At 29.1% G+C, this 54,571-nt stretch overlaps 9 protein-coding genes and 1 long non-coding RNA gene across 18 annotated transcripts; 8 read left to right on the forward strand and 2 right to left on the reverse strand.

Moving 5' to 3' along the window:
• Positions 1 to 3,589: 3,589 nt before the first annotated feature.
• On the reverse strand, positions 3,590 to 5,180 carry LOC133037386 (uncharacterized). Of its 2 annotated transcripts, XM_061114533.1 has the most exons (3): positions 4,611 to 5,180; positions 4,434 to 4,502; positions 3,590 to 3,889 (listed from the first exon to the last, which is right to left on the reverse strand). In XM_061114533.1, the coding sequence occupies exons 1-3, from the start codon at positions 4,845 to 4,847 to the stop codon at positions 3,590 to 3,592; spliced, it is 606 nt and encodes a 201-aa protein (XP_060970516.1). In that variant the 5' UTR covers positions 4,848 to 5,180. The 2 variants fall into 2 exon arrangements, with proteins under 2 accessions (XP_060970516.1, XP_060970517.1); XM_061114534.1 differs by lacking the exon at positions 3,590 to 3,889 and having other exon boundaries at positions 3,922 to 4,502.
• A 568-nt stretch (positions 5,181 to 5,748) lies between these two features.
• Positions 5,749 to 7,532, reverse strand: LOC115712863 (B3 domain-containing protein REM19-like). The gene is made up of 5 exons (XM_030641266.2): positions 7,212 to 7,532; positions 6,975 to 7,091; positions 6,748 to 6,841; positions 6,480 to 6,661; positions 5,749 to 6,384 (listed from the first exon to the last, which is right to left on the reverse strand). Exons 1-5 carry the CDS (start codon positions 7,338 to 7,340, stop codon positions 6,106 to 6,108), a joined length of 801 nt encoding a protein of 266 aa, XP_030497126.2. The 5' UTR covers positions 7,341 to 7,532; the 3' UTR covers positions 5,749 to 6,105.
• On the forward strand, positions 7,533 to 8,489 carry LOC133037387 (uncharacterized). Its single transcript, XR_009687494.1, has 2 exons — positions 7,533 to 7,837; positions 7,951 to 8,489. It is a non-coding gene; the product is annotated as an uncharacterized LOC133037387 (long non-coding RNA).
• A 434-nt stretch (positions 8,490 to 8,923) lies between these two features.
• LOC115712862 (putative B3 domain-containing protein Os03g0621600) lies at positions 8,924 to 13,995 on the forward strand. The gene is made up of 12 exons (XM_030641265.2): positions 8,924 to 9,282; positions 9,835 to 9,945; positions 10,399 to 10,534; positions 10,658 to 10,824; positions 10,902 to 11,190; positions 11,310 to 11,614; positions 11,701 to 12,010; positions 12,177 to 12,508; positions 12,595 to 12,859; positions 13,002 to 13,127; positions 13,222 to 13,400; positions 13,562 to 13,995. Exons 1-12 carry the CDS (start codon positions 9,169 to 9,171, stop codon positions 13,838 to 13,840), a joined length of 2,613 nt encoding a protein of 870 aa, XP_030497125.2. The 5' UTR covers positions 8,924 to 9,168; the 3' UTR covers positions 13,841 to 13,995.
• Positions 13,996 to 16,895: 2,900 nt separating this feature from the next.
• On the forward strand, positions 16,896 to 18,109 carry LOC133037158 (B3 domain-containing protein REM19-like). Its single transcript, XM_061114000.1, has 4 exons — positions 16,896 to 17,243; positions 17,377 to 17,470; positions 17,557 to 17,735; positions 17,831 to 18,109. The coding sequence occupies exons 1-4, from the start codon at positions 16,896 to 16,898 to the stop codon at positions 18,107 to 18,109; spliced, it is 900 nt and encodes a 299-aa protein (XP_060969983.1).
• A 1,889-nt stretch (positions 18,110 to 19,998) lies between these two features.
• On the forward strand, positions 19,999 to 21,765 carry LOC115704675 (B3 domain-containing protein REM19-like). The gene is made up of 5 exons (XM_061114532.1): positions 19,999 to 20,159; positions 20,672 to 20,788; positions 20,919 to 21,012; positions 21,093 to 21,274; positions 21,364 to 21,765. The coding sequence occupies exons 1-5, from the start codon at positions 20,052 to 20,054 to the stop codon at positions 21,625 to 21,627; spliced, it is 765 nt and encodes a 254-aa protein (XP_060970515.1). The 5' UTR covers positions 19,999 to 20,051; the 3' UTR covers positions 21,628 to 21,765.
• An 8,863-nt stretch (positions 21,766 to 30,628) lies between these two features.
• LOC115715036 (B3 domain-containing protein Os03g0619600) lies at positions 30,629 to 35,161 on the forward strand. Of its 7 annotated transcripts, none has more exons than XM_061114521.1 (12): positions 30,630 to 30,918; positions 31,337 to 31,447; positions 31,589 to 31,724; positions 31,877 to 32,076; positions 32,157 to 32,442; positions 32,562 to 32,854; positions 32,942 to 33,251; positions 33,420 to 33,751; positions 33,837 to 34,128; positions 34,269 to 34,394; positions 34,483 to 34,661; positions 34,754 to 35,161. In XM_061114521.1, exons 1-12 carry the CDS (start codon positions 30,835 to 30,837, stop codon positions 35,030 to 35,032), a joined length of 2,628 nt encoding a protein of 875 aa, XP_060970504.1. In that variant the 5' UTR covers positions 30,630 to 30,834; the 3' UTR covers positions 35,033 to 35,161. The 7 variants fall into 7 exon arrangements, with proteins under 7 accessions (XP_060970507.1, XP_060970504.1, XP_060970505.1 ...); XM_061114522.1 differs by having other exon boundaries at positions 31,895 to 32,076; XM_061114523.1 differs by having other exon boundaries at positions 30,630 to 30,864.
• A 510-nt stretch (positions 35,162 to 35,671) lies between these two features.
• On the forward strand, positions 35,672 to 38,548 carry LOC115714716 (B3 domain-containing transcription factor VRN1-like). The gene is made up of 7 exons (XM_061114531.1): positions 35,672 to 36,045; positions 36,495 to 36,879; positions 36,955 to 37,130; positions 37,207 to 37,504; positions 37,582 to 37,731; positions 37,827 to 38,002; positions 38,156 to 38,548. Exons 1-7 carry the CDS (start codon positions 35,941 to 35,943, stop codon positions 38,417 to 38,419), a joined length of 1,554 nt encoding a protein of 517 aa, XP_060970514.1. The 5' UTR covers positions 35,672 to 35,940; the 3' UTR covers positions 38,420 to 38,548.
• A 5,955-nt stretch (positions 38,549 to 44,503) lies between these two features.
• LOC115713776 (B3 domain-containing transcription factor VRN1) lies at positions 44,504 to 49,529 on the forward strand. Its single transcript, XM_061114001.1, has 8 exons — positions 44,504 to 44,590; positions 45,849 to 45,941; positions 46,930 to 47,344; positions 47,504 to 47,704; positions 47,823 to 48,022; positions 48,110 to 48,419; positions 48,501 to 48,598; positions 48,684 to 49,529. The coding sequence occupies exons 1-8, from the start codon at positions 44,504 to 44,506 to the stop codon at positions 48,936 to 48,938; spliced, it is 1,659 nt and encodes a 552-aa protein (XP_060969984.1). The 3' UTR covers positions 48,939 to 49,529.
• Positions 49,530 to 50,867: 1,338 nt separating this feature from the next.
• LOC115711998 (B3 domain-containing transcription factor VRN1) lies at positions 50,868 to 54,075 on the forward strand. 2 transcript variants are annotated; one of them, XM_061114530.1, is made up of 9 exons: positions 50,868 to 50,992; positions 51,110 to 51,216; positions 51,786 to 52,185; positions 52,309 to 52,508; positions 52,596 to 52,878; positions 53,002 to 53,040; positions 53,120 to 53,281; positions 53,369 to 53,445; positions 53,557 to 54,075. In XM_061114530.1, the coding sequence occupies exons 2-9, from the start codon at positions 51,139 to 51,141 to the stop codon at positions 53,809 to 53,811; spliced, it is 1,494 nt and encodes a 497-aa protein (XP_060970513.1). In that variant the 5' UTR covers positions 50,868 to 50,992; positions 51,110 to 51,138; the 3' UTR covers positions 53,812 to 54,075. The 2 variants fall into 2 exon arrangements, with proteins under 2 accessions (XP_060970513.1, XP_060970512.1); XM_061114529.1 differs by having other exon boundaries at positions 50,872 to 50,987.
• The last annotated feature ends 496 nt before the right edge of the window (positions 54,076 to 54,571 follow it).

A 54,571-nucleotide genomic window follows, 5' to 3' on the forward strand; every position in this document is an offset into this window, starting at 1 on the left:
GTAACCTAATCATTTATTTCCTTATAAAACTTTAATTAAGATTAATTATATATTAAAATTAAATTAATTATAATTATTAATTAATTTTTTGCAATTTATTACTATATAAGGATCTTTTAGCAATTTATTTTTTTATACTTAAATTATTAAAAATTTTATAGCAAAGTTTTTTATAATTTAAAATTATACACATATAATTTCATAATTTAAATTTTATTATACTTGTAATCTTAATTTTAAATTGTTACACATAATTATTTAATTTTTTTATTTAAATATTTAAAAAGTAAAAAATAAAATAAGTTGAAGGATTTTTTAGAAAAAAAAATGGCTGCACTTGTTATCGATTGATTAGCTTGAGGCCTCATACTTAGTTCATATAATTGTAACAAAATAATTAAATATCATTTAAAAATAATTAATTATTTGAAAATTTATTATAAGAAGAGAATTTTAATTTGTGTCAAAAGAAGTTTAATTTTTGTAAAAAAAATAATTTTTTTTGTAAATATTATAATTAAATGGCTTAATTATTAAAATAATTCAAGTAAGGATTTAAATATAAATATTAATTACTAAAAGAGGTCTTGTTAAATATTTAATTAATTATTTTAAGAAAATAGTTAATTATAATTAATTAAATCTAAAAAAGGAAAGTCTACCTATTAGTAACCTGCTATTACAGGTTAAAGAAAAACGTAACCATATGGTTACAATAAAAATGTAACCATTGAATAGTCACCCATATATATATATATATATTATTATTAAGTATACAATATATAAATAAATACAACCTAAATATAAAACTCTCATATACAATGTAAGGCTAAAGTATCCTACACAATGACAGTAAATTTTTATATATATATATATATATATTTCATATACTAGGTTAATGTTACGTGCAATGCAGTATAATTAGTTTTTTTTAATTAAGTGATGTTAAAAACAATAAATATATGTTTAATTTTTTTTAGTTAGATAAAATATATATATATTTTGAAATGGAATTTAAAATTTTAATTTTTGATGATATATTTTGTAATGAATCCCTCAAAATCTGCACAGTCTTGTCTTGGCTTTGGTTGTGTAGTTTGTTTTTCATAAATCTGACCAAAAAAATATAAAATAAATAAATAGCTTCCCAATTATTTACAAACTCTTTAGATTTGGATTGGAAGTTCTCATTAAAAATAAATGGATTGGATTAGAAGAAGAGGAGAAAACAATGTTGTGTACGATGAAAAAAAATCTCAACTTAGATTAAAATAAAAATATTGTAAATACATACCATAATCATGAAAAGAATAGATTTTTATGAATTTATAAAAATAAGAATGTAAGGATACAGAGTCTGCAACGAAAAAACTTGGAGTTTCGATGCTATCGCAGTACACTTTAATTTTTTGGTTTATTTTTTGAAATTTGAATGAAGCCGTGTTAATAGTAAAGATTGTTTAATTTTTTGGGTTTAATTATTGAGTTTATTTTTTGAAATTTGAATGAAGCGTGTAAAAAAATTTCAAAAATTGTAGTTTTAAAAGATTGTTTAATTTTTTGGTTTAATTATTGGGTTTATTTATTTGTTAACATTTAACGTTAACAATCTGTTAAGTTAATCGTGTAAGGCTAAATAAAAAAAAAGGAATCGTTAAAAAAAATCGTTAAACCGACAATTGCCGTTAGATAGGCACTTTTTATATATAAAGATATGTAGGCTGAACAAAAATTTGCAAACTCAATTAAAAAAAAATAAAGGGATTTTTTCTATAATAAATTAAAAAGGGAAGAAATTTACATTTATAACCTAAAAAAGAAAAATAAACATAAATAGAAAACAAAACTTTCTATTTACAAAAATACCAGCCAGCCACAAAAAACGGAGGAGAGACCTCCTTCTTCGTGACCCAGCCAAGAAACCCCAAACAACCAAATCTCTACCATTTTTTTTTTCAAAACCAAGGAAATCAGATCTGAACAAGATGTAGATCTCAACGAAAAACCAATCAAAATCCGAAAAATCCATATAAGAAAAAAAAAAGTATTCAACCTCCATTGCTGTACAAAAAATGCAAAAACAACCTACAATCAAAAACCAAACGAGTTCAAAGGAGAGGAATCGAAGAGAAGGACATTGAGAAATCATTGAAACTCACCCATAATCGAATCAAAGAAAGAATTGAAGGTAATACAATTTCTTCATGAACCTCTTCCTATTTTTTTATGAAATAATTGCACAAATCAACGTCATCTTTAAATTATTTATAAAATTGTCTTAGACTAATTTATTGTTTCAAATACCGATAAACACGTCTACCGAAATTTAAAGTTGACGAGATGTTTTCTTTTACATTTTCTTCTCTCTTAGTTGATATATAATGAATTGCATGTTTTGTTTTTCTTTTTATATATTCTAATTGATATACAATCAATTGCTTTTTTTATGTGAATAAAGGACGCATATTCTTTTTTCATTTTCTTTATTTCGTTTTCTTTATTATTTTAAAAGTTTTATCAACCACATAATTTAATATATGGGAAACATATATTATAATATTTATTGTAGCAACCCATAAAATTAGATGGTATACTTATTTTGTTCAAATATAATATTTAGTTACTTCTTTGTTAATAATTTATAAAAGAAAGAGAAAGGTTACTTTTATCTTGTTCATCTTTTTTTTTAATATCAAAAAAAATATATATGTTTCCCACAACTCAAAATATGGTTTAAAATTGCTAAAAAAAAAGTAACCTCAAGGTATCTTAAATAATAAAATAACATATAATATAGTCTAAAAATTAAAAAAAAAAAAAAATCATAGTTTTAAGGTTATCCGATTAAAATAAGCAACTAAAAATGTGTATAAGAAAAAAATTATTTCATATAATTTTTTTATAATAAAAAGTAACTAATTGATATATTATTTACATCAAAAGCAACCAAAACGTTGCTTTTTTTAAAACTTGCAAAACACTGAAAATTCTGGAAGCGAGAATTTTCAAGGTTTTCCTATTTTCGGTAATAATTTTGAATTTCGGTACTTATGCTGACGTGGCACATCGGTATATGCGCAAAAAAATTTGTTGAAGGTATTTTTATAAATAAAATCAGTTTTTGGTATAATATTAAAAAGACCCCTTTTTTTATTCTACATAATTGAGAATGTGTTATAAATTGAGGAAAACAGGAAAAGATTGAAATAATCAGGAAATTTTATAAACCTGAACAAAAAAACAACAACAAATTGCATCAAAAAAAAATATTAATGCATATAATTAGATGCTACAGGATTTGAATCTGTAAACAGTTGTTTATAAGTTGTTTTCCAGTAAAATAATTGTAGTTTGGGATCTCCAAACAAGAAATGTTGAATTTATCCTTATTAACTAACGTATGCTTCAAAATAGTTGTTTAATAGTTGATTTCACAGATAAAAATATGATGATGGCAGCATATGACAACAACTCAGCACAGGAAGATTTGCAGCAACCTGGAAACAACCCAGGAACAACTTCCAAGCAACAACTATTTGCACACACAATTCAAGATGATACATTTTTTCTAGAGACAGGGACTGTGACATCAGAGACAACCATCCAACAACCAAAAAACAACACAAAAAATACTACAGGAGTAAATGAATATTTTGACTACGCAAAGCTTGTGGCTGCAGAAATGGTACAACAGCTTGAAAACAACCAGGAAGAAGAAAAAAAAGTCGACAACACAAAAATGATTATCATCACTGACAAATGACATAAAACAATAGAAAAGGGAAAAACAGAAATGTACTATAAAAAAACACAAAAAAAGACACCTTAGAAGGATTTTTTTTGGGGGTAAGTCAAAGTCTTCATACTTTTCTGAGCTCTTAGCATGGACCTGAAAGAGGGAAAAAAAAAAAAAAACATAAGCAACAAATTTGAACAACTAAATAAATACATTGCAAGTAACAACTAAAATGCAAAACAAAAAATAAGCAACCAGGAAAAAACCAAAATATAACATTTAAAAAACAACTCCAATATGCTCATCCTAAAAAATGAGCAACTTCAAAGCAATATATTAACAACAATATGCAGAAAATAAAATTAAAATAGTAATTGTCAACTAAGAAATTAAATTAAACAACCTAAAAATAACTGAAAACAAACAGTTAAACAAATGTTCATAACAAGGCCATAAGTTACTGGAAAACTAATAATGCTATAAACTGTTTAATAGCACAAAAAAAAAAAACCAAAAAACACTAAAGAACAATACAAAAACAACATCAACAAAAAAGACATAAAAGAAATACAAAAAAAAAAAAAGAGACAAAACATAAAATCGTCATTATAAACAGGTAAAACATTGACAAAAAGAAAACAAAGGGTGATTAAAAATTTTAAACTTAAGATAATGAGAAAATTCAAGGTAACAATACCTTGGATTTAACTTTAGGCTTCACTTCCCCATCATGCACTTCATCCTCAAAATCAAAATAAGATATAACCTAAAACAAGAAGGGGGAAAAATTTAAAACACAAAACATCATATGAAAAAACACAACAACCAGAAAAAAAACTAAACAAAAATTGAAAAACAACATAACCCAACTTACATCCTTGGCAGATTTCGAAGATTTTGCTCTCTTTGTCTTACGAGACTCAATTTTATTTGGAATAGGTCTTTTCTTAGAACCAGATGGCTCTGCAACATCACTCATTCCTTTCTTCGCAATGCGCTTCAAACTCATCTTAGGATCAACTTTAGATGAATTTGTAGGAGGTTTCTTAGAAATTTTAGAAATTTTTTTAGCTGGGGAAGGTAACTTCGAACCCGACTTAGTGGTGGCCATTTATAGAAGAAGAGAAGACAATATGTGGGAGGAACAACTTACAGAGCTTATGGAAGATAATGGAGATAGTGACATAGATGAGAGGTTGAAAAATCGTGGGTTAGGGCTTTGGACGGGATGATCGTGGGTTGTGGTAATGAAGAACCAAGGAAAGAGAAACAGAAAATAAAAAAAAAGAAAAAAAGAAAAAAAAAAGAAAGGAGGAGTTATGGAAGTGGTGGAGTGTAAGAAGAGAGAAAACCATGACATAAGCATAAGGATAGGTATATTTGTAATTATGAAACTTTTAAAAATGTAAAATTGAAAAATAAAACTTGTATAAAAGTTTAAATAACCCAGCATTGACAAAAAAGTAAAAAAAGGACAAAAAAGGACACCTAAGTGTAAAAATCTCAAAAATAAACTGTAGGTTGACGAGGGCAATTGTGGAACGCTAAATGCTTCTGTGAGATTTAAGATAAGAGGAGAAATGATTTGTGGCATTGGATTGTGTAAAAAAAATAGAAACCATTTTTTAGGTTTAGAAGAAAATTCTGTTTTGTTATTTTTTCTTTTAATATTAATACAATATTATATATATTATAATTTTTTTAAAAAAAAATATATATATCATGCGGATTGGATTGGATCGGTTGTTTTTTAAGGTCAAACAACATCCAATCCGCACTTGTGCAGATTTTAGATTTTCCAATCCAATCCGCACAAGTGCGAATATCCGCATTTTGCGGATTGGATTGGATCGTGCAGATTTGGATCAGATTGGAGACTTTATGAACAACCCTATTTAATAGATATTTATTTGAATTTTATTTTCTACATAATAAATTATTTAATTTTTTTAAATGATTTACAAATGAGCTTAAATAATAACATACACAATAAAGAAAAATTCGACTAAAAATACTGCAAACTATAGTTTTAAATAACTACAAAATGCACAATTACAAGAAAAAATTCAATTAAAAACTCTTTTGAATGCCAAAATAAAAGGAGTACCAAAATACCTCTTTAGAGGGTCTACTACAAATCTTTCCTATAATTTTATATAGTATTTAGTAAATATTTCAGCCATAATTATCTAAAAAAAAAAATTAGGCATAATAATAACGGTCAGATAAATTAAGTCCTGATATAACTAAGGGTCAGTTAGCTACCTACCCTAAAAACAACCCTTCAGCTAAGGTGTAGCTAAACTAATTAAATAAGTAGAAATTTTGGTTCTTATAACTTGCATTTATAATTACAAATTTACAACATATTATTCTTGAGCCATACCACTTTCACTTTGTCTAAATATGGTAACTTTAACCTCAGGTTTATTCTTGTTGATCAGCTCAAAGATGCATACATCATTTGGCTGAAGAGAGTTGTCTCTTGCAAATGCATGCCATCCACCAGAAAACCTATGCTCTAATCCAGAAGATGATGATCCCTTATTAATAGCTAAATTCACATGCCAATATTCCTCACCAACCCAAAGACTGACAATTTGTGCCTTTTTCTCAAACCAAGATTTTGCAATAGCCACTGGAATATACTGCACAAACAAGAATTAATATAATAAATTATCTACAAAGAAAGACAATTTTGATACAGAGATATCTATGAATGAGAGCAACAACTTGTACATACCAATTTTCCATCTCCTCGCAATTGATGTGCTCTCAATTTCACTTGGAAGTAAGGATTGTCTGTGAAGAATTCGGTGGCTGCTTTAGATGAAGGCCTCTTATTATTATTATTATTATTAGTGCCTATGCCTTGATTGTCATGATCAGTATTTGCTTCAGATATTGGTTTTATTTTATTTGCAGCTGAAAACAACAATTGCATAATTAAATTAATTGTGTAGCCATATTTGCATTCAATTATGATGATGATGATGATGATGAATATATACCTTCAGAATTACCATAAGGAGTAGTCTTCCTTATCTTGTTGGGCCGAGAGTCTGAATTTTCATTAGAATCATCAATATCAACAACATTATGCTCCTGAAAATAATTATTAAGAGTAAAAGGATAATCAAATACCATAACATTGAACACAGAGTTTACTTAAAGAATAATAGCATTAATTAATTGTGTTGTGCAAATTTATTCCAACCCTTTTTCTATTAATTCATACCTTTCCATCACTACTTTTAGTCAACTCTGCCTCCTCTGTTGATCCACATGGAAGCTTAGGAAATACTTGATTCGAAAAGGAGTCACAATATTTCACCCAAAATGCCTTTGAAATTTGCTGCACAAGACAACACCATAAAAATAAATTAATTAATGGAAGATCAATTGAAGTTGATGCAGAGAAAGATATAGAGTAGAGTAGAGAAGAGTAGTAATATAATAATGTATGGTTACTTACCAACTTGGTGTTGGGAGGAGTTTGTTCAATCATAATATTGAAAATATGGTGAGCAGTAGGAGGAAAGTGTTTCTCAACCTGCTGGGCTATATGGCTATCAGAAAAAGCCATAATTGAACAGTTCTCCATGCTTTAAAAACACTAAATAATAAAAGGGAAATATGTAAGGAAATAATTAAGGTGAAAGCACAAAGAATTGTTGTTTCTTCTCTCTATGATGAAGTTTACTCTTTCAGACACCCAAACTTTCCTTTTTATAGATATCCAAATCTTATAACTGCAATCTTTCGTTTTTATAGTTTTAAAATGTATAGGTTTTTTTTTTTTGAAAAAAAATAAGATATCTTTATATATATTTTTATTTTTTAAAAAAAAGGGAAATTACGCATTATACGAACCTTTTCTAATTTTTTTTTTCCGTTTTTAGGTTTTCTTTTTAAAATTTTTACTTCTATAAACATTTAATTTCATAAATATATCTTTATTGAGTTTTTAATTTTGTTTTTAAGTTTTGTTGCTGCGGCTTCGGCTTCGGCTAGAGCAAAAGGGAAAGAGGTTTGGGAATTGAGAAAAGTAATAAGGGTATGTATTAGAGATGGAGCTAATCCTAGACATAGAAACTGGATGTGAGTTTTTGTGTTTTTATGATGTTTCGGTTAATTGAATTTCATTGGGTGTTTTATAACTTATTTTAGTACGTGAAGGTTTAATCTTTTTGTTGTTTTGTTTTGAAATTTAGTGATGGAGATAGAGATAAAGACAAATACAATCCCAGCCCCAAGCGTAGAAAGTTCTCTGGGAGGTGAGTTTGTTTATGACATTAATTGTTGTTGCTTTAATCTCTGGTGGGACTTTGACTGTAATGTAATGGATCACAAGCTTCGACCCATAGCCAGTGACCGAACCGAAGTCACACCTCGTCGAACGAATGAATGCCCTTTCTCTACGTTCGAGTTCTGAAAGCAAAGCCCATAGCTAATTCCTCTGTTTACGCCGCCAAACTCACTCCATCAAAACCAAAAAACAGAGCTTGCTTTCAACAAAGACGGACTTAACTCAACCAATCTCCAAAATTTTGCAAAACAAAATATAATTGTGCTCATATTTTAATATTAGCGTATATTTGAAAAAAAATTAGATTAAAAATAGAAAAGAAAAAGCTGCCCAAAAAAAAAGAGATTATTTTATGGAAATATCTTTTTTAAAAAAAAAAACGTAAAAAATATAGAAAAAAGGATATTTTTACGTCCTATTTTTTTTTTTAAAAAAAAAAGAAAAGTTAAATATATTTTTATTCTTTCGTGAAATTATTTAAATACACAATACTAAAATAAATTTTATTTTTTCTTTTAATAAGAATATTCTCCTAAATTACTGAAACTAACTGTTTTTTTGTTTCGTAGTGCAACTGTTCTAAAAAAGTAAAATTTATATATCTTTTTTAGTACTATACACTCTAAAATAATTTTATTTTACTCAATTTATTTTTTTCATTTTTTCACATTTATAATCAATATAAATATTAATTAATTTAAAAATATAAGTATATAACAAATTTAAAAATATCACACTAAAAACCTAGATTTCACACTATTAAAAATATAAAATATTAAAATATTATTTATAATTAAGAGTTAAATAATATTATTTTATTTTTTATTTTTTTAATTTTACTTTAAATATCAAACAATAGGAAAGAAAGTCTCCACCTCTTTTACTCTCCATCCATCCTCCACTTCTCCATTCCTACCAAACAGAGCTTTAGTTTTTCTTCTTTTTTTCGTCTCCAACTAAACAAATATTATTTTCTTCCTCTCTTAGTTTTTTCTTTCCTTTCACATTTTTCTACTCTACCAAACATAAACTGGAAGCTGATGATACCCTCCGACTCTGAGCTTTTGCCCTTTTGCCTTGTTTGTGTTTCAGAGAAAAAAAATAAACGAAAAACTGTTCAACCATGGCTTCTTCTTCTTCTCATAGCCATATTGCCGAGGGTCACACAGAAATTCCTCCTACCGCTCACCATTTTTTCAATACTATTCTTGAACAAACTCCTGGGAACACCAAGTTAGTAAGTAAATTATTACTACTCTCTCTCTCACTGCATCAACTTCAGTTGATTATTTTTCGTGATTTATTATGCATTTACAGTACACCAGATATTATAAGTTGATAGCCCTGATTTTGTGGTTAAATTCGTCTGAATTTGAGGAAATAATATTGTATATACATTTTTTGCTTTACTTTTTTCTACATGAGTTGTCAAAGATTATATATTTAATTATAGGTTTTTTTTTTTTGGCAATTCTTTTTACCCTAAGTTTGTCTAATAATTTGTCTACTTTGGTTTGGAAATCTTGTCAATGTGCCAAAATTAGTGGATGACATGTTAAAGTAAGTCTCTTTTTGATATGTTGAATTTTCAAGTTCTATATATAATACTTAATCATAGTCTCTGCAACATGAAAATGGTGCTTCTTTGATTTGTATGATGAGGAGAATATATGTATATAATACATGTATTTATATAGGTTGCAGTCATGTGTAGTTATGTTTTCTGGTAGCTGAACTATAGTGTAAATTATCTACCATTAACCATTTTTAATGGTCTTCTCTTGTGCAGCAAATTCCAAAGGCATTTTGGGTGAAATATTGTGACTCCTTATCAAGTCAAGTAAAGCTTCCATGTGGATCAAGAGGGGAGATAGGATTGACGAAAAGTAGTGATGGAAAGGTATGGATAGAAAATGGTTGAAATATATTGGCATAACACTTTCTTAAGCTGGGGAAATCTGTTAGGTTCCATTTGGTTGGAGGTGAGGAAATGGAATGGAATAGAAAGAAAGCAAGTTTTATTCTATTCTTTTGTTTGTTTGAATTTTAAAGTATTGGAATGTCATTCAATGGAATGAATTTTCTACTAATATGGTGGAAAGGTTATTCAATTTTGAAATGGAAGGAAAAGACTATTCCAATACAAGATGTTGTTGTCAATTTCTTTTATGCATTTTAAATTTCATGTCATTCTATTCCTATTCTCATTTCCATTCATATTCCTGTGTTTCCATTCTTTCCAACCAAATGCAATCTTAGTTTTTGGATATGAAGGGAACTCTCGGTTCAACATTATGATATTTGACAATAATACTCTAGAGTTGATTATCCTCTTACTCCTAATCATTTTCAGAAGCATAATGTTGATGTTGATTCTTCTAATGAAAATTCAGAACTGTCATGGTTTTCTAAAACCAGAGACAAGCCTCCATTACCTTGTTCTTGGCCCCACAAGAAAAGGAAAACTAGTCTCTATGGTAAATCTGAAGGTATTCATGATCATCCTAAAGATATACATATATATATATATTTATATAATTTTCATGTAATTATTAACTCTTTTTTTTTTTCCTATGTTTTAACTGATTTGTTGAATCTGTAACTGTGTGGAGAATCTTCTGTACCAAGGCGTATAAAACCTCAAAAAATTATAAGAAAACAAATATTGAGAGGACAGGATAAGGCTGAGGCTCTTATGAGAGCTAAAGGTTTTAAGTCTAATGACCCATTTTTCGTTGTTCTCATGCAACCATCATTTGTTGGAGCTTCGTATAGTATGGTAATTACTTATAAAGCTTCTTCTTATAATTTATCTTTTTAGAATGTTTGTCATATTGACATTGTTCTTTTGTCAAGGTTGTACCATTTAGCTTTGCAAAAAATCACCTCCTAAGTGTCAGTAAGCATGAAGATGTGATCCTTAAGGTTCAGGATGGGCGGATTTGGCCTGTTAGGTACTATTATAGAAAGTATGCAGGGCATTCACAATTCAGATTCGAGTGGGGTTGGAAGGCCTTTGCTAGAGACAATGATTTGAAAGTAGGTGATGTTTGTGTCTTTGTTAAGAGACAGAACATTGGGATAATGTTATTTGAAGTTGTTACTTTTTATAAGAATGGAGTACCAAATTCCCCTGTGTTAGCAGGTAATTAATCAAGAACTTGATTATTTTATAATAATTGTTACTGTGCTGCTGATAATGCATGTAAAAATCTAGGTGAGAATTATAATAATGTTGTTGACATATATAAGTGTTGTTTTCAGCTGCAAATAACACAACCCCTTGTGTGAAAGTTGAACCTTCTTTTACTAGCAATAATTATGACAATGCAAGTACGATTTCACATGACATAATTCCAAAGAAAGAAGTAATTGAACCTTCAGTTAACAAGTCAGATAAAGTATGTGGAGAATCTCCTCTGCCTGAAAATTTTATAAGAAATCAGGAGTTGAGTAGAAAAGAAAAGGATGAAGCTTTGAAGATAGCAAAAGATTTTAAATCTGAGGACCCTTTTTTCATTGTTCCCATGCAACCATCATTTGTTGGATCCAAATCCAAGTATTCTATGGTAATTAATAAGCTTCTTAATTACAAGTTTATCTTTTCAAATATGTTTCTCATATTGATTTTACTCTTGTATTCATCTTATTGAAGATTATACCGTCTTTCTTTGCGAAAAAATATCTCTTAAGCATCAGTAGTGGTCCTCAAGATGTGATTCTTAAGGTTCAGGATGGAAGGACTTGGCCTGTTAAGTACACTTTCTATTTCAGACCGCATAAAAAATCTTCGACATTCAGGATCGAGCGTGGTTGGAAGGCATTCGTTCAAGACAACGACTTGAAAGTAGGTGATGTTTGTGCCTTTGTTTTGTCAAAGAACATTGGAATAATCTTATTCGAAGTGATTATTTTTCATAACAGTGGAGTAGCAAACTCCCCTATGGCTATGCTATCAATTCCAGGTAAAGAAGAACTCTGTTCTGTAGTAATATACTGTCTTGATCATTCCCTACTTCACCCTAAACATCACATATAACAATCTAGGTGAGAATTATAATAATGCTCCTAGACAATATAATTGAATGCAAATATGGCTACAGAGTTAACTTATACTATTGTTGTTTTCAGCTGCAAATAAGAGAAGTTCAACTACACCATCCAAGCCAAAGATAACCCCTTGTGCGAAAATTGAACCATCTTTTACTAGTGATTATGATAAAGCCAGCATGATTTCAGAGGACCTAATTGCAAAGAATATAATAGCTGAACCTTCAGTTAACGAGTCTGATAAAGTGTGTGGAGAATCTCCTGTACCTAAAAAATTTATAAGAAATCAGGAGTTGAGTAGAAAAGAAAAGGCTGAAGCTTTCCAAAGAGCTAAAGATTTTAAATCTGAAGACCCCTTTTTTATTGTTCCCATGCAACCATCATTTGTTGGATCCAAATCTAAGTATTGTATGGTAATTAATAAGTTTCTTAATTACAAGTCTATCTATTCAAATATGTTTCTCATATTGATTTTACTTTGTTTTCATCTTATGTCTAGGGTATGCCATCTCCCTTTGCAAAAAAGTACCTTTTCGGGATCAGTAGTACTCCTCAAGATGTGATCCTTACGGTTAAGGATGGGAGGACTTGGTCTGTGAAGTACTATGTCAGACCGCGTGGAGTATCTTCGAAAACCACAATCGAGGGTGGTTGGAAGGCATTTGTTCAAGACAATGACTTGAAAGTAGGTGATGTTTGTGCCTTTGTTTTGAGAAAGAGCATTGGAGTAATCTTATTCGAAGTGTCTATATTACCAATACCAGGTAAACAAGAACACTGACCTGTAATAATATACTGTCTTGATCATTATAACAATCTAGGTGAGAATTATAATAAAGTTCCTAGCCAATATTTTTGAATGCGAATAAGGCTATAGAGTTAACTTATGCATTTGTTGTTTTTCAGCTGCAAATAAGAGAAGTTCAACTCCTTGTGTGGAAATTGAACCTTCATCTACTAGCAATAATTATGATATAGCCAGTATGATTCCACATGACATAATTGCAAATAAAGAAGTAATTGAACCTTCAGGTAAAGAGTCTATTATGATTCAAGACAAGAATAATGTCAAAAACATTCCCCAAGAAAAGTTGGCTTATATACAGTTTGTTTATATTTAATGCAGAAAATTTTACAAAACTGGTATCTAAAGAAAATACTGGAAGTCAAGGCACTAATTATAAGAGGCCTTCATCTTCAGGACTTAGCATAGCTTCTGAAGCAGCCAGCAAATTCTTCTCGAACAATCCTTACTTCCAAGTGAATTTGAGATCAACCCATGTGCGTGGACATGGACAAAAACTGGTATGTAGAAAATGTTGCTTATTCATATCATTCTGAATAAAGTGACATATACATTATTATAATGACATCTCTGTATCAAAATTGTATTCTTTTTAGATAATTCCATATCATGAGGAGATCACTAGTAATGAATGTTTGAATATTAATTTTTCTTCGTGCAGTATATTCCAATGGCTATTGCAAACCCTTGGTTTGAGAAAAAGTCACAAATTGTCACCCTTTGGGTTGATGAGGAACATTGGCATGTGAATTTAACTATTAATAAGGCATCATCATCTTCTGGATTAGAGTATAGATTTTCTGCTGGATGGGCTGCATTTGCAAGAGACAACTCTCTTAACCCAAGTGATGTATGCATCTTTGAGCTGATCAAGAAGAATAAACCTGAGGTTAAAGTTACCATATTTAGACAAAGTGAAAGTGGTATGGCTCAAGAATAAGCTGTTGTAAATTTGTAATTATAAATGCAAGTTATAAGACCCAAAATTTCTACTTATTTAATTAGTTTAGCTACAGCTTAGCTGAAGGGTTGTTTTTAGGGTAGGTAGCTTAACTTACTGACCCTTAATTAATATCAGGACTTAATTTATCTGTCCGTTATTATTATGCCTAATTTTTCTTTTAGATAATTATGTCTAAAATATTTACTAAATACTATATAAAATTATAGGAAAGATTTGTAGTAGACCCTCTAAAGAGGTGTTTTGGTACTCCTTTTATTTCGGCATTCAAAAGAGTTTTTAATCGGGTTTTTTTTGGTGATTGTCCATTTTGTAGTTATTTAAAACTACTTGTAAAATTTTAAAATATTTTGAATAGTTTACAGTATTTTTAGTCGAATATTTCTTCATTGTGTATGTTATTATTTATGTTCATTTATAAATTTTTTATAAAAATTAAATAATTTATTAGTTAGAAAATAAAATTTAAATAATTATTTATTATATATTAAAAAAACAATCATATTTGAAATTTATTTTCGGTACTGTTTAGATATGGGTAAATACTATTTTGAATCCTGTGTTTTGTAAAAATTACTGATTGTACTCTTTGTTTTGTTAAATGATAAAATAGCTTTTGTATTTTTTAAAATGCTAAAAATAGAACTCTAAACTTAATTTTTGACAATTTTTTTTTAATATAACCAACTTGAAGACAATTCCTAATACGAACAGATATAGAAAATGTAAACAGTTTTGTCATAGCACTTTTAGATCGAATTATAATTAAATTTTATTTTGATAAAAAAATCAATTCAAGGTCCTATTTATACCATTTTAGAAAATACAAAGTCTATTTTGACATTTAATAAAATCCTTTAGACATTTAGAAGTATTTCACCTCATAGTAATTGTTGTGTATGTGGTTGTGGGAATGATACTATTGCACTACATTTTTTTTACTGCACTTTTTTCACAAGATATCTGAAACAACTTCATTTTGCATTTCTATTAAGCCAAAAAAAAAGAAAAAGATGAGGAATTTAAAGAGGTAATCTTTATGGATGGAAATTCTGGAGAAGGAAGCTGACAAATGAATGTTAATTTTTTATTTTTTCTTTTGCAGTGACAAATAAATGTTAATTACAACTTTTAGTTCCTATTGTACTATGTAATTGGTGGAATCAAACTAATAGGTCTTCAATTAAAAAATCAGATACTCATATTTTCAACCCTATGTGGATGCATCGATTTTAACTCAAAATATGGTCAGAATTTGGAGTTGTTATTTTCTACAAACTGTAATTTTTATGTTTATGGATAAAAATAATAATAATGTTTTTATCAATAAAAATTAAGTCGGTAAAAAAAGAATACTTTAAGAAAAAAAAAGAAACTTTAAGTAGTATTAGTAATTAAATTATAAAATTAATAGAAATAGTTTAAGAGTTGGATCAAGACGTTTGCTGGTTAGGGGTCACTACTGTTGTTAATGATTGTTGTTGATTAATAATATTAGTGAATTTTCTCAAAAAAAAAAAATATATTTTAAAAAACGTGATCTGGTGACCTTTTTTCGGTTAGGTATTTGTTTGTTATTATTTTTCAATGTGATTAATAGTGAATGTGTATAAAAATATTTGTTTGTTATTTTTATACTTTAAAATTTTGAAAATACTTTTAATATTTTATATTTTTAATAGTGTTAAATCTAGGTTTTTAGTGTGATATTTTTAAATTTGTTATGTACTTATATTTTTAAATTAATTAATATTTATATTGATTATAAATGTGAAAAAATGAAAAAAAAAATAAATTGAGTAAAATAAAATTATTTTAGAGTGTAGTACTAAAAAAGATATATAAATTTTACTCTTTTAGAACAGTTGCACTACGAAACAAAAAAACAGTTAGTTTTTCAGTAATTTAGGAGAATATTCTTATTAAAAGAAAAAATAAAATTTATTTTAGTATTGTGTATTTAAATAATTTCACGAAAGAATAAAAATATATTTAACTTTTCTTTTTTTTTAAAAAAAAAAAATAGGAGGTAAAAATATCCTTTTTTCTATATTTTTAACGTTTTTTTTTTAAAAAAAAAAAAGATATTTCCATAAAATAATCTCTTTTTTTTGGGGCAGTTTTTTCTTTTGTATTTTTAATCTAATTTTTTTTTTTCAAATATACGCTAATATTAAAATATGAGCACAATTATATTTTGTTTTGCAAAATTTTGGAGATTGGTTGAGTTAAGTCCGTCTTTGTTGAAAGCAAGCTCTGTTTTTTGGTTTTGATGGAGTGAGTTTGGCGTAAACAGAGGAATTAGCTATGGGCTTTGCTTTCAGAACTCGAACGTAGAGAAAGGGCATTCATTCGTTCGACGAGGTGTGACTTCGGTTCGGTCACTGGCTATGGGTCGAAGCTTGTGATCCATTACATTACAGTCAAAAGTCCCACCACCACCATTAATTTCCGAAGACGACGTCATGATAGTATAATATTATAATCAATGAAAATAGAGATTAAAGCAACAACAATTAATGTCATAAACAAACTTTCTACGCTTGGGGCTGGGATTGTATTTGTCTTTATCTCTATCTCCATCACTAAATTTCAAAACAAAACAACAAAAAGATTAAAGCTTCACGTACTATTACAATAAGTTATAAAACACCCAATGAAATTCAATTAACCGAAACATCATAAAAACACAAAAACTCACATCCAGTTTCTATGTCTAGGATTACTTAGTAAAAATTTTAAAAAGAAAACGTAAAAACGGAAAAAAAAAAAATTAGAAAAGGTTCGTATAATGCGTAATTTCCCTTTTTTTTAAAAAAATAAAAATATATATAAAGATATCTTATTTTTTTTCAAAAAAAAAAAACCTATACATTTTAAAACTATAAAAAGGAAAGTTTGCAGTTATAAGACTTGGATATCTATAAAAAGGAAAGTTTGGGGGTCTGAAAGAGTAAACTTCATCGTAGAGAGAAGAAACAACAAAGAGTTGTTCTCTGTGCTTTCACCTTAAAACATGGAAAACTGTTCAATTATGGCTTTTTCTAATAGCCATATAGCCCAGCAGGTTGAGAAACACTTTCCTCGTACTGCTCACCATATTTTCAATATTATGATTGAACAAACTCCTCCCAACACCAAGTTGGTAAGTAACCATACATTATTATATTACTACTCTTATCTACTCTACTCTATATCTTTCTCTGCATCAACTTCAATTGATCTTCCATTAATTAATTTATTTTTATGGTGTTTTCTTGTGCAGCAAATTTCAAAGGCATTTTGGGTGAGATATTGTGACTCCTTTTCGAATCAAGTATTTCCTAAGCTTCCATGTGGATCAACAGAGGAGGCAGAGTTGACTAAAAGTAGTGATGGAAAGGTATGAATTAATAGAAAAAGGGTTGGAATAAATTTGCACAACACAATTAATTAATGCTATTATTCTTTAAGTAAACTCTGTGTTCAATGTTATGGTATTTGATTATCCTTTTACTCCTAATAATTATTTTCAGGAGCATAATGTTGTTGATATTGACGATTCTAATGAAGATTCAAACTCTCGGCCCAACAAGATAAGGAAAACTAGTCCTTATGGTAATTCTGAAGGTATATATTCATCATCATCATCATCATCATAATTGAATGCAAATATGGCTACACAGTTAATTTAATTATGCAATTGTTGTTTTCAGCTGCAAATAAAATAAAACCAGTATCTGAAGCAAATACTGATCATGACAATCAAGGCATAGGCACTAATAATAATAATAATAAGAGGCCTTCATGTGAAGCAGCCACCGAATTCTTCACAGAAAATCCTTACTTCCAAGTGAAATTGAGAGCACATCAATTGCGTGGAGATGGAAAATTGGTATGTACAAGTTGTTGCTCTCATTCATAGATATCTCTGTATCAAAATTGTCTTTCTTTGTAGATAATTTATTATATTAATTCTTGTTTGTGCAGTATATTCAAGTGGCTATTGCAAAATCTTGGTTTGAGAAAAAGGCACAAATTGTCAGTCTTTGGGTTGGTGAGGAATATTGGCATGTGAATTTAGCTATTAATAAGGGATCATCATCTTCTGGATTAGAGTATAGGTTTTCTGGTGGATGGCATGCATTTGCAAGAGACAACTCTCTTCAGCCAAATGATGTATGCATCTTTGAGCTGATCAACAAGAATAAACCTGAGGTTAAAGTTACCATTTTTAGACAAAGTGAAAGTAGTATGGCTCAACAATAAACTCTTGTAATTATATCAAATCTTCTACTTATACAATTTACCCTAGCTGAAGGGGTTTTGTTTTTTTTTTTTATAACTGACACTTAATCAATATCAGGACTAAAATAGTTGCTAATTAATGTACATATTATTACTAATTAGTGTTTTCTTAATTTGTAATTAATCTCTTAAGACATGCCTATTTGATTTCTAAAATTCACTTTAAAGGATACTTTAAATCAACAAGAAGATTACATCTTTTAAAGGGATGTTCTCTATGCATTAGAAATGATAACGTAGCTTATGAACAAATGTTAATTAACTCATATGGCAAACTGCTTAGAAATTCACAACAATGATGATATGAGAAGTGACGAATTCAGAATTTTTATTATGTGAAAGCTATATTGTTATTAAAAAAAAATTAGGTCTACTTTATTTAATTTATTTATTTTTGTGGGATTTATTTTTTAATTTTTGTGTTATAATTATTAAATGAAAAGAAAAATATTTAATTTTTTTAATGCAATTTTTTGTTTACTGGGGCAATGCAATTTTTTCAATGTATTAAGATATGTAATGAGCAAAATCAAACTAATATAGAATGTATTCGAGAGTGATAACAATTGAGCTGAGATGAGGGAAGAAGTGAATATATACTCATATTTTCAATCCCACAAGCAAAATCAATTTGAACTCCTTAAAATATGGTCGGATTTGGACTTATTATTATCTTTTGTTATATTAAATTTTATTCTCTATTTTTATTTTATATCTATTTATCACGTAAGTTGCAAGTTCAATGTTAGTCCAATGTATATGGATTGATTGAATATGCCTTTAATGTACAATAAACTTTCTCAATTAAAAAAAAAATTCTTTACCAATCACATATTGTTTTCATTAGATCATCTCCAATACTAAATAAGTATCACTAAAAATCTAATTAGTGTTTTTAAGCTTACTGAAAATAACAGGGTGTTTCTTGAATTTTATTATTCCACTTGTTATTTTGTCATGGGGTAATTAGATTTGAGTGTAGTTGGAGGTAATTGCACAATCTAGCACACTTGTCTAACCATGTATGTAATTATATTGTAATTGTGTAATTAAGAGTAATTGAGAGGTTCCAATTACTCTCTACGAAACTCATGGCTTCATGAAAATTGAGTATAATTACACCATGTAATTATTAATTTTTTTTAAAATATTAATTATTAAAAAATATTATTTTTTTTTTTGTATAATTACTAATTATTTTGCCAAACAAAATATTAAGAATTCATATATCATTAACAGCACATACCACATCATATTTTAAAATATAGTATAATTAATAGACACTGTAATTATTAACCTACACTAAACATGAATTTATTCTTTTAGAACAGTTTCAAGCACTAAAAAAATAATTTAGTTTCATTAATTTGGGGGAATATATTTATTAAAAAATAAAAATTAAACTTGTCTATTTTAATAATTTCACTAAACAATAAAAATATATTTTAACTTTTTTCTGAAAATAAAATAAAATTGAGGTGTACTCATACAGGAGATCTTGATTCCTCATACAGTCATACCTAGTTTTTAGTCTTAGGTATTTTGAGTGAAAATATAATTTCTATTTTTGTATAATTCTTTTAATTTTTTATTCCTAAAAAATTTCCATAATTTTTTCGTTTTTTTTTTAAAAAAAAATCTTATTTTTGTAAACCTATACTTTTTTTTTTTTTTTTGCTATACCTTTAAAAACTATAAAAACAACTTTCCAAAAAAAAAAAAAAACTAAAGTTTACCGTCAAAAATCTTGGAATTATAAGATTTGCATCTCTTTAAAAAGGAAAGTTTCCCAAACTTGATACACAAGAAACTTTTCCTTATATATTTCCCTCTTTTTTGTTTACGTTAATAGTGTTTGAATCATTTGTTTCACAGCAAAATTAAACGAAATAATTGTTCAACAATGGCTTCTTCTGATTCTTATAGTCATGTTGCCCTGGTTGAGAGAGAGTTTCCTGCTCACCATATTTTCAATATTATTATTGAACAAACTCCTCCCAACACCAAATTGGTAAGAATACATTATTAGTATTTATTACTACTCTACTCTCTCTGCATCAACTTCAATTGATTCTTTTTTGCTGATTTATTTTATTATGTATGCACACCAGATATATACATATATTGTCAATTTATTATGTATACATATATTTATATATAGCCCTGATACCCTTGATTTTGTGGTTAGATTCGTCTAAATTTATTATGTATACATATATTTATATATAGCCCTGATTTGTAATTTTACCCTAAGTTTGTCTAATTTGTTTACTTTGGAAATATTGTCAATGTGCTAAAATCGTAATCTCTGCAACTTGAAAAAGGTGCTTCTTTGATTTGTATTTTTTTTTTTTTTTTTTTGATAAGTGCTTCTTTGATTTGTATGATGAGTAGAATATATGTATACAATACATGTATTTATATAGCTTGCAGTAATGTGTAATTATGTTTTCTGGTAGCTTAACTTTAGTGGTAAATTATCTTCCATTAATTAATTTATTTTTATGGTGTTGCCTTGTGCAGCAAATTTCAAAGGCATTTTGGGTGAAATATTGTGAGTCCTTATCCAATCAAGTATTTCCTAAGCTTCCATGTGAATCAAAAGAGGAGGCAGAGTTGACCAAAACTAGTGATGGAAAGGTATGAATTAATAGAAAAAGAGTTGGACTAAATTTGCACAACACAATTAATTATTGCTATTATTCTTTAAGTAAACTTTGAGTTTAATTTTATGGTACTTGATTATCCTCTTACTCTTTATCATTTTCAGGAGAACAATGTTGTTGATATTGACGATTCTAATGAAGATTCAGACTCTCGGCCCAACAAGATAAGGAAAACTAGTCCTTATGGTAATTCTGAAGGTATATATTCATCATCATTATCATATTTGAATGCAAATATGGCTACAGAGTTAATTTAATTATACAATTGTTGTTTTCAGCTGCAAATAAAATAAAACCAGTATCTGAAGCAAATACTGATCATGACAATCAAGGCATAGGCACTAATACTAATAATAATAATAAGAGGCATTCATCTAAAGCAGCCACCGAATTCTTCACAGACAATCCTTACTTCCAAGTGAAATTGAGAGCGCATCAATTGCGTAGAAATGGAAATTTGGTATGTACAAGTTGCTCTCATTCACATCTCTGTATCAAAATTGTCTTTTTTTTTTAGATAATTCACTATATTAATTCTTATTTGTGCAGTATATTCCAGTGGCTATTGCAAACTCTTGGTTTGAGAAAAAGGCACAAATTGTGAGTCTTTGGGTTGGTGAGGAATATTGGCATGTGAATTTAACTATTAATAAGCAATCAGAGCATAGGTTTTCTTCTGGATGGGCTACATTTGCAAGAGACAACTCTCTTCAGAAAAGTGATGTATGCATTTTTGAGCTGATCAACAAGAATCAAACTGGGATCAAAGTTACCATATTTAGACAAAGTGAAAGTAGTATGGCTCAACAATAAACTCTTGTAATTATACCAAATCTTCTACTTATACAATTTACCCCAACTGAAGGAGTTTTGTTTTTTATAACCAACCCTTAATCAATATCAGAACTAAAATGGTTGCTAATTATTGTACATGTTATTAGTGTTTTCTTAATTTGTAATTAATTCTCTTAAGCCATGCATGCTTATTTGTTTTCTAAAGTTCACATTAAAGGATACTTTAAACCAACAAGAAGATTACATCTTTTAAAGGGGTGTTCTCTATGCATTAGAAATTATAAGAAAGCTTATGAACAAATGTTAATTAACTCATATGGCAAACCGCTAAGAAATCCACAACAAGTGATGATGATATGAGTCTATTCTTATTGTATTGAGATATGTAATCAGCAAAATCAAATTAATATAGAATGTCTTCGAGAGTGATAACAATTGAGCTGAGATGAGGGAAGAAGCAGATATATAGTCATATTTTCAACCCTACAAGCAATAATTTCAATTTCAACTGGTCAGATTTGGACTTATTATTATCTTTTTTTAAATTAAAATTTTATTGTATATTTTTATTTTACATCTATTTATCATGTAAGTTCAATGTAAGTCCAATGTATATGGATTGATTGAATATGCCTTTAAATGGACAATAAACTTTCTCAATTAAAAAAAAACATTTTTTTACCAATCACATATTGTTGTTATCTAGACCATCTCCAATATCAAATAAGTATCACTAAAAATAACAGGGTGTTTCTTGAATTTTATTATTCCACTTGTTATTTTGTCATTGTGTAATTAAATTTGAGTGTAGTTGAAGGTAATTGTATAATTTAGTATGTTTGTATTACCATGTATGTAATTACACTGTAATTATATAATTAAGAGTAATTGAGAGGTTCAATTACACTCTAGGAAACTCATGGCCCCCATGAGAATTGAGTGTAATTACACCATGTAATTATTAAAAAAAATATATATTTTAACTATTAAAAAAATATTATTTTCTTATATAATTACTAATTATTTTGTTAAACAAAATATTAGAAATTCATGAACAACACATACAACATCATATTTTAAAATATAATGTAATTAATAAACACTGTAATTATTAACACTAAACATGAATTTATTCTTTTAGAACAGTTTCACGCACTAAAAAAACAATTTTAGTTTCATTAATTTGGGGAAATATATTTATTATAATTCGTTAATTTTTACTAAACTTTATTTTCTTTATTTACCATTATTTAAACAATAAAAGAATAAAAAATAATAATTTTTGTATATTCCTAATAAAATATAAAATGATCGTCAATATAATTAAATATTTTTTCTTTATTTTACATCTTGTGCATTAGAGCACAATTATAAATAGTAGACAAAATATAACACAAACTCATTTTTTGTGCCAAATTTAGCACAAATTTTAAATCTTCAATTAGAGATGGTCTAATGTTAATATTGTTATAAATATTAATAATTATGTGGATGTTCAAATCTTTTATTTATTACCATGAGTTGTAATCAACATTTCTCTTTTCCTTAGTTTCCCTTTTTCTTAGTTTCTTAATATCTCACTCTTGTATTTGTATAAATAGGGGTTCACCCCATTGGAATAAACAACTCAAAAAATTCTCATTCACTTTCTCTTTCTCTCTTCATCTTCTTCTTCTTTCTTCTCATCTACTTTATATTATTTTATAACACGTTATCAGCACGAGTCTCTGCCCAAGCTTCAAGCATGAGTCTATGCCCAAGTCCCAATGTAAGTATCTTGTTAAAGTTCTTGAATTGTTTCAAAGTCAAAATACACTAAATATATATTTATATATATACTCCTACGGCCGAAACAATTTCAAGAATCATTTGGTTTTTTTTTCTTTTTATCTATATATCTATATATTATATATGTATGTATATATTTTTATATATTTATTATTGATTTCATATATATATAATGTTCTTATCATTCATAATATTTACAATATATGTGTGCCTATGATATGATAGAGAAAATCTATATAAATTATACATATATCCAGAAGATTATGTATCCTCGATAAATATTGCATATATCTTAAAGATTATGCATCATCGATAAAATATTGCATATATCCTGAAGATTATGCATCCTCGATAAAATATTGCATATATCCTGATGATTATGCGTCCTCAACAAAATCTTGCATATATCCTGAAGATTATGCAAACGTAATATTCATTATATAGTTGATGGATATATAATGAAAGAGATGAATACATATTTATATATATGTTCTTGTATTCTTTGAGGACAATGAAAAGTAATTTAATATAGATTTTGACAAACATTTCCTGAAGTAAATGTTTTATATTTGTCAAAAAAAAAAAATGATTGTATTTATGTGAATACAACTAAAGAATCATTAAAATGATTATTATTGATGCAATTTTATAGTGGGTTTTGAATACCTAAAAAAAATGTTAAGAAAATTGCATTGAAACATTAAAGTATAAGAATAACAATGAGCATGACTAATGTTATTTAAATACATGAGGCAGTATTTATTGTTCATCATTCCCTGCAGAGAATGATACGAATTGAAGTCAATCACTTTTAAAGATTCCTCGTATTAGTCATGTTATTATACATTGTTATTACTTGCAATGTTGGAAATTATTGAATCTGACATATGTTAAAGATTAAATTTTGCATGCATCTTGGAGACTATGCAAAAATTACATTCATATATTCTTTGAAATATCGTAAAAGAAATTGTTGAATGATTTCTTATATTTTTTATGGATGAACAAGTAATAAATTTTTAAGAAATTTATAATAATGTTCTACTTGTTCAACGTCATTCCCCGAAGTGAATGTAATGATTTTAAATAATCAATTACATTATTTACTACTCAAATATTTCCAAAAAAAGTGGAAACAACTAAAAGATGAGATACCACACATAATCAAAGTGCGTGAAATTTATATATCATGTGTGGAATTGAATAATAGTGGTTGCGTACCTGTAGTACGGACATACTTATAATCAAGATAAAAGTATACTTGATTATTTAATAGAATGTGAATTGTACAAACTTATTGTACATTTAGAATATTTAAATATCATTACCTAAAGAGAATGAATAGACATGAAATTCTATTTCAAAGAATATAGATTTCACATATATTGGTAATGCCAGAAGCAAATTAATATATACATATTTTATTATTTCTTGAAATCAATAGTTTCAAACTATTGTTAGTACATGATATGTATATATATAGTTACTATATAATTCAGTTTGCATATTCCCAAAAGTGGATATATAATTTACTAATATTTGTTAGTGATCCAATATAATCAAAGTGATAAAGAATCGCAAAATGATTATTTGAAAAGCTTCCTGAAGAAGTACTTTTACATACAATTGCTACTTTGAGTAGTAAAATATCTTTGTATGTACCTAGATGTATAACTTTTATCTAGTTATGAAAGTAATAAGAGATGACTTATTATATGTACTGGTTGTACATTTAAATATATAATATATCAAGTCATGATAATTAGACTGATGAATAGTCTAAATAAATTAGACGACTTGTTAAAAAGATACCAGGAAAAATGAATGATATATTATGGTTATATCTATTTGACCATTATAACAACATGATGAAGTTGTTATGTACATTTTATATAATACACATCATTAAATTGATGATAGTGATTCCTGAAGAAATATAAAATTTGATAAACATAATAGTGACTCCTGAAGAGTGTATATGTTTTGGAGAATAATATAATTATATTATTCGTGTATATAAAAATGAAACTTGTAATGATTATGTTGTAATGAATTTACATTACATTTTGAAAGTTTCATTGAAATACAAATTATAGTGAACCTGAAGTTCATTAATTGAATTATTTTGACATGATAAATCATATGCAATAAATTGTCAAAGGATTTGACTAAATTTTGTTGAAGAACCAAAAGATTCTTCTCATTGTTAATTTATAAGGCTCAAAAGAAGAATGTGCATATATTTGCACATAGAAAATATTTAAATTATATTTCTTTAACAATCTTGAGTCATTGTTAGATTTTTATTGCATAGTTTCTTATCGATGTGATAAGATTATATGATCATGCATTTACAAAATGTGTAAATTTATGTATTTCTAATTATACACGTATGACTCATTCTTAGAAATGAATTAAGTTCATAAGTATTGAACTTGAAACTGAAGTTATTGAACCTGAAGTTCAATGTCATATAATATATATGAGTTTAAATAGATATTGATTCATTGTGATATATTGAAATCCCTACAGGTATATTAATATTATTAGATATCACAATTTTTAAAAATTCTCTCGATCAGGGGGAGAGAAGCAGTTGGGATCGATGATAATTTTTGAAAAATGATCCTTGCACAAAGTATATAAGAACAATATAGTTCAAAATGATATATACCAACTGCAAATCAATATTATTCAAAGTTGAGATAGAATGAGTTGAAAACGCCTGAAGCGTAAATGAACAATGTAGAAATTATTAATAAATGTTCATTTGATTTGCCCTGAAGTTGTTAAATCTAGAGGTACTCATGGAGATACCTTAATGTTATAAAGTATTAAAATGATAACCGTGATGAAAACGGTACTCGAAAAGACTCCCAAGAGAAGTTAGACATAACACATTTGATCATAATTGAATCCCTGAAGTGATTCTATATAGGTACCTATAAATGATAAACATATTTGAAAAATATGTAATTTAAAGAGATCTCTATAAGTTATGTCAATATGGGAGGAAATTATCATTTATTGAAATTTTTGTCGACAATAAATATTGAATGTTTGCATATGCAATAAACTAACATGAGATAGCAAGGATCATGGTATTAGATTTGTCGAGAATCATCGACATACATTTTGATTTTTGGCCAAAATATTATGACGCAATCCATGCAAATTTACTCACATAAAGTGAAGTAAGACCTGTAGGGTGTGCAAATAAATATTTCTAATGAGAAATTTGCATATATGTATTTGTACATAATGAATTGTTGTACAAAGTTTGCATAGACATGAGATTGATTGAAGTAAGGCTTATATATTGAGAAAATATAATCATGATTTGATTATAGCCTGGAATATATTTTATGAGGATTTATAAGCGTCACATAAATGTTGCAACAAAAGGTTATTTATTTGGAGCTCCTAATATAGTGAGAATTTGAAATAAGCCTTATCTAAAAATTCTAGAAGAATTTAATACATGTCTTAAGTGATATAAATTCAAAGTCGCGCGCACTATATGACAAAGATCTTTGTATGAAATAAAGACATGTAAGTAAATTATTATTTGAAAAATACCTATGGTTGTCTATGCAATATAAATACGTAAATTATACGTTGTGATAAACTCTTGAAGATTTTTTTAATTAATTACAAAACAAACTTTTATTTCTTTTGTATATCGAGAAATATTAAATGTATAAAGTTTGTTCATTAGTATTGAAGTCCTGAAGTACTTCATATTTATTAAGAATTATAGATATATGATCATTTGATATGAAAATTAAGATCATACAACAAGATGGAACAAATATATGGTCTTGGAGTACCATCATTGTCACAAATTAAAATTTATAGTACCATTAATGTGTTATGTTCATATCTACTTGAAATTTTAAATTTTCGTATGAACAAAGTTGTGTACACATATGAATGATACAATTAGTTGGATAAAGACTAATGTTCCACGAACCCCTCATCTATAATTTAGAAGTCCATACATACTCTGAAAGAGTTATAGAAAATATATGATCAAAGATAACATATGGTGATATTTTAAAAGTGATAACAATAATCTTATGAGATTTATTATCACCAAAAAAATTATGGATCATATGTGCATGAGGGGGAGACATATTTATGTTGCACTCTTTTTCCCTTAGTTCAGGTTTTGTCCCACTGGATTTTCCTGGCAAGGTTTTTAATGAGGCAACTTACAAATAGTTATGAATATGAAATATATATTGTACTCTTTTCCCTAGCTCAGATTTTGTCCCACTGGGTTTTTCTGGCAAGGTTTTTAACGAGGCAACTATAAATCATGTTAACATACTTGCATTTTATGAAGCAAGTAGAGAATGTGTGTGAGTGAGATCATTGACATAGCATATTTGGGAAACATATGGATTGCACTCAATAAAGAAGTATCAACCCAAACAGTTCTCTATGAAGATAATATTGCTTGCATCGCTCAACTAAAAGGAGGGTACATTGAAGGAGATAGAGTTAGAACACATTTCACCAAATTCTTCTTTATACGCTTCAAGAAAATTCATATTGGTGTTCAACATAATTAATCAGGTGTCAATCTTACAAACTTATTCACAAAGTTATTACCAACATCAACATTTGAGAAGACGGCAGATAAGATCGAAATTCGTCGATTAGAAGATCTCCACAAATGCCTAAATGAGGGGGAGTTAGTTTACACTATACTCTTTTTCCTTTGATCAAGTTTTCAGCAAGATTTTTAATAAAGCAGTTATTATGGACATCCAAGGGGGAGTGTTATAAATATTAATAATTATGTGGATGTTCAAATCTTTTATTTATTACCATGAGTTGTAATCAACATTCCTCTTTTCCTTAGTTTCCTTTTTTCTTAGTTTCTTAATATCTCACTCTTGTATTTGTATAAATAGGGGTTCACCCCATTGGAATAAACAACTCAAAAAATTCTCATTCACTTTCTCTTTCTCTCTTCATCTTCTTCTTCTTTCTTCTCATCTACTTTATATTATTTTATAACAAATATTAATTTTTATAGCTAATTTGCAACTTGTACATTGGAGTACTAATACACAAATTAGGCCAAATATAACTTTATGGTATATTTTAGACTAAATTAAACTTAAAATATACACTATCCATTTGAGATGGCCAAACTAACAAAAAATCGGGACTATATCCATAATAATTAAGATTTCCATTTTCACATCAATTAATGTTATAGAGAAGTAACAAGAGTATTAATGATAGGACATAAAAATAAAGAGAGGAAAGAATACGGTTTCAAGGATGAAAGAAATATAGAAGAAAATAAAAATATGAAAGTGAAAGAATGAAAAGAAAATAAGTTCATTCCATCTTGGCTTTTTTTTTTTTTTTCCGTGAATAAGAGGAAAAGAAAACTTCTTTACATCAAATTTTGATATGAAAAAAAATTATCATTTTGATTAAATTTTCTGAGGGTAATTTAGTAATTTTATATAAAAATAGTTTTATTTAGGGGGCTTATATTTACATGCCAATAAATTATAAGTACACTTCATTTTATTGGCAAATGTGACTAATGCATTTATTAGACCAAAATTATTTTCCTAAACCTAAACTATTCAATATTGGCAGAATATGTCATTTTTTTTTCTTCTAAAACTCTATTCTACTCCTCCCATTTGAACAACCCTCTCTCTCTTTCTCTTTCTCCCTTCTCTCTCTCTTTCTTGCTCTCCGTAAACACGCACACGAAGGAGCACACAATCGAACCACCCACACGACTCACGAACCACCTCGATTTCGCGACCACACTACCCACACGACCCACGGACCACTGCGACCACACCACCCAACACTGACAATGTCTTCGTCAAAGGTAATTCCTAATTTTTTCATGAATTTTTAACCGTAATCATTTTTTTTTTCATGATTTAGGGTTAAAGCAATTAGATTTAGGGTTAAGTTTGTGTTTTTAGTGGATAATATATAATTTTTGAGGTATTTAGGCTCAGATCTATGTTTTGGAGGAGAATCTGTGATTTTCGTCTCGCCTGATGCAGATCCGATGTAGACCCAATATAAAACCCGATGGAAGTTTAATGTTGAAGGAGTTGAAGGTTGAAGAAGATAGCTCGATAGGTCCGATATAAGGCTTGATGGTCCTCATAATTTTAAATTTTATTGTGACACGATGGGTCCGATATAGGGCCCGATGATAGTTTTATTTTTATATTTTTAAATATATATCTTTAAAGGATTTTTTTTTACACTACAAAATATTTTTTTTTGTATTTTTTTATAGAATTCCACATAAAAACCTTTATGACAATTAACAGAGAAACTTAAATCATAACTAAAATCCATATAGTAAAAACTACCGAAGAAATTCTAACTGTAAATTTAAAAAAAAAAAAAAAATAATATATAAAGTAATTTCTCTATCTTTAATATTATAAATATATATATCTTTGGGTGATTCTACAATGCATCCCCTTAAAAGAGATATACCGATACACCCTTGGCTTGTTTCGGCACTCAAAAATTTTTTTTTTTCATATTCATGTACGTTATAACTATTTAAGATAACCTACAAATTTTTGAGAAATTCCGAATAATTTACAATATAGAAAATAATGTTCAAACAGTCTATTTTACACGAGTATAAAATAAAATAGTCACGCGTGCAATACACTGTTTGAACGTAGTTTTCAGCGTGCTAAACTTTTCCAAATTTCTTAAAATTTTGTAGGATATCTTAAATAACTATAATATACATGACCATGAGAAAAAATTTGACTAAAAAATTATTTCGGGTGCTAAAACAGATGAGGGTGCATCAATGTAACTATTTTAAGGGGATGCATTGTAAAATTTCCCTATATCTTTAATTTATACTAATTTTTTTTTTAAAAAAAATTCTTCCACATTATAATCTTAAGATATACACATATAAAATAAAAATAACATAAATTTAAATATTAAGTCAAAATAAAAAAATATATGAAATTTTATTTTAAAATAAAAAAATATATAAACGATTTAAAAATGAATATGAAAAAACAGTTAAAATGATTTCAAAAAAAAAAAAAACAGTTAAAATAATTATTAAAACTTACCAAAAATAATAGGAATTTTTTCTTAAAACAAATATTAAGAGTGGTATTTAAAATTAAATTTAAGTTTATATTCTGTTAATAAGTTTTAGGGGTGCAATCAAAACAGTCTCTTCTAGATCATAATCTCTTTCTCTCCACTTTTCTCTCTTAATTTTTATTTTCTTTCACTTTTTCAGTCTACCAAACACAGCATTTAACGGAGAAGCTGATGACGCCTTCTTCTGCCTCTGCGCTTTGACCTTTTTTTTTTGCATATTTATTTGTTTATTTATATTGTTTCACTTTTCAGTTTCTGACCAAAAAAAAAAAACTGTTCAATTCAACCATGGCTTCTTCTGATCGCCATTTTGACAAGGTTCACCATATTTTCAATAGTATTCTTGAACAAACTCCTGGGAACACCAAGTTAGTAAGTAGGCTTATCATATGTATATATAGCCCTGATTTTTTGATTTTGTTGTAATTTTTTTTACCCGAAGTTTGTCTAATTTGTCTACTTGGTTTGGAAATATTGTCAATGTGCCAAAATTAGAGTATGACATGTTAAAGTTAGTCTCTTTGTGATATTGTTGAATTTTCAATTCCTATATATAATACTTAATCATAGTTTCTGCAACATGAAAAAGGTGCCTTCATAAAATCAAATGCTTCTTTTTTTTTTTTTTGAACTGAAAATCAAATGCTTCTTTGATTGGAATGAAGAGGAGGATATATGTATACATGTATTTATATAGGTTGCAGTCATTCGTAGTTATGTTTTTTGGTAGCTTAACTTTAGTGGTAATTTATCTTCCATTAAATATTTTTTATGGTCATCTCTTTTGCAGCAAATTCCAAAGGCATTTTGGGTGAAATATTGTGACTCCTTATCGAGTCAAGTAAAGCTTCCATGTGGATCAACAGAGGAGGTAGGGTTGACCAAAAGTAGTGATGGAAAGGTATGAATAGAAAAGGGTTGGAATAAATTTGCACAACACTATCTTTTAAGCTGTGGAAATCTGTTGGTTTTTGGATATTAACGGAACTCTAAGTTCAGTGTTATGGTATTTGATTATCCTCTTACTCCTAATCATTTTCAGGAGCATAATGTTGATATTGATGATTCTAATGAAGATCCAGACTTTTCATGGTTTTCTAAAACCAGAGACAAGTCTCCATTACCTTGTTCTCGGCCCCACAAGAAAAGGAAAACTAGTCCTTATGGTAAATCTGAAGGTATTCATGATCATCCTAAAACTGATTAAGCCATATAGTTTTAGCTGTTCTAAGGAGCAAAATAATGCATGACAGTTAAAGATAGATAAAATTCTCATGTAATTATTAAATTTTGTTGTATGTTTTGACTAATCTGTTGAATAAGTTTTCAGTGAAGTTTGATTTGTCAGATAACATAAGTGGAGAATCTTCCCTACCAAGATGGAAGGAACCTCAAAATATTATGAGGAAGCAAATGTTTACTGGAAAAGAAAAGGCTGAAGCTCTTACGAGAGCTAAAGGTTTTAAGTCTGATGATCCATTTTTCATCGTTCTCATGCAACCATCGTTTGTTGGAGCTTCGTATAATATGGTAATTACTTAATAAGTTTCTGATTACAAGTTCATCTTTTGAAAAAATGTTTCTCATATTGACTTTGTTCTTTTGTGAAGGCTATACCATTCCTCTTTGCAAAAAATCACCTCCGTCTCAGTAAGCATGAAGATGTGATCCTTAAGGTTCAGGATGAGCGGATTTGGCCTGTTAGGTACTATTATAGAAAGTATAAAGGAGGTTCGCAAATCAGATTTGAGTGGGGTTGGAAGGCCTTTGTTATAGACAATGATTTGAAAGTAGGTGATGTTTGTGTCTTTGTTAAGAGAAAGAACATTGGGATACTGTTATTTGAAGTTGTTACTTTCTATAAGAATGAAGTACCAAATTCTTTTGTATTACCAGGTAATTAAACAACAATTCGATTATTCTATAATAATTGTTACTGTGCTGCTGCTGATGCATATAACAATCTAGGTGAGAATTATAATAATGTTGTTGACATATACAAGTGTTGTTTTCAGTTGCAAATAACAGAACCTCTTGTGTGAAAGTTGAACCTTCTTTTACTAGCAATAATTATGATAAAGCAAGTATGATTTCACATGAAATAATTGCAAAGAAAGAAGTAATTGAACCTTCAGATAAAGCATGTGGAGAATCTCCTGTACCTGAAAAGTTTATAAGAAATCAGAAGTTGAGTAGAAAGGAAAAGGCTGAAGCTTTCCAGAGAGCGATAGATTTTAAATCCGAAGACCCCTTTTTCATCGTTCCCATGCAACCATCATCTGTTGGATTCAAATCCAGATATAATTTGGTAACTAATAAGCTTCTTAATTACAACTTTATCTTTTCAAATATGTCTCTCGTATTGATTTTACTATTGTATTCATCTTATGCCAAGGTTATACCATCTTTCTTTGTGAAAAAGCACCTCTTCAGCATCAGTAGTGGTCCTCAAGATGTGATTCTTACGGTTCAGGATGGAAGGACTTGGTCTGCTAAGTACTATGTCCATGTCAGACCACATGGAATATCTTCGACATTCAGGATCGAGAGTGGTTGGAAAGCATTTGTTCAAGACAATGACTTAAAAGTTGGTGATGTTTGTGCCTTTGTTTTTAGAAAAAGCATTGGAAGAATCTTATTCGAAGTGGTTATTTTTCATAACAATGGAGTAGCAAACTCCCCTATGGCTATGTTACCAATACCAGGTAAACAAATACTCTGTTCTGTAGTAGTGTACTGTCTTGATCATTCCCTATTTCACCCTAAACATCACATTATAACAATCTAGGTGGGAATTATACTAATGCTCCTAGACAATATAATTGAATGCAAATATGGCTACAGAGTTAACCTATACAATTTGTTGTTTTCAGCTGCAAATAAGAGAAGTTCAACTACACCATCCAAGCCAAAGATAACCCCTTGTGTGAAAGTTGAACCTTCATTTACTAGTGATTATGATAAAGCCAGCATGATTTCGGAGGACCTAATTGTAAAGAAAGAAATAGTTGAAACTTCACTTAACAAGTCAGATGAAGTCTGTGGAGAATCTCCTGTACCTAGAAAATTTATAAGAAATCAGGAGTTGAGTAGAAAGGAAAAGGCTGAAGCTTTCCAGAGAGCAAAAGATTTTAAATCTGAAGACCCCTTTTTCATTGTTGCCATGCAACCATCATTTGTTGGATCTAAATCCAAGTATCGGATGGTAGTTAATACGCTTCTTACTTACAAGTTTATTTTTTCAAACATGTTTCTCATATTGATTTTACTCGTGTTCATCTTATGTGTAGGGTGTGCCATCTTTCTTTGCAAAAACGTACCTGATCAGTAGTAGTCCTCAAGATGTGATCCTTAAGGTTCAAGATGGGGGGACTTGGTGTGTAAAGTACCATGTCAGACCGCTAGGAGTATCTTCAAAAGCAACAATCGAGAGTGGTTGGAAGGCATTTGTTCAAGACAATGACTTGAAAGTTGGTGATGTTTGTGTCTTCGTTTTGAGAAAGAGCAGTGGAGTAATATTATTCGAAGTGGTTATTTTTTATGACAATGGACTAGCGAATTCCCCTATACAACAAATACCAGGTAACAAGAACTCTGTTTGATAATAATATACTGTCTTGATCATTAGAACAATCTAGGTGAAAATTATATAAATGCTCGTAGCCAATATTATTGAATGCTTATATGGCTGCTGAGTTAACTTATACAATTGTTGTTTTCAGCTGCAAATAAGACAAGTTCAACTCCTTGTGTGAAAATTGAACCTTCATCTACTAGCAATAATTATGATAAAGCCATTATGATTCCACATGACATAATTTCAAATAAAAAAGTAATTGAACCTTCAGGTATAATGTCTATTATAATATAAGAATAATGTCAAAAACATTCCTAAGAAAAGTCGGCTTATCTAAATTTTGTTTATATTTAATGCAGAAAAGTTTACAAAACCAGTATCTGAAGAAAATACTGGAAATCAAGGCACTAATAATAATAAGAGGCCTTCATCTTCTGGACTTGGCATAGCTTCTGAAGCAGCCATAAAGTTCTTCTCAGACAATCCTTACTTCCAAGTAAAATTGAAACCATATAACCTGCGTGGACATGCACAAGTGGTATGTAGAAAGTGTTGCTCATTGATATCATTCTGAATAAAGTGACATATACATTATTATCATGACATGAATATTGATTCTTGTTTGTGCAGTATATTCCATTGGCTTATGCAAACCCTTGGTTTGAGAAAAAGCCACAAACTGTCACTCTTTGGGTTGCTGAGGATTATTGGCATGTGACTGTAACTCTTAATAAGGCATCAAACATTGGTGGATTAGAGTATAGATTTTCTGCTGGATGGCGTGCATTTGCACGAGACAACTCTCTTAACCCAACTGATGTATGCATCTTTGAGCTGATTAAGAAGAATAAACCTGAGATTAAAGTTACTATATTTAGACAAAGTGAAAGTAGTATGGCTCAAGAATAAATTGTTGTAATTATGTTGCCAAATTTTCTACTCATTTAATTAGGTAGCTAAAATTGTCCCTTAATTAATGTCAGGACTAAAATGGTTGTAAATTTGTGATTCTGTTAAGCCATGCCCATTTGATTTCTACGCTTAAATGTGAAAGCACACTTTCCCCAGCTGAAGTTTTCTTTCTTTCTTTTCTTTTTAGCTGACCTTTAATATTATGGCTAAATTGCTATTTTTTTTCTTTGAGATAATTATGGCTGAAAGGCTTGCTATTACATGTTATTGCTGTTTGTGAATTTGTGACTGTATTAGGCCATGCCTAATGATTTCTCAACTTCACTTTCTAAAGTATGGTAGAATACGAAGATATCTATTTTTCTTTTAAATAATACAAAACAAATACGAAAAAAAAACTGATGAACACAAAATTATTATATGTATACCTTGTAAAGTTTTGGTGTGCACATAAATATTTAGTAAAATACTACATAAAACTACACGGGACAAGTTTTTTTTTTTCTTTCACTAATGGAACAAAAAGAAAATAATGAAAATTCTACTTGAAATAATTAAAACACATATTATTATTATTATTATTATTATTATTTGGATTGTTATTAAGATTGTTATATCGTATAGGTTGATGAAAATTGAAAAGTTGGGAAATGAGAAGTAATTAATAAAAAATAAAATCTTGGAATTATGTTCATAATAATTAAGAGTTTTATATGAATAAATGTGATAAGACAAGTAAGCAGAAATTTGATGTAGAAGTTGATGAGACCCTCTCCCTTTGCGTTTACCCCAATATTGCCTTTGACTGAAGGCTTAGTTAAGACTTTAACTGGTAACTGGTAACCAAAGCTTTATGTGTGTTGGAGTTGAGTTCTTTGTTTTAAAACAAAAAAACGTGTTCAACCATGGCTTGTGATAGCCATATTCCCAAGGTTCAAACAATGTTTTCTCCTTCTGCTCCCCATTTTTCCAAGATTATTCTTGGCCAAATTCCTGGGAATACCAAGCTAGTAAGTATACTATACATTATTACTACTCTCTCTCTCTTTCTCTGCTTCAACACATTATTTTCCTATGATTCATATATGTATGTATAATGTATGTACACCACACCAGAGATTAGAGTTTGACTTAACATATATATTATTTATATAGCCATAATTTTGTTGTAAGATTCATCTGAATTTGAAAAAATTGTACAGTATCTTTTTCTTACATGAGTTCTCAAAATTTCTGACTGTACTATATATTCAAGCCTAGTTTTTGTTTTGTTTTCTCAAAATAAGAGGATGGCATGTTAAAGTGAGTCTCTTGTATGATATATGTTGAATTTTCAATTCCTATATTACTTAATCATAGTTTCTGCAACATGAAAAAGGTGCCTTCATCAGATCAAATGCTTAACTTTAGTGGTATAATTAATCTCCATCAACAATTTATTATGTCTTCTCTTGTGCAGCAAATTCCAAAGACATTTTGGGTGAAATATTGTGAGTCCTTATCGAGTCAAGCATTTCTTAAGCTTCCATGTGGATCAACATGGGAGGTTGGGTTCACAAAAAGTAGTGATGGAAATGTATGGATAGACAAGGGCTGGAAAGCCTTTGTACAACATTATTCTTTAAGCCGTGGAAACCTCTTAGTGTTTCGGTATGAAGGGAACTCTCTGTTCAATGTAATCATATTCAACAAAACCATGGTTGAGATAGATTATCCTTTTGATCCTAACCATAATGTTGATACTAAAGATGATATTTCTGTTGAAGTATGGGGCAAGTCTCCATTACCATGTTCTCAGCCCCACAAGAGAACGAAAACAAGTGCATATGGTAAATCTGAAGAAGGTATTGATCATCCCAGAACTGATTAAGCAATGTAGTGTTTGTAATGTGTTGAATCAGTGAATTTTGATTTGTCAGATAACAGAGCCTGCGGAGAATTTCCTGTACCTGAAAAATTTATAAGAAATCAGAAGTTAAGTAGGAAAGAAAAGGCTGAAGCTTTCAAGAGAGCAAAAGATTTTGAATCTGAAGACCCTTTTTTCATAGTTCCCATGCACCCATCATATATTGGATCCAAATCCAGTTATAATATGGTAATTAATAAGCTTCTTAATCACAACTTTATCTTTTCAAATATGTTTCTCACATTGATTTTACTCTTGTGCCAAGGTTATACCATCTTTCTTTGCAAAAGAGTACCTCTTCAGGATTAGTAGTAGTTCTCAAGATATGATCCTTAAGGTTCAGGATGGGAGAACTTGGTCTGTTAAATACTATATTAGACCGGATAGAGTAACTTCGAAAACCAGGATCGAACGTGGTTGGAAGGCGTTTGTTCAAGACAATGACTTGAAAGTAGGTGATGTTTGTGCCTTTGTTTTGAGAAAGAGCATTGGAATAGTATTATTTGAAGTTGTTATTTTTCATGAAAATGGTGTAGCAAATTCCCCTATGTTACCAATACCAGGTAAAACAAAAACTTTGTTCTATAATGCTCCTAACCAATATGGCTACAGAGTTAATATATACAATTGTTGTTTTCAGCTGCATATATGAGAAGTTCAACTACACCATCCAAGCCAAAGATAACCCCTTGTGTGAAAATTGAACCTTCTTTTACCAACAATAATAATGATAAAGAAAGTATGGTTTCGCATGACTTAATTGCAAAGAAAGAAATAGTTGAACCTTCAGGTAATTTTAAGTCTATATGAATCAAGAATATAATGTCAAACATTCCCCTAGAAAACTTGGCTTATATACATATTTTGCTTATAAATTTAATGCAGACAAGTTCATGAAGGTGAAATCTGAAGCAAATACTGATGACAATCAAGGCACTAATAATAAGAGGCCTTCATCTTCTGGACTGAGTAGAGCTTCTGAAGCAGCCAGCAAATTCATCTCAAACAATCCTTACTTCCAAGTGAATTTGAGATCATCTCATGTGTATGGAGGAAGACTGGTATGTACAAAATGTTGCTTATACACATCAATCAAAATAAGGACACATATACTTTATTATCATTTTATCTTTGTGTTCATCTTTTGTTTTTTCATATCATGATCAAGAGACTACTAGTCATGAATGTTTGTATGCTAATTCTTGTTTGTGCAGTATATTCCAATGGCTTTTGGAAACCTTTATTTTGAGAAAAAGGCACAAACTGTAACTCTTTGGGTTGGTGAGAAAAATTGGCATGTGAACTTAACTGTTAATAAGAGATCAGTTGGATTAGAGTATAGGTTTTCTAGTGGATGGACTGCATTTGCAAGAGGGAATTGTCTTCAGCCAAGTGATGTGTGCATATTTGAGCTGATACAGAGGAATCAACCTCAGATGAAAGTTACCATATTTAGACAAAATGGTTGGCCTCTGTAATAAACTGTTGTAATAATTTTCTACTTATTTAATTAGTTTAGCTACAATTTGCCCCAGCTAAGGGGTTGTTTCTTTAGGTTGCTTTAAGTGACCCTTATTAATATCAGGACTAAAATGGTTGCTTTTGTACATGTTATTGGTGTTTGTGAATTCTCTTAAGCCATGCCCAATTTGATCTCTAACTTCACTTGAAAGCACTCTTCACCACCCATATCATATCTTCAGATAATTACCAATTCCGTACTTTTTTTCTTTCTTTATTTTGTTCATGTATCTTACATTAGTATTTTATGTGTTTTAGTTAATTAGAATATTTTATATGTATCTTTTATTTTAAAAATGTATATTTAATTATTTTTGTTGAGAGAATATATTTAAGTATTTTTAATTTTAATATTTTTTGTAAAATATTTATTATTTTTAATTATATATCTTTTATGACATGCTATCGCAAGTAATTAGTAGGTAAAATTTTTATTTTTAAATTTAAATTATTTATATACTTAAAATAAATTAATTTTTTAATTAAAATATTTTCAAAAATTAATATTTATAATTTTTTTATTTTTTTATTTTAAGAAAATAAATAAATTAAGGTTAGTATCAAGTTACAAGTAATTTATTAATTATTTTTAATAATTTTTTAAATTAATTACAACTGTCTAATAATGATCTAACGACTAGAAGTAAATATAATCATCATAGTTATATATTTAAAGTAACTATTAAAATTTTCTTTAAATATATATATATTTAAAAATACATATACAATAGATATTTTAATGTAAAAAATAGTAATTTAAAGATCTAACACATATGATACAAATATATTTCAAAACTTAGTAGATTAACGACTCATTTGATCCAATATGTTGTATTGTGTTGGATTGCATTGTATTGTATTGATATTATTTATGTTTGATATTGACTTGTATTAATAGTCGTGTAAAATTATATTATTTTTACCACAAATTTATATTTTATTCTTATTTATATAGAAAGCATAATCTAAAATAAAATTAAACATTTATTTATACATATACAAATTTTTTTCTTTTTCCTTCAAGTTTATTGTAATTTAAGAAAAGTAAACTACAGAAGAAGATAAGAAATTTAAGTGTATAAAAATTAAAACACGAGGGGTTTTAAAAAAAAAAAAAATAAGAGAATTAAATGTATAAAAATAAAACATAAGAGGGGTTTCACTGTAAATTGCTCTTATTTAAATTCTATAAAAGTTTGTTGTATAGTTTTTCATCCCTAAAATATATAAACAGAAAAACTAATCACGAGTCTACCATTAATTCAAACCAAAAGACGACTTTAAAGAAGATATATAAATATGATGAATTTATTAGCAAAATTGAATTGACAAAAGTGTTTTATTTTTCTTCCTATTTCCATTACATAATTCGTAGCTTTTTAATTAGAATTTGCTATTATGTCCCGTATAATTTACGCAGAAGACGATGACTTGGACTTGGTCTAAGTTCTAACCCTAATTAATGTTCGTAACAAATATTATACATAATTATATAAATAAAGGGCTTGTTTGTAACGCTATATTTGATCGTATTATATTGTATTGTATTATATTATATTGTATTACATTGAAATAGATTATACTACATATATTTTTATATAATACACTATGTTAAATTTTAATTTATACTAAAATATTATATATTTAGGTGTCCATATAAAAATTAATACCACATATAGTCTTACATAAAAATATTGTACAGAATACAATTCAATATAATACTATATAATATAATATAATGTAATATGACGTACCAAACGAATCAGAATAGTGCTATCTATCAACCTCTTATTACATGTCAGTATATTTTTTTTTTAAATTTTTTTCATGACGGTATTCGTTATGCTTAATTACAATATCATCCTTATAAATTTTTAAAAAATTTCAAATATAGTTTACAGTGTCGAAAATACGTTTGAAGTTTTTTACACACGCTTGGTAAACTGAAATATCAGGAACTCTGTTTTCGGTATTGTAAATTATTTAGAATTTTTTAAAAATTTACAAGAATGATACTGTAACTACAACGAATACCGCTATAAAAAAATTAAAAAAAGTATTTCGGTATGTAATTTTGAATGTAAAAATTAACTGAAAGGTTGTAATAAGATGTTATAATATTATCACTCCTTTATCATAATAATATATATAATTTTCTTTCTGTCATTAAATACTATAGCAACAGTACCATACCACGCGTACATATATGTATATATATAATCTCATGATGCATGCAAGAATTCATGAAGTTGTGTTGCTATTAATAAATAAGTGAAAGATTATAAATAATTAAGTATATGTGAGTATGGTTCATTTTGTTGGTTTCATGGCTGGCATATTTCTTCTTGTGGCTTCCATAATTCTGATGATGATGCAGCTCAACACAGTCCATGCCGTAGGTTTGTTCATCATCACAACTACTGCTTCTTTCTTTTTACATGAATGTATATTATATATATATATATAATGCATATATATATATGGTTTTAATTAGGCGCAGTGTTAACCGAAAATCATTTAGAAATTTATAAATTATAATTGTAAGTTAATATATAGTATGTTATAAATTCCCATGTCAATTGTGTTTTATTTATGTCTTTCGTATATACTTTTTTTTTTTCTTTTTAGAATAAGTTGGAAGTAAATGAATGAAATAGGATCTCTCATCTCCCTCATGTGGGGAGGTTTTTATATATATTTTTAGCTTTTAAAAATTTATTACTAGCTAAAATTTTCTTGAGTATATTTTTAGTCATAATATAGGGAAATTTGATTTTTTATGCTTACATTTGGTTAAAAAATTTTTTCTAAACAAATAATAACTAATATTTGTAAGATATGACAACTTTTATGATATCCCTAAAATACCCCTATTTACATCACCCCATTTACACCATCGGACCACCCATCGGGCCACCCATCGGACCACCCGTCGGGCCACCCATCGGACCACCCGTCGGGCCACCCCATCGGGCCACCCATCGGGCCACCCATCGAACCCATCGGACCACCCATCGGACTACCATCGGACCAAATCTGCTACCAATTTTTTTGTATGTTTTTGTACATACAAAAGTAGCATCAGGTGACCATCGGACTACCATCGGACCACATCGGACTACTAATTTTTTATTTTATTTTTTTATGTTTTTGCACTAAAAAAAAGTATAGAAAATTTGAGAGGGGTATTTTTGGGTTTTAAATAAAGTGGTCATATATTTTCAATATTGATGATATGTATTAGTTTAGAAATAAAATATTACGTATATGTAAGTATAGAAAATCAAATTTCCCATACATATTTATTATTTTTTTAAAAAAATAATTAGAATAGTTTATTATGTCGGAAAAAAAAGTTTAAACTGTGTGCAAAAAGAATATAATTAAATTTTTGAACTCTATTTTAACATAGTATGTATAACAGGGGCGGACGCACATTGTAGCGAGGGGGGGCAGTCGCCCCCCCTGAAAAAAAAAATCGAGAAAAAAATGTATATGTATTTTAATTAGTTACAAAATATATTTGTATTAAAAGATGATATTTATAGATATAATAGTAACCTTGGTGTAATGGTTAAGGTAGTTGGTAAATAGGTTAGAGGGTAAAGGTTCAAACCCCACTAACTACACTTTATATTTTCTTTTTAAATTTATTTACGCCCCCTCACTTTAAATTCTGGGTCCGCCACTGATGTATAATATTATTCAAAAAAAAAATCAAAAACTGTGGGATGCCTATTAAATATAACTATGACGTAGACGGTAATACTAAAAAATTAAATTTAAATTAATTTCTTAAAATGCTAATATTTTTTTCTTTGCAGTTTGCCCTAGTGTATGTACTCTGCATCTGTCATTGAATGTGATGTGTTTATTATAATTTTGTCATAAATTATTAATTGTTTTGCAAATTATTAATTAACTAAGAGCTAAAACAATGTGCAGATTTTAAGAGCCCTCCACCGCCACCTCGAGCACCTCCAGCTCCAGAAATGAGGCGTGCTCCAACTTTACATTTTTAGTTGCTGTCTTAGAGATATAGGGAAATTTGATTTTTTATGCTTACATTTGGTTAAAAAAATTTTTCTAAACAAATAATAACTAATATTTGTAAAATATGATAATTTTTATGATATCCCTAAAATACCCCCCATTTACATCACCCCATTTACACCATCGGGCTACCCATCGGGCCACCCCATCGGGCCACCATCGGACCACCCATCGGGCCACCCATCGGACCCATCGGACCACCCATCGGACTACCATCGGACCAAATCTGCTACCATTTTTTTTTATGTTTTTGTACATACAAAAGTAGCATCAGGTGACCATCGGACCACCATCGGACTACCATCGGAACCCATCGGACTAACAATTTTTTTTTTTTTATGTTTTTGCACTAAAAAAATATGGAAAATTTGAGAAGGGTATTTTTGGGTTTTAGATAAAGTGGTCATATATTTTCAATGATGATATGTATTAGTTTAGAAATAAAATATTAGGCATATATATAAGTATAGAAAATCAAATTTGCCGAGATATTTTAGTTTGGTTATGCATAGTCTGTTATATGAGTTAGTTATAGTGGTTGTTTTACTGTTTTGTTCTAACTAACTCAGCTGCTACTAGCTGGAGTTTGTTGTATTATACTTCTTTCATCATTAATAAAGATTCAATTCTCTCTTTACTCATATGGTATATATCAAACGCATAAAAACTTTTTCTTCTATATATTTTTGTTTTTTTTTTCTATCATTGATAATCGCCATAGTAAGAACTCGAGCTATTAGATCTAGAAATTCTGGCCAAATTCCTCTGCCGAATACTTTCTTCACACTTCCAGATGCTCCATCAATAGATCCATTGATCATTCCTCTAGTTTCTACTGTCACTGGAGAAAACACCAATCAGAACCATCTCCCTCTTCATCGTCCTGCTCATGAGGACAATTCTAGTCCTTATTACTAAGTTCTGATGATCATCCTGGTTTTGCGATTTGATTCATTTGGATTATTATTCCAAAGTTTCAATAAGGTGTACGTAGTGGTGGTGAGAAGAAGAAGAAGAAGAAGAAGAAGAAGAAGAAGAAGAAGAAGGAGGTCAAGGGAAGGGTTATTATATCTTGTTGAATGTTGTATTGATCAATTTTGGCATTTTCGGATTGAAGTGGGGTTTTGACTATTTCAGGGAAAATGCACAGAGAAGAAAAGGGAAAAAAAATAATAATAATAATTAAAAAAAAAAGTGAGAGAAAAGAGATTAATTATTTTTTAAAATTTTAATTTTAGAATTTATTAAATTTTTTTATTTTTTATAATATTTAAATAGTTTATATTACGTGAACTAATGAAATTTTACTACGAATAAATTTTAATTTAACAAACTAAAATAAAAGTTAAAAGAGTTTAACTTTAATTATTTTAAAAATAAAAAGTTGATAGTGCCAAATTTTAAAAGGGAAATTTGATTTTTTATGCTTACATTTCGTTAAAATTTTTTTTCTAAACAAATAATAACTAATATTTGTAGGATATGACAACTTTTATGATATTCCTAAAATACCCCCATTTACATCACCCCCATTTACACCATCGGACCACCCATCGGGCCACCCGTCGGACCACCCATCGGGCCACCCATCGGACCACCCATCGGATCACCCATCGGACCACCATCGGACCCATCGGACCAGATTTGCTACCATTTTTTTTTTTTTATGTTTTTGTACATACAAAAGTAGCATCAGGTGACCATCGGACCACCATCGGGCCACCATCGGACCCCATCGGACTACCATTTTTTTTTTTAATGTTTTTGCACTAAAAAAAGTATGGAAAATTTGAGAGGGGTATTTTTGGGTTTTAGATAAAGTGGTCGTATATTTTCAATGGTGATATGTATTAGTTTAGAAATCAAATATTAGGTATATGTAAGTATAGAAAATCAAATTTCCCTTTTAAAATTCAAAGAATTCAGCCGCAACTACATTTGATCAAAGCAACGTGTGATCAACTAGGACAACATTATGCATATTAACAATGCGCATAAGAGAAAATTTGAACAATGCAAAATATTTAGAGCCTAAGAGGAGAGGATCTAACAGTGGTAATTTTTGTTTTTTCTTGGTAAATGATCTAATAGTGGGGTACTATAAAATTTTTTACTTTAGCAATAATAAAATGTGTGACTAAATTAAAAAATATTGGGACTTTTTTATTTTTACACTTTAAAATAATTTATTTTTTTTTTTTACATTTTTACGAAATTCTACATAAAAATCTCTATTGCAACTAGTGCTACAACTTAAATTGCAACAAAAAATCGTATAGAAACCCCTATTGCAACTAGCGTTGCAACTATTTTAGAAACTCAAACCGTAAATTTGAAAAAAAAAAAAATAGTATAAGGGATGATTCTCCAAAAATATTTTCACTATTAAGTCAATATTTTCACTAAAAAATTATGTATAAAAGCATTAGTCAAAATGTATTTTTAATTACAATAAATTTATTGTGACTAAACTATATTAATAATAATTTATATCTAATTACTACATTAATTAAATCATAAACAATTAGTCACAAGAAATCGACAATACTTGTTTGGCTGAAACTAATACTCATAAAATGTGAAGATACTTAGGGGAATGGAGGGATCTCTATCTAATAAAGAAACTTGTAATATTTTTCACTATAAATTTTGATAATTTGATAATTTTGGCATAAAATTTTGAAATTTATCATTTTTCTTTCCCTATTATTTGTTATGTTATTTAAATTTGATTTCAAAAAAAGAAAGGCTAGTTAGTAATTTTTTTCTCTGAACTTTAACATGTACTAAATCGTACTCCTTGAACTTTTTTGGCTGTTAAAAATTCCTCTCGAACTATTGAGATTGTTAAATTTAAGAACTTTTGTCTAATTTCATTCAATTTTACTGTTTCAGCGATTGTTTATGTACTAAACCATGCTCCCTAGACTTTAATATCTACTAAATCATGCCTCTCAAACTTTGATATGAGCTAAATCATGCCCCCTGAATTTTCATCCATGTTAGAATTTTTTTACTAAAATTAGACAAAAGTCTTTAAATCTAACAATCAGTTCAGGAGGAATTTTTAACTGGCAAAAAAAATCAAAAAGTATAATTTGATACATGTCAAAATTCAAGAAAAAAATTAATAATTAGCAAAAAAAAAAGGAAGTCATTCATATAACACACTATTCTATTGACAAAATCGTTTTAAAATAATTTATTATCTAAAACAAAACATAATTAAAAAAGAAAAATCAATTAATTTGACATATGCCCTAGGCTGCTATCATGACAACCTATAATATAGCTGAAAATATGTCTAGGCAGCTATTATGACAACCTATTAAGTTTGGATTTTTAACTGAGAAAAGAAAAAATGAAAAAAGAATCATAAGTGTTCTTGAAGAGTGCATTTCTTCTACAAAAATCCCGCCAGGTCAGGTTGGTTTTCAAAGCTAATCATGTATTTCTAAGTTACTTAACAATGGTTGATTTCAGCTCTAAAACTGATAAACCTGATTATGATCACTGTGTATTAATTAAATGTATATAGAAACATTTTAGGAGTTAATTTAGTAACTATATATCTAATTGCTGAACTACTTTTATATGTACATATTGCTGACCAGAAATTGAGAGTTGTAGCTACCAAGAAGTTGGGATGTTTAATTTTCTTCTAATAATACTCAAAAACAAATTGTGGAATAATACTAGAAAAAAAAATATATTACAATAAAAAATAATATCTATGAATTATATTCATAATGATTAAGATTTTCATATCTATAAAATGTGATAGACAAGTAAAAAGAGTATTGTATTGATAGGACATAAAGAGAAGAAAGAAGAAATTGTGTTTGATGTAGAAGATGATGACACCCTTTCTTCATATATTTGCTTTGTCTGTGTGTTGAATTTAGACTTTGTTTAGAGAGGGTGGTAACTGGTAACTGGTAACTAGTAAGGTAACAAAGCTTCATTTGAGTTAGAATATAGTTCTTCAACCATGACTTGTGATAACCATATTCATATTGCCAAGTTTCACACAAATTTTTCTCCTACTGCTCCCCATTTTTACAAGATTATGCTTGAACAAACTCTTGGGAACACCAAACTAGTAAGTATACATTATTACAACTCTCTCTCAAAACATAGTAAATAGGTCTACAACACTATGTAACTAATTCAATAACAAAGCATAATACTAATTAGAGGAATCTAATTCATTTGGTTTATCAGTACCATGAAGTTTGTGAAGCTCTTTAACATGTAGTTGTGTCTTCATCAGATCAATTGCCTGCTTAAATTTGTATGGCACGGTCATTTTAATCCTTCTTCTACACCATGTCTAGATTTTATAACTCTCTTAACTTGATTTGTAACTTGATATCTTTCATTTAATATTTGATTTTGGTTTTCTCTTGTGCAGCAAATCCCAAAGGCATTTTGGGTGAAATGTTGTGGCTCTTTATCAAGTCAAGTATTTCTTAAGCTTCCATGTGGATCAACATGGGAGGTAGGGTTGACAAAAAGTAGTGATGGGAAGGTATGGATAGAAAAGGGTTGGGATAGATTTGCACAACAATGTTCATTAAGCCGTGGAAATATCTTAGTTTTTGGATATGAAGGAAACTCTGAGTTCCATGTTATCATATTTGATAAAACCACTATGGAGATTGATTATTCTTCTAATCCTAACAATTTTGACAAGCATAATGTTGTTGATATTGATGATGATGATTCTATTGAAGTCTTGGACAGTTTTCCAAGGTATCCCAAAACCAGGGACAAGTCTCCAATACCATGTTCTCGGCCCCAAAAGAAAATGAGATCAAGTGTTCCTGGTAAACCACAAAGCAACAACCTAATTCATCTTTGATAATCTTAACCAAAATAGATTAGAGACTTCTTTCTTATTATTATTTGGTTAGAAACAGAACAATAGTTTTAGTAATTTTATTTCTGCATTGTCTTTTCATGCATATGATCAACCACCTTTGAAGTTATGCAAAAAGGAAGCTTACCGAGTAAAGTAGACAAATCTACCCCGAAAAGATACCAGAAACCGTCGTCTGAGATTGAGAAGCATAATGTTGATGATACTAAAGATGATATTTCAATTGAAGTCTTGGACAAGTCTCCATTACCATGTTCTGCCAGGCCCCACAAGAAAATGAAAACTAGTCCTTGTGTTAAATCTGAAGGTAGAGGTCATCTTTAATCTAACTTATGAGGCAATATATTAACTTAAATATCAGATTTTCATGATGATTATGAACTTTCTTTTGTATGTTTTGACTAATCTGTAGACTCTATTTTCAGCTAAGTTTGATTTGTCAGATGAAGTATGTGGAGAATCTCAAGTACTAAAGGAGGTGGAACCTGAAAAATTTATTAGAAAGAAGTGTTTGAGTGGAAAATCAAAGGCTAAAGCTCTTATGAGAGCTAAAGGTTTTAAATCTAAAGACCCCTTTTTCATAGTTCCTATGCAACCATCTGTTGTTGGAGCTGGGTTTCGTATGGTAATAATTAAGCTTCTTTCATGTTATGATTTTAAAACTACACAATGAAAATATTTATCATATTGATCTTCTTTATTTTCTGTCAAGAATGTACCATTTCACTTTGCAAGAACTTACCTCAGTAAGTCTCAAGATGTGATCCTTAAGGTTCAGGACGGGAGGAACTGGTCTGTTAAGTACTTTTCTAGACAGTACGAAGGATCTTCAAGATATTCAAGATTCGAGTGTGGTTGGAAGGCATTTGTTCAAGATAATGAATTGGAAGTAGGTGATGTTTGTGCCTTTGTTTTGAGGAACAGCATTGATGATATAACTTTATTCGAAGTGGTTATTTTTTATTATGATAAAGATAAAGCGAGAATGATTTCACAAAACTCGGTTGCAAAGAAAGAATCAGGTATGTCAAAAAAGTTAGCTTACTTTTCGTTCTTGAAATTAAATCAATGCACTACTAATAAGTGGCTTTATTCATTTTCAGGACTTAGCAGAGCTTGTGAAGCAGCCAACCGATTCTTCTCGAAAAATCCTTACTTTCAAGTGATTTTGCGATCGACACATGTGCATGGACATGTACTGGTATGGTAGAAAATGTTAGTCCTTATAATTACTAAATAAACTAAGATATATGTACCATTGAGTTTATTGATTCTTCTTTGTGCAGTATATTCCATTGAGTTTTGCAAGAGATTATTTAGAGGGAAAGACTCAAACTATTGTTCTTTGGGTTGGTGAGGAATGTTGTTATGTTAAGTTGCTTGTTAATGGATCAGATTATAAGTTTTGTGGTGGATGGTGTGCCTTTGTGAGAGACAACTCTCTTCAGTTAGGTGATGTGTGCATCTTTGAGCTACTTAAGGGATATCAAGCTGAGATGAAAGTTCACATATTTAGACAAACTGGTTTGATTCAACAGTAGTATAACTATAAGTTGTAAGTATGCAAATCATAAGAACCATTTTGGTACCAACAAATTTGCCAAGCCACTTAGATTAGTTTGTAGCTTTGGACTGTAATTGGTCAACATGACCCTGTTGAAGGTTAGTTTTTTTGGTTGCTTGTTAGATCCTTTAATTGAATATAGTGACTAAAATATGTACTTGCTTTATTATAGTCTCTTAAGCGACCCATGCCAAGTTATGATTTCTCCATATCAAAGATCAAACTGCCCTTGTTTTTATATGTTATTATTACCTGATAATTAACTGTTTGTTTATTGAGGAAGAAATTGTGAGATGGCCTAGATTTGTAGTAAGGAATCTTCTTCTGCCTTTGAAAGAAATGAAGAACCATATCGACTAGTTAATTAATTCCCAGTGCTGAATTGCTAACATATAGGTCTTAATTATGAATTAGAAAAAAGTTAAGCAAAGTGTCTGTTATAATATAAAATGATATAAGGAAATTATTGTTTCTTGAATTCTTATTATTTCTTCTTTCCCATACTTGTTTCTTGCTCTAGCATGGTCATTTGTCTGGTATTCTCTATTGATTGAAAGAAATAGGTTATTTAGCATTTTTTTTTTATCTTCCCAACTATGACATATATTATTGTATAATTTAAATTTAAAATAATTTAAAACCAGTTCTAATAATTTCAGCTGGGGCGAATACCCCACACGATTAGGGATGCACATTTTTTCCATGGGGATGGGGCCCCGCGGGGACCCGCCCCTAATGGGACGGGAATTCCCTGTCTAAATGGGGAACGGGGCGGGGACGGGGATCAAATTTTGTCCCCGAATATTAAACGGGGCGGGGACGGGGATGACACTCCCCGCCCCGACGGGGACCCGTTTAATTTATTAATTAAATTTTTATTAATATTTCATATTTTATATATGCGTTTGTATTTTTTTAGTATATTAATATCATTTTTATAATTTTTGAAGTTTTGTTTTTGTATAATAATATTATATTGAATAGTAAATAATATGTAATATTTTATCTTTTATGTAATTTAATAATTTTATATATTTAAATTTTTAAAATAAATTTTATTTTACAATAGGGGATTCTCCGCCCCGATCCCGCCCCATTAAGGGATTCCTCGCCCCGTCCCCGATGGGGAATAAGCGGGGATGGGGCGGCGATGGGGATTAAAATCCTTAACGGGGATGGGGACGGGGAGAGCACTCCCCGCTAATTCCCCGCCCCGTATGCATCCCTACACACGATGCTTATGATCATTTTATAATACTAAATACTCCTAATCCTATTTTTAACCAATTGAAAAATTTAAAGGACTTAATACTGTGTGTATATATATATATCATAATTTAGAGAGTAAAAATTATTAAAGAGAAAAATGTTTTTAAGCTCATATTTGTCATCCTAATGAGATGTTTGATAGGGACAACCATTTGTTATGTTAAAAATAATGCTTGAAAAATGATTTTGATTTTCAATATGGATAACAATTTTATTTTTAGCATTGTAAATTATTTAAAAAAATTTAAAAATTTAAAAATAAACCTAAATAAATAGAGTAATTTATAACATAAATATTTAAATTTAATTTTTAGTTATAAATAAATACTTAAGTTTAATTGTTAGCAGTAATAATACATAAGTTATAATATTAGATTTTTTGTGAGTACTAAGTGTTAAGTAAATTGACACATAATAAACTTTGATTGGTTCAAGTCATTAAATTTTTATTTTTTTTTAAAAAAAAAAAGTTTAAGTATACTTATAAGAAAATAACAAGTCGATAATGACTTATATTTAACGAGTACCTACCGAAGTTCAGAAATATAATTGATGTATTAGATAGACTATCATAAAAAAAAAAAAATAAATAAATAATTTACCAAAAAATTTTAGATACTTGGACACTTGGTCAATAACTGTTGGAACCTTGGTACTGTAAACTATACCGAATAAGACTGTAATAAGGTATTAATGAAGAAAAAAAAAAGCCAAAGTGGTCTTGAAGGGTGCATTCCTTCTACAAAAATCCAGTCAGGTCAGGTTGGTTTCCATTTCCAAGCTACTAACTTCTCTTGCATTGCCAGATTTGAGCTCCAAAACACAGAAATACTCCAAACAAATTATGGAATTATAATCTAAAAGGGTTATTTGTTTCAGAGCAAAAGAAAGCTAAAAAGTGTCCAACCATGGTGTTTTCTCCTACTGCTCCCCATTTTTTCAAGATTATTCTTCAACAAACTCCTGACAACACCTACACCAAGCTAGTAAGTATACATTATTACTACTCTCTCGCCCTCTGCTACACCAGATTAGGGCTTCACTACTTACATTACACATTAATGTATGTACATTTGTAAACTTAGTTATTACTATCATTTGTTTGTGGTAGCTTCATTATGTACATTTTATGGCATTTTTTACTGTTTCGAATATCTTTTGTCTGAATTTATTGTCAATGTACCGGATATATGAGTATGGCATTGACATGTTAAAGTGAGTCTTGTGATATGTCGATTTTGTAATTTTTTTAGTACTAATTAATCATAGTTTCTGCAATATGAAGTTTGTTAAAGCTTTAGCATGAACTTGTTTGTAACAGACTTTCTAAAATTTCCAAAAGCAAATGTGCCTTCATCAGATCATATGCCTTTGATTTTTATGGCATGGTTGGTCACCCTTCTACACCATGGCTAGATTTGATGAAGAGGAGATCACACACACACACATATTTTTGTAGGCTGCAGTCATATAGTTCAGTTTTCTGGTAACTCTTTTTAACTTAAGTGATAACACATTTTCCATCAACATTTGGCTTTGGTTTTCTCTTGTGCAGCAAATTCCAAAGGCATTTTGGGTGAAATATTGTGGCTCCTTATCGAGTCAAGTATTTCTTAAGCTTCCATGTGGATCAACATGGGAGGTTGGGTTGACAAAAAGTAGTGATGGGAATGTATGGATAGAAGAGGGTTGGAATAAATTTGCACAACATTGTTCTTTAAGCCGTGGAAATCTCTTAGTTTTTCGATATGAAGGGAACTCTCTGTTTGATGTTACCATATTCGACAAAGATACTATGGAGATCGATTATCCTTCTAATCCTAGCCATTTTGAGAAGCATAGTGTTGATGATACTAAAGATGATATTTCAATTAAAGTCTTGGATAAGTCTACATTACCATGTTCTGCTAGTTCTCACAAGAAAATGAAAACTAGTCCTTGTGATAAATCTGAAGGTATTGATCATCTTAATACTTATGAGGCAATATAGTGATAATTCATGACACCTTGAACCTTTTTTCATGATGATTTCACCTTTTTTTTGTATGTTTTGACTAATCTGTAGAATCTATTTTCAGTGAAATTTGATTTGTCAGATAAAGTATGTGGAGAATCTCCTGTACCAAGAGGCATGGAACCTGAAAAATATACAACAAAGCAGAGATTGACTGGAAAAGTAAAGGCTAAAGCTCTCATGAGAGCTGAAGGTTTTAAATCTAAAGACCCCTTTTTCTTTGTTCCTATGCAACCATCTGTTGTTGGAGCTAAGTTTCATTTGGTAATGAATAAGTTTCTTTCGTGTTGTGATTTTCAAATTAGACATTGAAAATATTGATCATATTGACCTTTTTCATTTTTTGTCAAGAATGTACCATTTCACTTTGCAAGAACTTACCTCAGTAAGTCCCAAGATGTGATCCTTAAGGTTCAGGGCGGGAGGACCTGGTCTGTTATGTACTCTTATAAACAGTATGAAGGATCTTCAAGATATTCAAGATTCTGTTGTGGTTGGAAGGAATTTGTTCAAGATAATGATTTGAAAGTAGGTGATGTTTGTGCCTTTGTTTTGAGAAAAAACATTGGAGTAATTTTATTCAAAGTGGTTATATTTTATGAAAATGGAGCTGCAAATTCCCCTATGTTACCAGGTAAACAAGAACTGTATTACTTACTCTATAATAATGATAATTATTGGTAACAGTACTATCTTGATCATTTCCATTCACACCCTTCAAATATTTATTGGGCTAATAATGTATGTAACAATATAGGTGAAGATAAAATAAGAGAAGAGCAACAACTCTATACAGGTAATGATATGTTATTATAATTGTGTCCAGAATTCATATATGATTACAGTATTAGCTTACGTGTGTATGTTGTTTTCAGCTCCAAATATGAGCAGATCAGCTACACTTTCCGGGACAGTGAGAAATCCGTGTGTGAAAGTTGAATCTTTTAATAATTATGATGAAGATGAAACCAGCATTATTTGTTACAACTTAAATGCAAAGAGAGAACAACAGAACATCAAAGTTGAACGACCTTTGGGTATGTCAAAAACATTCTCATGAAAATTCAGCTTACATTTTGTTTTTAAATTTAATCAAGGCACTAATAAGAGGCTTTCATCTTCAGGGCCAAGCCAATTCGTCTCAAAAAATCCTTACTTTCAAGTGACTTTGCGATCAACACATGTGCATAGACGTAGACTGGTATGGTAGAAAATGTTACTCCTTATAATTATTATGTACATTATTAGCATGACTCTTTTATCAAGTGAGTATTAGTAGTGAACGTTAAATATTTGATTCTTCTTTGTGCAGTATATTCCAATGAGTTTTGCAAGAGATTATTTAGAGGGAAAAACACAAACTATTATTCTTTGGGTTGGTGAGGAATGTCAGTATGTGAATTTAATTGTTAATGGAGCAGAACATAAGTTTTCCAGTGGATGGTGTGCCTTTGTGAGAGACAACTCTCTTCAGGTAGGTGATGTGTGCATCTTTGAGCTACTTAAGGGATATCAAGCTGAGATGAAAGTTCACATATTTAGACAAAGTAGTTTGGCTCAACAGTAATATAAATGTTGTAATTATGCAAATCATAAGAATCATTTTGGTACCAACAAATTTGCCAAGCCACTTAGATTAGTTTGTAGCTTTTGACTGTAATTGGTCACCATGACCCTGTTGAAGGTTAGTTTTTTGGTTGCTTGTTCGATTCTTAATTAATTACAGTGACTAAAATATGTACTTTTGCTTTATTAACTCTCTTAAGCCACTCATGCCAAGTTATGGTTTCTCCACATCAAAGATCAAACCACCCTTGTTTTTATATATTTACTAGAGCTAGCTTGCCTTTTCATTACTTACTACCTGATCAACTGTTTGTTTATTGAGGAAGAAATTTTGGGATGTGTTGATTTGGCATGTAGTTAAGGTGAGCTGATTTTATTATGTGGTTGGTGGATGGCCATTGGCCTAGATTTGTAATAAGGGATCTTCTGCCTTGAAAGAAATGAAGACTACTTTGCTAAATGTTACCATAATTACCAGTGCTGAATTACTGACATATAGCTCTTAACTATGAATTAGAAAAGGCTTGTGCAAGTGCCTTTTATAATATAAAACGATACAACTCCTAATTAAGAAAATTATTTTTCCTTGCATTGTAAATAGAGGTGTTTATAAAATATATAATTCAATCTAATTTGTGCGGATTAGATTAGATTGAAAAATCTAAAATTTATATTTGGGAGGATTGAATGTTGATTGACATGTTAAACAACCGATCAAATCTAATTCACACTATTTATACATATTTTAAAAAAAAAAAATT

This window comes from Cannabis sativa, chromosome 4 (genome assembly GCF_029168945.1).
Source record: "Cannabis sativa cultivar Pink pepper isolate KNU-18-1 chromosome 4, ASM2916894v1, whole genome shotgun sequence".
NCBI lineage: Eukaryota > Viridiplantae > Streptophyta > Magnoliopsida > Rosales > Cannabaceae > Cannabis > Cannabis sativa.

Coding starts and splice junctions, on each gene's coding strand:
- LOC115712862 (XM_030641265.2), top strand. CDS start 9,169: ATGGCTTCTTCTTCTTCTCATAGCCATATTGCCGAGGGTCACACAGAA. Junction 10,535..10,657: donor TCTCTATGGTAAATCTGAAG/GTATTCATGATC, acceptor AACTGTGTGGAG/AATCTTCTGTACCAAGGCGT. Junction 13,401..13,561: donor GTGGACATGGACAAAAACTG/GTATGTAGAAAA, acceptor TTCTTCGTGCAG/TATATTCCAATGGCTATTGC.
- LOC115714716 (XM_061114531.1), top strand. CDS start 35,941: ATGGCTTGTGATAGCCATATTCCCAAGGTTCAAACAATGTTTTCTCCT. Junction 37,505..37,581: donor CCCTATGTTACCAATACCAG/GTAAAACAAAAA, acceptor TGTTGTTTTCAG/CTGCATATATGAGAAGTTCA. Junction 37,732..37,826: donor AGAAATAGTTGAACCTTCAG/GTAATTTTAAGT, acceptor AATTTAATGCAG/ACAAGTTCATGAAGGTGAAA.
- LOC115704675 (XM_061114532.1), top strand. CDS start 20,052: ATGGCTTCTTCTGATTCTTATAGTCATGTTGCCCTGGTTGAGAGAGAG. Junction 20,160..20,671: donor CTCCTCCCAACACCAAATTG/GTAAGAATACAT, acceptor TGCCTTGTGCAG/CAAATTTCAAAGGCATTTTG. Junction 20,789..20,918: donor CCAAAACTAGTGATGGAAAG/GTATGAATTAAT, acceptor TATCATTTTCAG/GAGAACAATGTTGTTGATAT.
- LOC115712863 (XM_030641266.2), bottom strand. CDS start 7,340: ATGGAGAACTGTTCAATTATGGCTTTTTCTGATAGCCATATAGCCCAG. Junction 7,092..7,211: donor CTCCTCCCAACACCAAGTTG/GTAAGTAACCAT, acceptor TGTCTTGTGCAG/CAAATTTCAAAGGCATTTTG. Junction 6,842..6,974: donor CTAAAAGTAGTGATGGAAAG/GTATGAATTAAT, acceptor AATTATTTTCAG/GAGCATAATGTTGTTGATAT.
- LOC133037386 (XM_061114533.1), bottom strand. CDS start 4,847: ATGGCCACCACTAAGTCGGGTTCGAAGTTACCTTCCCCAGCTAAAAAA. Junction 4,503..4,610: donor CTTCGAAATCTGCCAAGGAT/GTAAGTTGGGTT, acceptor TTCTTGTTTTAG/GTTATATCTTATTTTGATTT. Junction 3,890..4,433: donor AGCCTAAAGTTAAATCCAAG/GTATTGTTACCT, acceptor TCCCTCTTTCAG/GTCCATGCTAAGAGCTCAGA.
- LOC115715036 (XM_061114521.1), top strand. CDS start 30,835: ATGGCTTCTTCTGATCGCCATTTTGACAAGGTTCACCATATTTTCAAT. Junction 33,252..33,419: donor GGCTATGTTACCAATACCAG/GTAAACAAATAC, acceptor TGTTGTTTTCAG/CTGCAAATAAGAGAAGTTCA. Junction 33,752..33,836: donor CTAAATCCAAGTATCGGATG/GTAGTTAATACG, acceptor TCTTATGTGTAG/GGTGTGCCATCTTTCTTTGC.
- LOC115713776 (XM_061114001.1), top strand. CDS start 44,504: ATGCGCATAAGAGAAAATTTGAACAATGCAAAATATTTAGAGCCTAAG. Junction 47,705..47,822: donor TCCTTGTGTTAAATCTGAAG/GTAGAGGTCATC, acceptor CTCTATTTTCAG/CTAAGTTTGATTTGTCAGAT. Junction 48,599..48,683: donor ATGTGCATGGACATGTACTG/GTATGGTAGAAA, acceptor TTCTTTGTGCAG/TATATTCCATTGAGTTTTGC.
- LOC115711998 (XM_061114529.1), top strand. CDS start 50,924: ATGAAGAAAAAAAAAAGCCAAAGTGGTCTTGAAGGGTGCATTCCTTCT. Junction 51,217..51,785: donor ACAACACCTACACCAAGCTA/GTAAGTATACAT, acceptor TCTCTTGTGCAG/CAAATTCCAAAGGCATTTTG. Junction 52,879..53,001: donor AAATTCCCCTATGTTACCAG/GTAAACAAGAAC, acceptor GTAACAATATAG/GTGAAGATAAAATAAGAGAA.
- LOC133037158 (XM_061114000.1), top strand. CDS start 16,896: ATGGCTTTTTCTAATAGCCATATAGCCCAGCAGGTTGAGAAACACTTT. Junction 17,471..17,556: donor TCCTTATGGTAATTCTGAAG/GTATATATTCAT, acceptor TGTTGTTTTCAG/CTGCAAATAAAATAAAACCA. Junction 17,736..17,830: donor TGCGTGGAGATGGAAAATTG/GTATGTACAAGT, acceptor TTGTTTGTGCAG/TATATTCAAGTGGCTATTGC.